This window comes from Schistocerca americana, chromosome 11 (assembly GCF_021461395.2).
Source record: "Schistocerca americana isolate TAMUIC-IGC-003095 chromosome 11, iqSchAmer2.1, whole genome shotgun sequence".
Lineage (NCBI taxonomy): Eukaryota > Metazoa > Arthropoda > Insecta > Orthoptera > Acrididae > Schistocerca > Schistocerca americana.
In genome coordinates, this window is record NC_060129.1 from 190,108,562 (window position 1) to 190,180,650 (window position 72,089).

Genomic DNA, 72,089 nt, shown 5'->3' on the forward strand with positions numbered 1-72,089 from the left:
TTCCTGACGCATTTCCGTAACACTCGCGTGACGATCAAACCTACCAGTAACAAATCTAGCAACCCGTCTCTGAATTGCTTCTATGTCCTCCCTCAATCCGACCTGATAGGGATCCCAAATGCTCGAGCAGTACTCAAGAATAGGTCGTATTAGTGTTTTATAAGCGGTCTCCTTTACAGATGAACCACATCTTCCCAAAGTTCTACCAATCAACCGAAGACGACTATCTGCCTTCCCCACAACTGCCATTACATGCTTGTCCCACTTCATATCGCTCTGCAGTGTTACGCCCAAATATTTAATTGACGTGACTGTGTCAAGCGGTACACTACTAATGGAGTATTCAAACATTACAGGATTCTTTTTCCTATTTATCTGCATTAATTTACATTTATCTATATTTAGAGTCAGCTGCCATTCTTTACACCAATCACAAATCCTGTCCAAGTCATCTTGTATCCTCCTACAGTCACTCAACGACGACACCTTCCCGTACACCACAGCATCATCAGCAAACAGCCCTATCCAAAAGATCATTTATGTAGATAGAAAACAACAGCAGACCTACCACACTTCCCTGGGGCACTCCAGATGATACCCTCACCTCCGATGAACACTCACCATCGAGGACAACGTACTGGGTTCTATTACTTAAGAAGTCTTCGAGCCACTCACATACTTGGGAACCAATCCCATATGCTCGTACCTTAGCTAGGAGTCTGCAGTGGGGCACCGAGTCAAACGCTTTCCGGAAGTCAAGGAATATCGCATCCGTCTGATACCCTTCATCCACGGTTCGCAAGATATCGTGTGAAAAAAGAGCGAGTTGCGTTTCGCAAGAGCGATTCATGGACAGCAACTTCTCTGTCTCAAGGAAATTCATTCTATTTGAACTGAGAATATGTCCGAGAATCCTGCAACAAACCGATGTTAAGGATATTGGTCTGTAATTTTGAAGATCCGTCCTTCTACCCTTCTTATATACAGGCGTCACGTGCGCTTTTTTCCAGTCGCTCGGGACTTTACGTTGGGCAAGAGATTCGCAATAAATGCTAGCTAAGTAAGGAGCCAGTGCAGTAGAGTACTCTCTGTGAAACCGAATTGGAATCCCATCAGGACCTGGCGATTTATTTATTTTCAACCCATTCAGCTGCTTCACAACCCCAGGGATGTCTATCACTATGTCCTCCATACGGGAATCTGTACGAGACTCAGACGGCGGTATGTTTGTACGATCCTCCTGCGTGAAAGATTTCTCAAATGCTAAATTTAAAATTTCAGCTTTCGTTTTGCTGTCTTCCGTTGCCAGGCCAGACTGATCAGTGAGTGACCGGATGGAAGCGTTCGACCCGCTTACCGATTTTACGTTAGACCAGAATTTGCTTGGGTTTTCAGCAAGATCTTTTGCTAAGGTATGACGGTGGTAGTGGTTGAATGCTTCGCGCATCTCTCTTTTTACAGCAACACGAATCTCTACTAACTTCTTCCTGTCCTCATTCTCCCGATCTTTCTTGTACCGCGAGTGCAACTGCCTTTGCTTCCTGAGCATTCTGCGAATCGCGCTGTTAAACCACGGTGGGTCTTTTCCGTCTGTAGCCCACTTTTTCGACACATACTTGTCGAATGCGTGATTTACAATGTGTTTAAAATTTGCCCATAATTCTTCCACGTCCATCGTACTGGAAGCAAATGAAGTCGGTTCATTTACTAAGTGGGGTGCTAACAACTGCTTATCTGCTCTTTCTAGTAAGAATACTCTCCTAGCCTTCCTGACCGACTTTTTAACTTTCGTAACCATAGTCGTAATGAGAAAATCGTTATCATTAATGCCTGTCTCAACACTGACACCGTCGATGAGGTCTGGTCTGTTCGTGGCTACCAGATCTAAAATATTTCCATTACGCGTTGGCTGTCGATTTAGATGCTCAAGACAGTTTTCGGATAATGTGTTCAAAAGTAATTTACACGACGGTTTGTCTGTACCACCTGTAATAAATCCATAGACATCCCAGTCTATACTAGGTAGGTTGAAGCCGCCTCCGACTGATATAGCATGATCCGGGTACTTCCGCGATACAGAATGTAGACTCCCTATGAATGATTCTAGAACTATGACGGTGGAACCTGGTGGCCGATAATAATACCCAACAATTGCCTGTCCTCATTCTCCCGATCTTTCTTGTACCGCTAGTGTTGTCTTTCTCGTAGCCCTGTTAAACGTGTCCAGATAACTTCAGAATCACACTCTACTTCGACCTCAGTAGACACAATATTTTTGTCAACTGCAGTGAAGACACCACCTCCTACGGTGTCTAATCTGTCTTTCCGATACACGTTTCAACCCTCACTAAATATTTCAGAACTTCCTATCTCAGGGTACGGCCAGGTCTCAGTCCCGAGAATAATTTGCGCGCCACACGCTTCCTGGAGGGCAGTAAATTCAGGAACTTTATTCCGAACATTACAAGCACACATCAAGTTATAAAAAATACGAAACCGGTCGAGTTATCAAGTTCACAACATCAGATCTAAATAATGTTTTTTACGTACACACAATACAATTTTCCTTCTTCGATACGGTGCCCCTTTGAAATACCGAATACTTTCGTACCTTCGGTTACGGAAACACGCAGCATTCAAGCACAAACAATAATTTCCCCACGTTCGAATTCACTTCGCCTCGACGTAACGCACTCACAACTACACAAACACTGTTCTAACCAGCGGTTCAGACTTGCAACGCATTGAGGACATTATTTGCACAGATGTCGTTCGTGGTCGGTTAATACAGCGCAATCTTCTGGCTTGGCTGGCTAGTGTAGGGTAAATATACGGTATACAGGGTGTTACAAAAAGGTACGGCCATACTTTCAGGAAACCTTCCTCACACACAAAGAAAAACAGAAAGGTTATGTGGACATGTGTCCGGAAACGCTTACTTTCCATGTTAGAGCTCATTTTATTACTTCTCTTCAAATCACATTAATCATGGAATGGAAACACACAGCAACAGAACGTACCAGCGTGACTTCAAACGCTTTGTTACAGGAAATGTTCAAAATGTCCTCCGTTAGCGAGGATACGTGCATCCACCCTCCGTCGCACGGAATCCCTGATGCGCTGATGCAGCCCTGGAGAATGGCGTGTTGTATCACAGCCGTCCACAATACGAGCGCGAAGAGTCTCTACATTTGGTACCGGGGTTGCGTAGACGAGAGCTTTCAAATGCTCCCATAAATGAAAGTCAAGAGGGTTGAGGTCAGGAGAGCGTGGAGGCCACGGAATTGGTCCGCCTCTACCAATCCATCGGTCACCGAATCTGTTGTTGGGAAGCGTACGAACACTTGGACTGAAATGTGCAGGAGCTCCATCGTGCATGAACCACATGTTGTGTCGTACTCGTAAAGGCACATATTCTAGCAGCACAGGTAGAGTATCCCGTATGAAATCGTGATAACGTGCTCCATTGAGCGTAGGTGGAAGAACATGGGGCCCAATAAAGACATCACCAACAATGCCTGCCCAAACGTTCACAGAAAATCTGTATTGATGACGTGATTGCACAATTGCGTGCGGATTCTCGTCATCCCACACATGAATCGAGGAAGTACCGTACATACTGACGAAACTAAAATGAGCTCTAACATGGAAGTTAAGCGTTTCCGGACAGATGTCCACATAACAGCTTTTCTTTATTTGTGTGTGAGAAATGTTTCCTGAAAGTTTGGCCTTACCTTTTTGTAACACCCTGTATATTCTGTGTGTGTGTGTGTGTGTGTGTGTGTGTGTGTGTATAAATGTGAATGGATAATCTGTGTGTAGTCTATCTGTAACGTACTGTGTGTAATTGTCTTTCAAACAGATAACGGTTAATTATTTTTGTTCCAGATCTTACAATCTTTTAAACTGTTAAAATGTTAACAGAAATTTATTACATCGGACACTTTTGCTAGATAATCGATTATAATTTACTGAAGTTACGTTATCGTGCAGATACGTTATCGCGCACCTGAGCACAAATGACATACAGTCATGATCTCTTTTGTTGTCAGGGGGTGAAACCTCATGATTCGTGTGTATGTATATTTATTTATCAGTAGGACACTGGTTTGTTAATTGTAATTGCATGAAGCAATTTAATTATGGCTTTCTCTGTAATGGCGCCTACATGAAAAATGACGTACTCCATATCTGTGGGCCAGTACGGCAAAATTTGCGTCGGAAAATGAAAATAATGACTGATTTACGAGCGGGGACCCAAAAGAAACCGGACTCAGAGGGCGCTGCCACTCGTAGACGTAGTGCAGGGTTCTCACGCCAGATGGTGTTAGTAGAGACCTTCATGAAACAGTTGTGCTGACGGCGTCAGTGTAGACACGGGGGTGAGAGCTATATAGGAGAAGAGGCAACAAGCTAGGTAGTTCCTTCCAGACCACTATAGGCGCTATGGGTCAAACGAAGCTGCAATTGACCAATGAGAACTGTACAATGGCGGTTATTGATATTATATCGTCTTGCTGTGTACTGAAGTCCACGGTTACAGTCGTCTTTGTATATGTTTCATATTTACATACTACTCATCTTCATTACAAACAGGTTTATTACTTTAAATTTCATAAAGTTCACTGTGGAACTGAAGAGATTTCCTGCAGAAAAAATGTCCGCAATTAATCCTAAGGTAAGACATTTAATTTTCAGTAAATAATCTCTTCTGTCGTGAATGAAGCTGTGTGATTTCTGTTTGCTTACTTAAATAACTTTGATATGTCAGTAGTAGTTTTATTTGATGAAGAATTTTATGTTTTTCAGAATATTCAACACAACAAATTGACGTAGAAATACTCCTGTAAATTCCCTGGCTGTTCATCTGGATATTACGTCGGTTCAACGGAGAAAGTTAGGAACAAGCATTTCAACAGGTTTCCAAAACTACTTCAAGGATTGCTTCTGAAGCGGAAAAGTGTTTGTAAACTGTGACCTGGTGTGAATTGTGCTACTTATTTTGTTTGTGAAGATCATTTTTTTTAGGAAGATTTTATGAATAAAACTAGGCATAGGCTAAACAGGGGTGAGTTTCCAAAACGTGGCAGGTGTTCCATGTGAAATTGTTAACATCAGTAGAGAATCAGGTGAAACTGTTGCTCATAGTGAAATTTTTATTTCGTGCTTAACAAACAAAAAGTAAGTTTGTTTTCAGTTCACTGTTTTTATCCACCTTTCCTATTTTTGGTACTTAATATTGACGTCTTCTTTTTTTGTGTTGAAGCGTTTACAGTTGTAAGATGTAGGAACTTTTTTAAGAAATTAATGGTCAGTAGTGCACGTTTCCTGGGCAATTACTCAGAAATTACAGTCCTGAAACATAGTTGTAACAAATTTTAGAGTTTTTCATTCACTAACACTGTGACAAAGATTTCTTAATTGAATCTCTTTAACTGTCGATTTTTCTCTTAATAATAGTTTTTTCCTTCCATTGACCCCACAGCTTATAAGATGTCAAAGTATGACATTATCCAGGAATATTTGTGCTCCAATTTATATGCAACAATTTTTATTTAGCTTGTGACACTTATTTAGACTACAGGCTTGTTTCGACTTGTTGTCAACTTCAAGTGTTGCGTCTAGTTTTTGTGACGCACAAAACGTCCTGGAGCTCTTATATGTCGATAGAAATCAATGTAAGTGTGTCAGTTTTCAAGTCTATTCTTGATGTTTGCGCCTGACAGTTGCTGCTCAAGAAAAGATCATACAAGCAGCGACTGTCAGACGCAAACGTCAAGAATAGACTTGAAAACTGACACACTTACATTGATTTCTATCAACATATAAGAGCTCCAGGATGTTTTGTGCGTCATAAAAACTAGACGCAACACTTGAAGTTGACAACAAGTCGAAACAAGCTTATAACTTAAATAGTTGAAGCTAAATAAAATTGTTGCAGCTAAATTGTTGCCCAACGACTCACCGTGCTTTTGTCCACTGCCAGATCACCGTAGACATTCTGCAAGCGCCTATGAATATCTGAGATGCCCTGGTTTTCCGCCAAAAGAAACTCGATCACTGCCCGTTGTTTGCAACGCACATCCGTTACAGACGCCATTTTAACAGCTCCACACAGCGCTGCCACCTGTCGGAAGTCAATGAAACTATACGAGACGAAGTGGGAATGTTTGAAAATATTCCACAAGAAATTTCCGGTTTTTCAACCAAAATTGGCCGAGAAAAAAAATGTGTTGCATTACTTATTGAACTGCCCTCGTACATTAACTGCAAAAAAAAAATTAAAAGGATCTTTCCACTGTGTAACTTATACCCATGTTTTGTCTACTTTCCTGCATTTACTCTGCAGCAGTGGATGCAAAGGCAAATTTATAGTGCAGTATCGCAAGTATGAGTGTAATTACATTACTAAGCAGCCCTTTATATGTTCAAAAACATTGAGACACATTGTAATGAAAGCATAATTTGTGTGCTATGCTGTCAATTGCTCTGCCATTCAACTAATAATTCGGTCACTTCATCGGCTTCAGTCAGTCATGCAACACTCTAATCTGACTATGCTACGGTTTAGTCCATCACCATATTAGAGATTATTAACACCTGAGTTGTGCATTTAATTCCCATAATTAAGGCTCCATTCTGCAATCTGAACTGTCTCGACAGCTGTAGGCAGCTCTGTATTTAAAGGGTCTGGTCGACAGGTGAGTGACGTAACTTCTGTCGATAGATCTTATGGGCCGAGTCACTAGGCAGTGCAGTGACAGATTTTTGGCTTCTTTGATGACATGATGAACCATTTCTCTGGTATCCTACAGACACAAGTTTATTGGTGTCAGTCCATACCATACTCCTGAGTCTGAACTACGCTGACCTCTGCCGGCAGCTTCTGCCTTCTTATCTCACTTTCGTGTACCCTGTAGAGCTTGATCATTTTCAGAATCCCAGCCACCTCCTTCAGTGATCTAACTGCCTGACCCCCACTGTGAAACGTAAGATTCACAGTAGGCTTAATTGTCGGCTCGTGTGACCGCTCTCACCGGCTAGCTGATTCCCTGCAGGGAGCTGCGCACATTCTCCCTGATGGCTGGAACCGTTTCCCTGGTACGGTTCCTCGAATGCTACCTCTGCTGTCTAATAAGCAATCCTGTGTGGCATCTGACGCCACAGCTTGCGAGATGGGACTTGTTAAACACCAGTTATTGTGATATTTCAGTATTAACTAAACTACTGCAAGAGAAATTGAATAGTTTAGAATGGAAGAACAGGGAATTTTGTGTTTGGTGCATGTTACGTCATACATTCGGCATATAAAATGCAGCTGATGTATTATTCTTTAAACTTGGGAGAAGATCAGTTTCAGATCTTTAAAAAAGAGTATACGAAAGGGACTCATTTCAGATAATGCTAGAATGAAACATTCATGTGTCATGTCACCTGAACGGCTTCGGACATGAAAATGAGATTTCAACAAATGGCCTGCAAAGAGAACACTAGTTTGCTGTATAGTTAAGCTGTGAAACTTATCTTTTTGTAGTACTTAAATAACTACATTTTTTTCCGAAGAAATAATGTAATATTTTAAAGACCATTGCTAGCTGGTGGCGCGATAATTGTTGTGGGGTTTGCAACGCCAGAAGTGAAAAAATTTGTTTATTTTTATATCAAGAGTGCACTTTATATACACTACTAGCCATTAAAATTGCTGCACCACGAAGATGTGCTACAGACGTGAAATTTAACGGACAGCAAGAAGATGCTGTGATGCTGTGATAGCTTTCCACAGCATTAAAACAAGGTTGGCTCAGGTGGCGACACCTAAAATGTGCTGACATGAGGGAAGTTTCCAACAGATTTCTCATACACAAACACCAGTTGACAGGCATTGCCTGGTGAAACGTTGTGATCCCTCGTGTAAGGAGGAGGAATGCGTACCTCACATTTCTGACTTTGATGAAGGCCGGATTGTAGCCTATCGCAATTATGGTTTACTGTATCCCAACATTGCTGCTCGCATTGGTCGAGATCCAATATTAGCAGAATATGGAATCAGTGGGTTCAGGAGGGTAATACGAACGCCGTGTTGGATCTCAACAGCCTCGTATCACTAGCAGTTGAGATGACAGGCATCTTACCTGCACAGCTGTAACGCATTGTGCAGCCACATCTCGACCCCCAAGTCAACAGATGGGGACGTTTGCAAGACAACCATCTGCACAAACAGTTCGACGTTTGCAGCAGTGTGGACTATCAGCTCGGAGATCATGGCTGCAGTTACCCTTGATGCTGCATCAGATAGGAGTGCCTGCAATGGTGTACTAGACGATGAACCTGGGTGCACGAATGGCAGAACATCACTTTTTTGGATGAATCCATGTTCTGTTTACAGCATCATGATGGTCGCATCCGTGTTTGGCGACATCACAGTGAACGCACATCGGAAGCGTGTATTTGTCATCGCCATACTGATGTATCACCTGGCGTGATGGTATGGAGTGCTATTGATTACACCTTTGTCACATCTTGTTCACATTGACGGCACTTTGAACAGTGGACGTTACATTTCAGATGTGTTAAGACACGTGGCTCTACCCTTCATTCTATCTCTGCGAAATCCTACATTTTCGTGAAACATTGCTTGAAACTTGAAAACTGTAACATGAGAAGCAATTATACGACTGCCAACCTATGTTTCGGCTAAGAACCACGGAGATAAGACAAATCGGGACTCCTATGGGGGCTTGTAAAAGATTTTTCCATCGCTCCGTTTACAGGACAGGTTCAGTGAGTAATGCAGCACTTTTTTTCTGGAAGCATGTTGGGTTCAATAAAAATTCTAGTACACCATATTATTCCTCACTCCTTTGGCTGCAAAACGCTTTTATTCAACACACTCTGCGTACTCTGTGACAACCTCATGCCACGTTACTGAGAGGGCCTGTATTATGCCTACAACGCACCACTCCACTGGTTGATGTCTGAGCCAACATCTTGGTGCATCAGTAACCTCATAATCATCCACATACTTGTTTCCACAGAGTGCATTCTTAATTGGGCCATACAGAAGGAAGTCAGTGTGCGAGATGTGGGCTCTAGGGTGGATGAGGCAGAACTGTCCAGTGAAGTTCTGTTAGTTCCTCTCAGGTGTGTAGGCTTGAGAGGCCTCATGTTGTCACGGAGGAGGGAAGTTCGTTGTGGCAATGAACACGCTAAATTCATTTCTTCACTGTGTGTGGCCAGACTGCACGCAGATCGGACAGGTTTTCGCAATATTGTTGCAGTGACGGAGATCTTGCTCGATGGCTCGCACAGTTTCGTTTGTTGCCAGGTCTCCGTAGACATTCTGAAAGCACTTAAGGGGGGTAGGACGTCAAACGGGCCGACTTGGAGCAGGAGAGGCACCACAGGACATTTTAATTTCCAGTATCTATAATTATACAAATAAATTCATAAAACTTTGTGAGCAACACCAGGAAGGATTCAGGATTCACACTCATTGCAGTGGAAGTTCGAAAACATAACAAGATAATTTTTTTTACGTGCAAAATTTCATCATTTTTTCACTTACTAATTGCTGCATTTGTTGCTATAGGTACACTTCTGTTCATAGGTTAGAGAGATTCTTTGATGAATTTTGCATAGCATAGATACTATACTCACAGGTGTATGAAACTCTAGAATTTATTTAATGTATGAAAAAACGAATGAACTGTTATATTTTAAACTTCATGTTTAGAAAAAACACACATTTTGTAGTTAATTACCTCAATTCTTACCACAGTTTTTAATTGATGTGGAAAATTCTAGAGTTTCATACACCTTTAAGTATGGTTTGTGTGCTGTGCAAAATTCATCGAAGAATCTCTTACTTATGAAGAAAAGTGTACCTATAGCAACAAATACTGCCATTAGTAAGTGAATAAATGATGAAATTTCACATGTAAAAAAAAAAAATCATTTCGGTATGTTTTCGAACTTCCACTCCTATGAGTGTGAATTCTGAATCCTTCCTGGTCATGCTGACAGTTTCATGAATTTATTTGTAAAAGTATAGACAGAGGAAATTAGTGTCCTGTAGTGCCTCTCCTGCTCAAAGTTTGACGTCCTACCCCTCTTTAAGAGTGCGTGCGGTGCTTTGGTTTTCTGCCAAAAGAAACTCAGTGACAGCTCTTTACTGGGAATGCCCATCCATTTGATGCCATTTAAGGCTACATATAGTGTTGCCAACTACTGGAACTTTATGAAAATGCGCTGCAATTCCATGGTGTCGCACAGCCAGTTATGCTCTTTTTCAGCAGAAACTGGCTGAGGGGAAAAAAGTGTTGCATTACTAATTCAACACCCCTTGAATGAGAGGAACAGGAAAGGAAATAACTAGTAGTGGCACAGGGTAACCTCTGCCGTACGTCATACAGTTTGTGGAGTATGTATGTAAATGTAAATAACTAGCTGGATACAGTTATTCCACAGGAAATGTTTTTTGATATCTATACCATCTCCACAGATTTACTAAAAGTAAAATTAAGTCAGTACAGAAGACAACATTGTGGAAGTTCAAGAATCCTGCTTAGATTTTTTTTTGTCGTGCAAGACTGCAGAGGATACGTCAAAATATATTCAACAACACTTGGGAAAAGATGAGCTGTATATTGCGTTGTGTAGGGATCAATGTTATGACAATCCCACGATTGTCAGAGTACACAGAGAAGTAAAACAAACAATTCAGAAAGTTGGTCCAAAAGCTGTGTTCAGTCCTTGTGCTAATCATTCCTTAAACTTTATAGTTCGTGGAATCTCATGTGTTCCTTTAGTGATACCTGTTTTGGAACTACAGAGAATTTGTGTCCATTCTTTTCTCTTCTAAATATAGATTGGAATTACTTCTAGAAAAAACAAGAGACAGTTAGAAATGATTGTCTGGTATTCACTGAAGAACTCATTGAAATTCAGTCAGTCATAAAAGAAAATATGAAAATAATTCTATGTGCTTTGGAAGGTATGAAAGATCCATCTATGGCAAACTTTGATCTGTAGCAAGCTTGCTCTTCCCAGATACGCGATGTTATCTTTCTGACATACATAACTGTGGGCATAAAGTACTACAGCAAGGAAATTTAGGCTGACAATATGTGCAATCACCAAAAATGACTGGATTAAGAGCTCTCTAAATTTAAAACCACAATTGAGATTTTAGTGATTGAAAGAACTGTTATAGACAATGCTACAAACTTTCAAAAAATTTGTTGAGCTTTTAAGCTCATAATGTGTGCTTATAATGTTAATGTAATGAATTGTGTGACCTTATTTCTTCTAAAGAAGATACCTGTAGTAGTACTGAAACCTTGTCAATGCTTATTACAATAAACTTTAAGCATCCAATTTGCTTTGTCACTTTTTGAAAGTTTATTTATGCCTACTGCTTTCCACCATATTTAAGTTGGTATGCCAGGTGAACTAGCTTAAGACACTGGATTATAGATTTGTAGAGAAGTTTGTAATCGTTGTTTAAGTGCATAGGCATCATTATAAAACAATTGTGCAGTGTTACTCAACCATGAAAAAAAATGGACAAAATGTTCCAAATTGTTGAAACAAAATTTATGCTTTACACTGCCAATTCTCTGGCTATAGTGCTGGGGTATTTGGTAGAAATTTGAGGCACTTAATAATGAGCCAGTGCTGCAAGAAATAAAAATATATTGTAGACATCTATGTAGAAACCTTTAAGATTGTGGACATTTCTGATAGTTGGATGGCTCAAGAAACCTTTAAATTTGTAATTAAATGGGTCTTCTGTGAATCATTGCTCTGCATCACTTACAGTGTGATAAATCATGTCTCTGTCGTATCATAGGTACTGTAATCTACCTCCTCCCTACTTCATATGTAGTCCACAATACACAATGCCTTTCATGAAAATTTGAGAGGAGTGAAGATTACTATAAACTTTCTAGTTTACTTAGCTTGTTACACTGAGTTGGCTCAAATTCTTGTCTAGGGGTCTGATTCTTGAAGCAGAAAGAGTCATAACATGCAGCATTTTTTTTACATAAATATTTTCTCACATTTTAGTATCACATTTTGATTTTTCACATTAACAAAGCCGAAATTACATTATTCACACAAAAATATGTCCGATCAAATTTGAGGCAAACTTAAGACTCCCACACCCTGTGCAAATAACAATATTCCAAAGGGTTTAAAATTTTTCTCAACAAATGAATTTCTACTAGCTTTAATTTAGATTATTATTTCATAAATGGATCCAGAAATAAATATAGTAAACAGTAGAGGATTGTGTGATTAATAATAGAAATTTTAAGTGTGCCAATAATTTGTAATTTAAAATGTTTCCTAAAAAAATAATTTTAACTGTACATTCAGAAATAGTACTTATCAATTATAACATAGACTAAAATGTTTCATAAAGTAATTCATTTTCGTAAATTTTAGCTTGAAATAGAACATACTGTATAAAATTATGAGAGTTTTCAGGAAAGCAACTGAGATAATTTTGACGTGTCAAATTCGAAAAATTATACTGGTATCTGCAACTACTGTTGAGGAAAAGTAATGCTAGAGGATGATGTCTCGTTACAGTACATACCCATTTGAACAGTTCATAATCAGAGGGAATCTCCTTGGTATACAGCCATTGTATAGAAACTTCTAAAGAAACAGATTAGGTGTAAAATGAAGTGTAAGGCTATAGATAGATGCTGATTGAAATGCCTTTGGCTGTCAAGAGCAATATATGATGCCTTAGGTCACTGCCATAGCAGAATGTTGTCAGATGTCATGGAAGCCAAAGAAATTTTGGTCCTATGTAAAGGCTGTTACACACCCAGCCCCTAGGAAATAAGGCAGGAACTGAAACTGAGAGTAGCAAAGCAAAATCTGAAATCCTTAACTCCAATTTCAAATGTTCTGTTACAAAGGAAAATCCAGGAGTATAGCTCAAATATAATCCTTGTACCACTCATAAGATGAATGAAATGAGTATTATGGATGTGGATTTAAATACATACTACTAAAAGTATTAAACATTGTAGGACTGCGGTTAGTGTGAAAAGACGGATGCAGATGCGCAGAAAATGCTATGCCTGTATCTGGCTTGATGATATTGTGTGTCTTAGAAGTGTATCCAGTTGTTTGTGCTCAGTAAAATAAAAGTAAAAAAAATGTGATAAAAACATGTCCACTACCAATTTATAGTTACAGCAGCTACATAAATTAGTGTAAATTAGCATGAATTCCTGTGTACATGATCTTATCACCTTAGTCTGTGATTAAATGTTCAATTTATTTGCTGTTATGCTGTTGATGATTCAAATATGTTTATCAACAGTTCCTTGCAGCACGAACCAATTCAAAGAAGTTACTGCCTGTGAATATTAATCATCAGCCCATCTGTTGCCACGAAGGAAGGATCACTGGACAGTTTCTTGCCAGTGGACATTGTGAGATTGGATCCCTTTTCTTTTCAATCTTTATTTCGTTCATTTGTCCATTGTATCTGTAGATCTTATAAGGACAATCTTAGGTCAATGTACAAGACAACAAACTGCATTGGAACCCTGTAGCATTTTTTATAGTTTGTGAAACATATGAGAGTACTGGTAATATGTATTGGAGTACTTGTCACATGTGTGTCCATTATCTGATACAGCTTCCCTGAATTTGCTTTACTGTTCTAGCTTTTATAACAAAAAGTGCATTTAATACACTACTGGCCATTAAAATTGCTACACCAAGAAGAAATGCAGATAATAAACAGGTATTTATTGGACAAATATATTATACTAGAACTGATATGTGATAACATTTTCACGAAATTTGGGTGCATAGATCCTGAGCAGTCAGTACCCAGAACAACCACCTCTGACCATAATAACGGCCTTGATATTCCTGGGCATTGAGTCAAGCAGAGCTCGGATGGCGTGTACAGGTACAGCTGCCCATGCAGCTTCAACACGATACGACAATTCATAAAGAGTAGTGACTGGCGTATTGTGACAAGCCAGTTGCTCGGCCACCATTGGCCAGACGTTTTCAATTGGTGAGAGATCTGGAGAATGTGCTGGCCAGGGCAGCATTTGAACATTTTCTGTATCCAGAAAGGTCTGTACAGGACCTGCAACATGCAGTCGTGCATTATCCTGCTGAAATGCAGGGTTTAATAAGGATCGAATGAAGGGTAGAGCCACAGGTGGTAACACATCTGAAATGTAACGTCCACTGTTCAAAGTGCCATGAATGTGAACAAGAGGTGATACAGATGTGTAACCAATGGCACCCTATGCCACCACACCGGGTGATACGCCATTATGGCGATGACGAATACACGCTTCCACTGTGCATTCACCGCGATGTCGCCAAACAGGGATGCGACCATCATGATGCTGTAAACAGAACCTGGATTCATCTGAAAAAATGACGTTTTGCCATTCATGCACCCAGGTTCGTCATAGAGTACACCATCGCACGCGCTCCTGTCTGTGATGGAGTGTCGAGGGTAACCGCAGCCACCGTCTCTGAGCCGATACTCCGTGCTGCTGCAAACGTCGTCGAACTGTTCGTGCAGATGGTTGTTGTCTTGAAAACGTCCCCATCTGTTGACTCAGGGATTGAGACGTGGCTGCACGATCCATTACAGCCGTGCGGATGAGATGCCTGTCATCTCAACTGCTAGTGATATGAGGCGGTTGGGATCCAGCACGGCATTCCGTATTACCCTCCTGAACCCACCGATTCCATATTCTAACAGTCATCGGATCTCGACCAACGCGAGCAATGTCGTGATACGGTGAACCGCAATCGCGATAGGCTACAATCTGACCTTTATCAAAGTGGGAAACCTAATGGTACACATTTCTCCTCCTTACACGAGGCATCACAATGTTTTCACCAGGCAATGCCGGTCAACTGCTGTTTGTATATGAGAAATCAGTTGGAAACTTTCCTCGTGTCAACACATTGGTGTCGCCACCGGCACCAACCTTGGGTGAATGCTGTGAAAAGCTGATCATTTACGTATCACATCTTCTTCCTGTTGGTTAAATTTCCCATCTGTAGCACATCATCTTCGTGGCATAGCAATTTTAATGGCCAGTAGTGTATTACAATAGTAGAGAAGGAAAGCTGCTACTCTCCATATAGCGGAGATTCTGAGGTGTGATAGGCACAGGAGATTCACACAATTGTAGCTTTCAGCCATTAAGGTCATTGTCAGCAATGGACACACACACACACACACACACACACACACACACACACACACACACACACACACACACACACACAGCTAGCAGCAACACCAGTGCATGATGGGAGTGGCGACTGAGTGGCGGTAAGGAGGAGGCTGGGGTGGGAAGGGGGAGGGGTAGTATGGTGGAGGTGGTGGACAATGAAGTGCTGCAGTTTAGACGGAGGGCAGGAGAAAAGGTTGAGGACAGTGACTAACGAAGGCTGAGGCCAGGAGGGTTACAGGAACGTAGGATGTATTGCAGGGAAAGTTCCCACCTGTGCAATTCAGAAAACCTGGTGTTGGTGGGAAGGATTCGTATGGCACAGGCTGTGAAGCAGTCATAGAAAAGAGGGATATCATGTTTGGCAGCGTGTTCAGCAACAGTGTGGTCCACTTGTTTTTTGGCCACAGTTTGTCGGTGGCCATTTGAGCAGACACAGTTTGTTGGTTGTCATGCCTACATAGAATGCAGCACTGTGCTTGCAGCTTAGCTTGTAAATCACTTGACTAGTTCCACAGTTAGCCCTGCCTTTGATGGTGACGTTTGACCGAATAGGAGTAAGTGGTGGTAGGAGGATGTATGGGACAGGTCTTGCATCTAGGTCATATTACAGGGATATGAGCCATTAGGTAAGGGATTGGGAGCAGGGGTTGTGTAAGGATGGACGAGTATATTGTGAAGGTTCGGTGGACGGCAGAATACTAGTGTAGGAGGGGTGGGGAGGATAGTGGGTAGGACATTTCTCATTTCGGGGTAGAAGAGGTAATTGAAACCCTGGCTGAAAATGTAATTCAGTTGCTACAGTCCCAGATTGTACTGAGTTAAGAGGAGAATGCTCCTCTGTGGCTGGACTGCGGGCTTTTGGGGGTGGTGGGAGACTGGAAAGATAAGGCATTGGAGATCAGTTTTTGTTCGAGGCTGGGAGGATAATTATGATCAGTGAAGGCTTCAGTGAGACACTCGGTATATTTTGAGGGACTGTTAGTCACTGCAGATGCAACGACCACAGGTGGCTAGGCTGTATGGAAGGGACTTCTTGGTATGGAATGGGTGGCAGCTGTCAAAGTGGAGGTATTGCTGGTGGTTAGTAGGTTTGATATGGACGAAGGTACGGACGTAGCCATCTCTGAGGTGGAGGTCAACATCCAGGAAGGTGACTTGTTGGCTTGAGTAGGACCAGGTGAAGCAAATGGGGGAGAAGTTGTTGATGTTCTGGAGGGATGTGGATAAGGTGTACTCACCTTCAACCCAGATAGCAAAGATGTCATCAGTGAATCTGAATCAGGTGAGGGGTTTACGATTCTGAGTTTTTAGGAAGTATTCCTCTAGATGGCCCATGCATAGGTTGGTATAGGATGGTGTCATGTGCGTGCCCATAGCCATACCCCGGATTTGTTTCCTAGGAAAAGGAGAAGTAATTGTGAGTGAGAATATAGTTGGTTATTGCGACTAGGAAGAAGGTTGTTGGTTTGGAATCAGGACATCTGGAAAGGTAGTGTTAGATAGCAGTAAGGCCATGGGTATTAGGAATGTTAGTGTACAGGGAGGTGGCATCAACAGTGGTGAGCAGGGCACCATGTGGTAAAGGGACAGGAACTGTGGAGTCGATCGAGGAAGTGGTTGGTATCTTTTATATAGGAGGATAGGCTCTGGGTGATAGCTTGGAGGTGTTGGTGTAAGAGAGCAGAGAATCTTTTGTTGTGCCTATCGCAACTCAGCATCTCCGCTATATGGTGAGTAGCAACTTTCCTTCTCTAATATTGTCACATTCCATCCTGGTTTTTCCAGTGCATTTAATATGGCATACAGGTAAACATTAGGATGTGCTACAGATCACTCCTGTTACCGCACCCTATATCTTGCATTCATATTTGCAACTAGATTATCAGCCTGTTACCTAATCTAGACCTCGTGCTACACAACAGATCAGTCCGTGCCGCCCACCAGCAGAAATACTTAGAAAATCAAATTTCTTTAAATGTGTTAAACATTTATTAACAGCATATTTTTAAATAGTTACGCATATATACATAGGGTTCAGAACCTTGATATTCACACAGTCGATGAGTCCTTTAAGACCAACACACAAATAAAAAATTTAAATACAGATTAAATTAATTTTCCATTGATTTTTATCCACAATATACCTTTCAAAATTGGGGATGTGTAGGAAGAGTCCTGGACCTGAAAATGATTGACATGTGTTGCAGAAGTCGAATTCACTACCAGCCCTAAAATTTTTGTATTAAGTTTACTGGAAATTTAAAAACAGTTACCAAATCTGATAAAAGGAATCATTAAAAATTTTTTCAAAATATTAAAATTTACAGTACCAGATTAGATTAAGATATTTTCCATATGTGGGCAAAAACTCTGTTTGTGGAAGCTAATTATCTGAAATTGCTGTCGGTCAACTTTGGGGTATCTATTTACTCGAAATTAACATTCAGAATGCCGTAATATCACTTCTATTCCTATTAGATCAATAATGAAACACTTGTGCCACAAACTACTCGTAACCGAGAACATGTCTACCATCAAACAAGACAGGAAGAGCTCTTAACGCTGACTGCCAGCTTTGGCGCGCAGTCCATATCTCTTACTAGTTTAGTCACAGTTTGTGGATTTCCGATCATGTTCGTACACATTAATATATGCATTTGTTAATGAATGGGTGTGAATTTTAACGAGGCAAAATCAAACATCCAGTGGCTCCTCCTAGTATTCATGTTGTGATAAATGACTTTAATTATTAAATATAAATAAACAAAATTGGTGACTTTGGCGCCAAGATGGCGGTACTTCCCGTCGTGTATATTTCCCAGTCTGACGCTTGTTGCTACGGTCCAGTGCCGAGTCCACCACACTACGCGCGACATAAGGTTGCTTCGTCACCTAGCCAGCCAGCGTGGGAAATGTTCTCACTCATGGCCGGCTATGGACCTCAGCATTTCCTAACTATTGTGAATACATCAATAAGGGAGAATAATTTATTAAAACTGGTAAAAATGTCTTCCTCACATAAGAGGCACCTTACAAGTGGTGCAAAGATTGACAGCTTGCTTTACATATGCAGAAAAATTAAAATTGTGCACATCACAGAAAGCAAAAGAACTTGGTACCTTATGGCTATAACAGCAGTGGGTCATTGTTGGAATTGGCCAACTCGACCCAACACACTTCCCTGAGGCACTCCCTAAGTTACTTCACCTGATGACGACTCTCCATCAAGATAACTGGCTGCATCCTCCTTTCCAAAAAATAATCTTTAAAGTAGCAAATCCTACTTCATTCCCATATGATCATTCTTTGATAGTAAGTGTAGATGTGGTAAGGAGTCGGTTTCTTTCTGGAAACTGAGGAATACTGCATCTATCTGACTGCCTCAGTCCATGGTTTTCACTATGATGTGTGAGAAAAAGTGGGAGTTGGGTTTCATGTGACCGATGTTTTCAGAGGCACAGTGGTTACCTTGAAGGCAGTCACTCTTTTTGTATGATTTAGTATCTCCCTATCTATAGCCAGATGCTACATTCTGCACCAGTTATGCAGTAGTCTGTTTCTTTTGGACTTTCTGCAGTGACTGTATTCTATGTAGGTTGCTCCCATCACCATTTGTATCAAAGCTGCTGCCTGGTGCTTCCTTATTTCATATCTCTGTTGCAGACTGTGAAGTTACAGGTGTCCCCGTGGGCATAATGTGGTGTTGGAGGCAAACAGGATTGCGTGTTTACAGTGCACTGAAAATTTAAATTGACACATTCGTCCACTACCTTCTTTGTTGTCTTGCACAAAAAGATTTGCAAGAGAGCCAGTTCGTGCTTATCTCATAGCCTCACAAGATAGTAAACATTGAGGTCTGCACTTTGATGTACAATCCCTAGATTCGTACTATTATAACAGCTCTGTTAAATTTGACAAGTTTCTTGTAGTATTAGCTTCCACTCTTCATCTTGTTAATTATGAAAATACATTTAGCATGTTGAGCAAGTTGACAAACTCTTTTACATTTTACTACTAAAAGAACGTCACGAATAACTTGTCTGCAATCTATAGTAGTATTTTTCATGGTACTTTTGACTTCCAGTAACTGATATGTTAATGGTTGGCCATTATCCATCCCTTGATGTCAATTGTGGTCAATTGGATTTGTTTTGTCCAGTCTGTTCAAGTTTACAGTACAATCACAATATCCCATGACACCATGCTTTGTCTGCTATTTTGCAATGGTGGTAATTCTTGCAGAGCTCCTTACCAGCTGTATATTTACATTTACTGTTACTAAAGTACATGGTGATTATAATTAAACTTTCAAATTGCTGTAGAAGTAACACCACCGGTCAGAATGACATCAAATTGCAACAGAATATTATCAGAGAAGGGGAAATCACATGGCAGAAGAAAAATAAATAGTTACAAAATGCAGCAATAGATAGCGCTGTAAGCATCATAGTTTAATAGTGATTGACTACAAATGACAAATGAATCATACAACAATGCCTAAGGTGTATGTTTGACATTAAACTGTACTAATTGGTGTGTATGGGTGTACAGGTGTGATAGTGTTAGTTACGTAAGCCCATCCACCACGGCAAGGTCATATCACAACATATGGAAAAATTGTTTTTTTATTGTCCAGAGCCCAAAAACCACATAAAAAGCATCAATGAAAATCAAATTGAATTATTAATTTCTGTGTGATTAGTGCATAACATGTTCAGTATGCTGTCCAGTTTTCTGCAACAAGCTGAAATTGAGAAACAACTGATAAGTGTTTCCAGGGTCACATTCAGAATGTTGTGCAATGTGTGCCTTCAATGCAGCTAAGTTTGCAATCGGGACACAGCATCTTTCAGACAGCCTCACAGCCAGAAGTTACACAGATTAAGATCAGGTGATCGGGACAGCCAGACTGTGGGGAAATGGCAGCTAATATTTCCAAAATGGCAGCTTCAGCAGCTGCTTAACTGGATTTGCAATGTGCGGAGGTGTGCTATCTTGCATAAAAATGATTCCATCCATACATCCCATCTGTTGGAGTGCTGGAATGATCTGGTTGCGTCAATTTGAAAAAATACGGTCCTATGGTAATTGATGCCATAAACCTGCAGCACACACTTTTTCTGGATGAAGTGGAACTGGTTGATTTGCGTGTGAATTTTCTGTTGCCCATATTCGAAAATTGTGTGTATTGACATATCCTATCAGATGGAAGTGTGCTCCATCTGTCCACAAAATCTTTCACAAGCAGTCATTGTCCACTTCCGTGTGAGCAAGAAATTCTAAAGCAAAGGTCTCTCTTGCTGGCAGGTGAACAGAAAGCAACTTGAGCACATGGGTAATTTTGAATGGATAGAAAAGGATGGTTTGTGGGACTTTATGCACCATGCTCACAGGTATGTCCAATGTTTGGGCAATTCTCCGTGCACTACACATTTGCACACCACCAGTGGTCTCTTCCTGCATTGCTGTGGCCACTCCTCCTACTGACATCAAATCAATCTGTTTCCTCCCTCTACCATGTTGCACACCAAAAGAACCTGTCTTTTAGAATTTCTGAATCATTTCCTCCAGACCTGCGGCACTCATTGGACCAATGCCTTTCTTCAAACCCTTCACTGTCGGGAACTTCTGCAGAGTGACGTGTGCAGTCACCATCCTTGTAATACAGCTTTAGAGTGCGATCCTGCATTGAGTCGGTCGTGGAGAATGTCGGAGACGGGAAAGGAGGAAAAGCCGTGTACCTGGTGTGTTTATGCCAACTTTAATGGATAGTGTGCATGGCAGGTGTTTTCATTTACTATTGACACATACAGTGCCATCTTTTGGTGAATTTTCACACTATTTTTTTTCTTCTGCCATAAGTTTTCCCCCTTCTCTGATAATATTCTGTTGCAATTTGATGTCATTCTGACCAGTGGTGTTATTTCTGCAGCATTGTGAAAGTTTAACTTCAATTGTAATCACCCTGTAGACTAACAAACTAGGGAGCCTGGGACAATATTTGTAACCTTATATAATTTCAGTACATTCGTGTCCTCCATGTTGAATCTCCAGGTACTCCTTAGCTCTTCGAAAAGTGTTAGCCAAAGTATGAATGCCTGAGCCTCTTCACCAATGTAACCATTGAATTAGGTAGTTGTGTTCATTAATAAAATACCAGAAGAAATTATTACATGCAGTGTTGTGAAATGGGTTGATATTCATTCTGAACAACTGGTTCTGAATCTTAAATTGTTAAATATGTTTCCCATTAGAGCACCTCTAAATCAGACAACCATATTATCAAAGCCAATTAATGCCGCTAATCAGTAATGTGCTTCTCCACGGGCAGAGACCTGACCACATACTCACCTGTTACAATCTCGTGAGTAACACCCTTGCACTGCCAAGTGCTGTTGTACAACACTAATTCAATATCTAAGAATAGGACTACCTGTGCAGAAACAAACCATCAAGGTTATTGCCAGGAAGTGAGCAATCAGCAGAAATTGGTAAGTACGAAGTGTCTTTAGGGAAATTGGTAAGGGAAAATATTCCGGTGCATTCTGTTATTCAAGCCAAGTGAAGGTGCACACTTAAATATCAAGCTGTGTTAAAAGAAGTACTGGAAACTTCCAGAAAGAGAATGTGGTGTTGTGAGCTAACGTCCCAAAGATGTTTGGGCTCACAGGCGGTTCTGCTTCTTAGAAATGTCTTAGCTCGAACTCTCCTAGGGTTTGAACCACACGTGCCACATTACACATTCTAAATTAGACACTTGTGACTCTTTGGTTAAATTGTCTGGCTTACAGCAAGTTTGCAAAATACCATGTTAATATAACTTATAATAACAGTACTAATATTATCGGGAACTAAATTAACGACCCGTAAATGATGTAGGTCATGCAGTTGCTATTTGGTTTGAATAACGCTTGTTCAGAAAGCAAACTAATGGCAAAAGTGGTCATATTTAGAGTTACTGTTACACTAGAGTGCATTTGTATCCATTTAACACAGTTAGATTATTCACAATATCATTGGGAAATACACGTTAGCTACACAAAATGTTATTGCCCGTCTCCGGCCGCATTTCCGGCACGCCAAACGTACTCGCTAGACTGACTAGGGCAGTTCCCTTTCCTGAAGCCATCCATCTGAAAGGCTAAAGCTTATTCTACATTACTTTACATTTTAATATATTTAAATAATCAAAGCTTGACCACTTTCATGTTCTAAATAGTTTATTATTTCATAATAAATATTAAATTCTTTTACATAAAACCAATAAAATTTCCTTCTTAACTTTGAATGTCACGGCCAGTAGCCTTGCACCAATGTGCTTTCTGATGAATAAGGAAAGGTAACTGTTATGCACTTAGCTGTACAACAAATATTTTATTACCTAACGATTCAATAAGGTATCGTGCTGTCATCATTAAGTATGTTTTGTGTGGAGGAAATGATCTGATGCTTAACTAAACATACTGATAATTTAAACTTGCTGTGTCTTTTAAACAAATAAAGCCACAGAGTTGATATTCACATTTGTCATTTTAATGATGATACGCTTCTGTATGAAATGTTGATTGTGAAGACCAACCAAAACGTTCAGATTTTAGCATTCAGGTCTTTGTTACAAAACTTGTTAATTTGACTTTAACAGTAAATCCTAAACTATTATAGATATGATAAATATTCAAGTTTTATTGGGATCACCATGAAATTCTATAGAGGATGGCAGATTAAAATTACTGTGTCTAGATTCCCTGCATTACCACAGACTGTTTTCTTAAATGTCTCCCTTTATGTCTGATCTTAGGTCCACCACATTTATCGCTGCTAAGTCTCCTTGGCCACAGAAGCCTTCTACTGGGTTTCCCTATGACTTAAGTTATCGCCTGTCTCACTAGCACACTACAGCGCTTAGGCCTCAATAGACAATGGACGCCTGTGAGTTTCCCCATCTCGGGGTGAATCTGCATCCTTTGTGGTACGCGGTCCTGGACAACAGAGTTCGTTTCAAAATTCCTGTAGGTGAACTCTTCCAACCATATATTTAAATGAGAGCACAATACTTGTTAACCCACAGTGTGAGACTGTTTTAAAATGGCCCCAAAGTATACCACACTGAAAGGTCAGGTAAAGTGATTGTGTGTGTTTGAAACGTATCAAGGTTCAACCATTAAAGATTGCTACTCGAGAGTTGAAACGACAAAGTGTCGTTCGGAAAGCTCGAGGAATTGGTGAACAAAGTTGAAGGCAGCAATTTAGAAAGTCTTAACTGTGGGAGGAAGACAGTGTGAACAGGAGAAAGGAGGGAAGGAAGAGGAACTGGTAAGTGTTTAAATAATTTGGTGACACTCAATTCGTGGCATCCCAGTGTTTTACTTGCTTTATCTGCAGCACGATACGACAAACCTGTCTCAGACGGGACAGATGCTCCTCAGAGTGTTAATTACTGCCGTCCTGTTGTAGGCTGTCACAAGATGGACAGGCATTCCACCGCAGCAGCAGTGGACTGGTCCACCCCCCAATCCAGAACGTCACTTCCACCACGGCTACTTTGCCGCATACCGCAGTGGCAGCAACCTGCGGAACTGCCTGCCTTTCACCGTCCTCTCTTCGGACCGGAGACGGCAGCATTGCAGCGCCCTGTCTGCTGTATCCTGCCACTACACGGAGGACCGCTTGCTGCCAGTTATTCGGTATGTTGGCGTTGGCACCTGACTCCTGCAGCACTTTGCTGCCCAGATTACATTAGATTAGTTTTTCGTTCCATAGATCCATGCTGATGACATCCTCGTGGATGTGGAACATGTCAATTTTTTTTTAAGCTGAAATAACAATTCTAATAGCATGAATATATACATCATTTGTTTCTATTAAAAAATTCAATGAAGTAGGAGGAGTTGCCTACTAGTAAGTCTTTCAGGCTCCTTTTAAACTGATCTATATTTGTAACTTTTTTTTTTGTTTTTTTTTTTTGTTTTTTTTTTTGCTGGCAAATTATTGAAGATAAGTGTTCCTGAGTAGTGGACCCATTTTTTAACTAAAGTGCTTTTAAGGCCTTGTGCAGATCATTTTTGTTCCTGGTATTGTATGTATGAACTGAGCTGTTTGTTGGAAAAAGAGATATATTATTTAGGACAAATTTCATTAAGGAGTAAATATACTGAAAGGCAGTAGTTAGTATACCCAGTTCTTTGAAAAGGTTTCTACAGGACGTCCGTGAATTTACTCCACAAATAATATGTATTACACACTTTTGGACTCTGAAAACTTTTGTTTGACTTGAAGAATTACCCCAAAATATACCATATGACATGGAATGAAAGTAGGCAAAGTGTGCAAGCTTTTTCATTTTTGTCGCCTATGTCTGCTAACACTCGAATTGCAAATACAGATTAGTTAAGGCGTTTCTGCAGTTCTGTGGTGTGCTCCTCCCAACTGAGTTCATTATCAAGTTGTAATCCCAGAAATTTAAGACTGTCAACCTCTATCTGCTCTTCTTCATACTTTATGCATATGCTGGGTGGAAACCTCTTACAGGTTCTGAATTGCATATAGTGAGTCTTTTTTAAAGTTTAATGTGAGTGAGTTGGCTTTAAACCATTTATTAATATCTATGAAAATATCATTAGCAGATCTTTCTAGAACTACACTCGACATACTATTGATTGCAATACTTGTCATCTGCAAACAAAACTAACTCTGCTTCTGGCGGTGTAACTGACGAGAGATCATTAATGTACACAAGAAAAAGCAATGGCCCTAAGATGGATCCTTGTGGGACACCACATGTAATTTCTTCCCATTCTGATGATGACTTAATTCACTAGTCCCTTGCACTGACGCCCTTTGTTTCCTGTTAGCGAGGTATGACTTGAACCGTTTTCCACCACTGCCTGTGACACCATAGAATTCTAATTTATTTTAAAGGATGTTGTGGTTCACACAATCGAATGCCTTTGACGAATCGCAGAAAATACCTGCTGCTTGTAACTTGTTATTTAATGAATTGAGTATATTTTCACTGTAGGTGTAAATAGCTGTCCCGATATCAGAACCCTTCAGAAATCCAAACTGTGTTCTGGATAATGTTATTTGCAGTGCAGTGCAGTGCAGTGCAGTGCAGCCCTGTTAACACTGGGTGTTAAAGATGGTTCTCCGGGCCAAGATCTCAATGAGTTCGGCCGTATCTCCATTCTCAGTGCGTCTTGAATCTGCTTCTCGATGTCTTGCTCCTTTGCGGTATTATTTTTCACAGAAATGTATTGCCGCATTAGAAAATCACAAAATCCTTAACTACATCAGTTGAATGCTACAAACCCAGTTGATCAGTAAGCAGTGAGTAAGGCTTGATAACTTGTTCCACTATGGGGAAGGAAATTTTGAGGCTACACAGAATTACTTTAGAATTGAAAGTAATGTCAGAGGGTGGTGGTCCACATTACATCTGATGTGAGAAGCACATGTCCTACAAAATCCCCTCTGTAGGGTTACTCTCCCTTATGCAGAAAACTAATTTTTGGCACATGTTTAAGACCCATACTTTATTTTGAATGTGCTGATTTCAAGTTGAACTATGGCCTTTGGCATATATCCTTAAACGGGAGTTTTTCATATGATTCAATGTGATGGAAGGTATTTGAGTAAAACAAATTTTTGTTTAAATACTTGATTTTTATTCACTAAAACCATCTATTAATTCTACATATAAATGTCAACTGTCAAAACTATTAACAATTCTGTTGGTATTGAAATTCTATTTAATATAGCAGCACTACTGGCTCACGTATGAGTTTACACACTGATAAAGTGCAGCGGCATCTGAAACTTTGAGAGGGAACGCAAAAATAACTCTAGTCAAGTGGTTCCGTGTGCATGCTTTCTGCCACGGGGCTCAGTAAGCTGGTGTCAGTCAGTTCAGTGGTATGTTTCTTGTGTTCTGTTGTTTGTTTTCCTATTTCCACCCTTTGGCATTTAATGATGTAATTGACAAGGAGCAAAGAGTTTAGGTGAATTTTTTTTTTGTTACAGAAAACCCCAGCAGAGATGATTGGGATGCTTTGGTAAGCCCTTTTAATGATGGTGCTTTGGGGACATCACATGGCTAAGAGTGGTTTTCTCATTTCAAATCTGGCAACACATCAACTGGAAATATAATACACCTTGGCTGTACTCGGATGTCAAGAAATTCTGAAAACATTGCCACATGAGCAATTGATGGTCATGAGTGGACCATTGACCAAACTTCTGAGGAAAGAAAAGGGTCACGGATCACAGTCCAGCAAATTTTAACTGAGGATTTGCACACGAGATGGGTGTCTGCAAAACTTGTTCCTCGCTCTCACTGCTGAATGAAGAGAAAACAGCTTCAATGTTTGCCACAGCTTGAAAAGTGAAGTGCAAAACTACAAAAATTTTTCTAAAATAAATGTGATTGGGAATGAGTGGTAGTGCTACAGGTGTGATCTGGAGTCAAGGAGTCAAAGCATTTGTGGAGCCAGTGGAAAACTCGAATATCACCACGATCCGAGAAAGCATGTAAAGTCAATCTGATGTGAAAACAATGTTGATCTGTGTTTTTGATATCAGTGAAATTGTCCACAGAGAGTTCATTCCCCCTGCACAAACAGTGAACCAACATTTTTATCTGTAAGTGTTAGGTCAATTACAAGAGAGTATGCGACCTAATCGGCCAGAACTCTGGAGAAATGGGAACTGGTTGCTCGACCACAACAATGCTCCAGCCCACATAGCTCTGGTGGTCCAACAGTCTGTGGCGAACAACAGTGATTGTGCCTCATCCACCCTACTCACCCATCAGGCTCTCTCTGATGGTTTTCTGTTTCCTCGGATGAAGCAAACTGTGAAAGGAAAGCAAGTCATTCGTTTGAATGAGATCAAAAAACAGGGTAGCAGCTTCGAACAGTATCCTGCCACACGAGCTCCGGAACTGTTTTCAGCAGTAGCAAAAGCATTAGGCCAAGTGCATCGTTGCACATGGATGATACTTTGAAGGGGACTAAAGTACTGTAAATGTAGGGTTCAATAAAAATGCAGAGTAAAAATTCCAGTTATTGAGCCCCCTCGTAAACTCTCAATTCCTGATAGAGAGCAGGCGAGTAACTCCCAGAAACTCGCATAAAACAAGAGATTGTCGATCCTGAGATGGGCAGTAGCATGTAACTCCACAAGTGACCCAATTTGCCAGTGTTGCTTAGAATGCTCATTGTATTTGTAACTGTGGTGTGCCGTGCTGTACTCTGCTGAGGTGCAGACCATCTCGAAGCTGACGTGGACAGCACTCAGTCAAAACTTCAAGGTACTGCAGTCTACACAGACTCAAACTGAAGGGCCCGATGTGGATTCCACACTGACAAGACTCTGCGACAGTGCGTGCTCCACCACAGCCTCACACAGCCCCCCCGACATGGCCTCCGACGTCACCGAATGGCTAGTCCTCGAAATTTTGGCTGCCACTTGTGCGAGAAGTGCAGGCCATGTGGGAAGTGCTTTCCTTCTCCTGTAAAGCCAAGACAACGGAATCATTTTCTGCCAAGTTCCAGGACGTAGATATTCGGGGAAATGAACTCACTGATACGGCAGCTGAGGCGGCTTTCTCCCCTCCACTTCCTGCTCACTGTAAAGTCCCCCATGTAGGCTGTCCCCTCATTTGTGACCAGGAAGCCCACGTGTTGATGGACCACGCAGTTGCTGAAAGTGAGGAATAATGAAGAACGTTCTGTAAAACATTGTGTGACTGTGGTTTACCTCCTTCCACCTCAGATTTCTGAAGGAGTAGCCCTTAAAGGGTGCAGTGTTACATGGCTTTATGCTTAATTACAGACTTACTATTTTATGAGTTAATTTGTTTTCACCACGTAACGCACGCTGTTTACGTCCTTCTTCGTTGCTGAGCGATGTATCACTTTTCGTTCTGACACTGCAATTCTTTCTTTCCTGTATCTTTACTACTTTTTATCTATATAAATGATGAACTATTGGTTTTGCCGTTTAACAACTTTTTAATAACCGTGGAAGTATTACAGGCATCAGGTCCCACCTAATGTGTCACCCACCTATACGTTCTGCGTGAACCTTTCAAGACTCGATTTATCTGTTTACAAAGAGAAAGGAGGATATCTATTCCTTTATCGTCCAACGACGACCTAGGCAGCTCGACACCCTCGCGGCCCATGCCTTTCCGTGGCTCGCGGTAGTTTGCAGCATTCGTTATATTCCTTGCCCACTTGCTGCTACGTCGAACTTTCGTGGTGATTGTCGGGTAACGTCTTCCACTTTATCTGCAACATAAACTTTCTTCCCACCGTATTTCTGAAAACCCAAAAACAAACTTAAAGAACATAATAATAAAAACTGTTCTTCCAATTATTCGTATAAGTCTTCGTCGATTTAATGAGGGGTGGGACAGGCCTAAGCCTTGTGACACCACAACGGCTTGGAATAGAACATTGCCCATTGACGTGTTGCTTCCTCGTAAGATGCAAGGGAGCCTCTGGTGTGGCACAGATGTGGGACACGGGTATCAATATGAAATATTTTAATGGAGTGTGTTTTATATGACAGTTATTGTTCAGTTGTGTGCTGGAGAAAATTGTGCGTGAATGGAACAAGATATGCCCGCCACCTGTTAAGATTGGAAGAAAGATTCAACTTAACTGCCTTGCATCTGCAGATGATTTGGTGCTGTTAGAAAACAATATTGATGAAGCAAAGGTTCAGATAGAACAACTGGAACGATTAGGGGCAAAGGTTGGATTGCAAATTTCGTTTGAGAAAACAGAAATGATGCCCAGCTTCCCAGTTGGCACATCCCATATCATACTACATAATGATCAAAAAATTAAGGTAGTAAAAAAGTTTAAATATATTGATGAGATTATTACCTGGAATGTTAATGAAAGAGCATCAATAGACAGTAGAACATTAAAACTTCAGTGAGTACAGAGAACCGCTTGGCCAACCTACAAAAAACGATGTCTCTCTATAAATGATAAATTTCGACATTACGTCTCCGTCATAAAACTGGAACCAACATATGCAAGTGAAACACTATTCAGACTAAATACTCGAGCAACAACTGACAAATTGCAGAAAGTTGATAGAAGAATACTCTGAACAATTATCAATAAGAAACACCAAGGTAATGGGCAATGGAGACTTTCGTCCAATTCAGTAGTTTATATGGAAAGTGAATCCATTATTGATACAATGCGGGAAAGGAGGATTGCAATTTTTGGCCACATCTCGCCTACCAAATACTAGAATCCTGAAGCAACTTTTTGACTACTTCTGGAACAGTAAAACCAAAAACATTTGGTTTAAAGAAGTACAAAGTGATCTAGATGAACTGAACATCACCACACACCAAATTCAACACAGAGAAGGGAAACTGCTTCTGAAGAACAAATACTCATGGCTGACATTCAAACCATCAGAACGGAAGAAGTATGTCATATCTGCAGAAGAATGAGCAGCCAGGTCACAGTGAACGAAGTTTTGGGAAATGACAAAATTGCTGACTGCTAAGACCTAAACTTAATCATTGTAAGCTCTGTTGTGTTATGTTTTATTTTAGTGCTCCAATGTGGGTGTAAACTACTGTAACTGGGTAACCTCTTTTGATGCTAGTCAGTTGTCAGGATGAGCATTACTGCAAAGGGCATTTGATTCTAAAGCATTGTCAGGGTCAAAAACACTAAATTACTTTTTCTCTCTTAACGTGTGGGCAGGGTGGGCTCTTCCTTGGCTCGTGTATGAGGTGGAATGAAACAGCGTTTTTACATAAGATGACTTTCATTGAAAGATTCGTACAATGGATTCCTTACTGGATTTTTTCTGGCTGGGAGAGCGGCAGCTGTGTCGTTTGCGAAGCCTTCTGCTTGCGTTAGCGGCGGTGTCGTCTGATTACGCCTGGTGGTGTGTGTCTCGTGTCGCTGTTTCGCCCAGTTGACTGGAGACGCGCATCATGAGGTGGCCCGTTTAATTATTGACAACAAAGTCGTGAATCGGATGGTGATACCTTGGATGTGGCGTCCCAGTGTTTCTCTTCTCTAAGCGGCCGTGTGTGTCGTGCGTCGGCCGGCGGAGCGGCGCAACGGGGGAAGGCCAGTGTCCCGGACTCGAACAACAGACTCCAACTTGCCAGTCTTCGGCTGTCAGATCTGCATCACCAGCTCACAGGTGACTGCTGATGTGAGGCAGTCTCCTTCCCATCCTCAAGAATCACCTGGGTACGTAAAAATCAGACTTCAAATACCTACTAACTTCTGTCTTCTGGCAGTAATGCTGCTGCTCGCTATTCCATTACAGCGGCGGACTCGGTGCTTCTGTGTACGATGTAGTCTCTTCCTGCATGACAGTCTTCAGCACAGACTGAACTGTACTAAAGGTGAAAAACTACTCTCGGGCCGACGGCGTTGCGTGTATTTATTTACTTCAGTTCACTGGAGGTGAAAGACTCCACGGTCATTGCCTCTTCTGTCATGTTGAAAAGCTTCTCGAAGAATCTTCTTAACGTCAGTCATCGGCTCTTGGAATGTAGGCGAGGGCCTTTGATCACGTGGGACAATTGAGAAACACGTGAGCCGGTCGGGCGATGCCCTGACGGCTGAATCGACAGCGCCCGCTTATGTGGGGGGGGGGGGCGACTGCTTCTCCCGACGTGCTGACTTGCCAGCGCCGGCCGTTGCCACTGCTGCTCCGCCTGCTGTTTGCCAGTGTGTAATTCTTCTAAACTAAACTAAGTTTTTCATTTATTTCCTAATTTCTACTTCACTTCACATTGATTTCACCAATTTATTTACCTATCTTAAGTACAATTCAACACTATATAAATAAATAAATAAGATCTGGATCTCCCACTGGACATGACCTCTATTATAACTGATAAGGAGGCGGTGGTGGTCGTGTTTTAAGATTTGTTTTTTGTCTGGTGTCGGGAATTTTTCCACAAATATTGGATGTGAGATTTTAATGTCACAGGCGGGCTTGGTCACTCAATATTTATAATTGTCATCCAGCCACAGCCATCTGTCCCCTTTTTACTGTGTCTTTACTGGTATTTTAGCCACTGTTCCCTCTAGTTGTCATCCAGTGCCTTGTCGGGGCTTTGTTACTGGCCTTTCTGAAACTCATCTTGTCATGATTACCTTTCAGTTCTTGTGGAGCTAAGCAACTTGTTCTTCCATTTTATTGGGTTTTCATCACAGTCATCAGTACATAATTAATCTAAGGGCCCTGATAACCTTGTTGTTCAGTGCCCTAAGTCATCTCCTCCTTCCCACCAAATTGTGTCGGTCACCAGTTGCCAAATTAGAAAACACTGCCTCCCAATAGTAAGTTTCCCCTCGCCCATCTCCAAACCAGAGACTCTCATAAAAAAATACATCACTTTCTGATGTTAGTCACAAAATAAAATATGCCCCTACTATTAAAAATGCTCAGTTCAACTGTGTGTGCGACGTCACACTCTAGTACGCCAATCACGTTTTCCCACCTATATCGCTGGCCTCACATCAGTGAGCCTTACAAATTTGAATAATTTAGTAACACTTATTTCACGGTATGCCAGGATTTAATCTGCTTCATCTGCAGCATCGTATGACAGACCTGAGTTACACGGGACGAAATCGCCCTCAGTGTGTTAGTGACCACTGTCACGCAAGCTGGACATAAGCATTAGGCTACCCACACTCACAAAGGTTAACAGCTTGCAGCCCCTCCCCCCCCCCCCCCTCCCCTGCCCCACCTGTATTCTGTGATAGAGTGGGTCCCCAATTCTGTTAACCAAACAGAAAAACAGTGCACATGTAAGCTGTACCTAATGCCCATGACAGTCAGATTAAAAATTCGTCTCTCTACAAAGGACGACGATGGTTTGTGTATTTTGTCTCATTGTATTCGATGAGCTCTCTCTCTACATGTACAAGGGGGACCCAAAAGAAACATGACTCTGAGGGTGCTGCCACTCACAAACATAGTGCAGGGTTCTCACGCTAGATGGTGTTAGTAGAGACCTTCGTGAAACAGCTGTGCAGACGGCTTCAGTGTAGAGCTGAATGTGCAAGTGTGCTATTGTGTTTCTCTGTTGGCGGGTTACCTCTGCGAAGTCATTATGGCAACTTCAAGAGAACTGTGTGTGTGTGTGTGTGTGTGTGTGTGTGTGTGTGTGTGTGTGTGTGTACTTCTGTTTCCTGCTTAAAAAAACTGCAACAGACACACTGTGCTGTGATGACAGCACCACACACTCTGCCATCCTCCAGTGTAAAACCCTGGACTCTGGTCTTCACAAGCCTCCTTAAGGAGAGGGGGCTTACACGTCTCTGCAGGTGCCTGTGGCTTTGCCGCATTTCTCTTCCCGTCTGGGACCTCGTCCGTGTACTCGCAACTGACGAAGTGCTCCACAGTGGCTGCCTCGACAACTGGTACGTGCAAACAACCACTGGCAGCTTCTGCGATGTGGTACAGCAGCCTAGCTGCGAACACAGGGCTTCTGGCTGCCAGTATTACTCTGTGCGCCTCCGTCTTGCCATCTCTGGTAGCCGTTTGAAGCACAGAGCATTAGACTACTGAATTTCTGGTGGAAATTGATTAAATTGAATACACACTGAAGAAATGAAAATGACAATTTATTGCTTTTTATACATTTGAATGAATGTTGAAGGGTGTCTTCATTTGAAGCCACTGTGGTAAGTCTTAGCGACACTCACAATATGTGAAAAACATGAAAGATACCCTGGATATGAATGAATCAAATCTTCTCGGGTGACAAGCATAAGCAAACATCACCTTTTAAAACTCCATCGGGATCAATGAAGGTGTTTTTCATACCACAGTTGGCATAACATTTTAGAATCCCGTGCTGTAGCATGTGTTTTGCTTCTGACTTTCTCTTTCCTGTGGGCACCTGTGGTTTGAATATCTCACGGTGTGGTGTATTATGTGATGAACATGGTAAGCCTTTCACATATCTAGTATGTGCTAAACCAGCTACAACATTCCTTCTAAATTTTTAGACTTGCAAACTCCTACCAGTGTACGTCACAACTGATACATCAACAAAATACCAAGAGAATATTACCAAGGACCTTCCTGCTTTTCTTTCAGTTGTATAACATCCTTTGTTCACATGATATGACCTTGCAGCAATTTGCTTTTTGCTACTATCAGCCTCCTTTCTGTTCACAACTGAAACATCATCTGGAGGATTTTATAAGAAATTGTCCTTCCATTTTTCTAGAGGGTATTCCATCATCCCTCACTGACCATTCAGAGTCCACTCTACTGAGTTCTTTGTCATGCTTCATTTGTTCCAGACCTTTGAGGTCACAACTGCATGTCCCATGTTGTTTCAGTTTTTCCACAAAGGACACCCTTGTGAAGCAGTTATCAAAAACATTGTTTCCATTCCAGACATTCCCACAAATAAAATAAAACTATTTCTCCTAAATGAACCTCAGCTGTACCTATGTTCCTAGTGTACACTGGACTCGCATGCAGGAGGATGACTGTTCAATCCTGTGTCCGGCCATCCTGATTCTGGTTTTCTGTGATTTCTCGAAATGGCTCCAGGCAAATAGCCAGATGGTCCCTTTTGAAAGGGCACAGCTGACTTCGTTCCCTAATCTGATGAGATCGATGACCTCGCTATCTGGTCTCCTCCCTCGGAACAACCCAACCCTAGTGTAAACTTCAAAATCACAAACAAACACTAATTTATTAGCCCAAAGCCATACCATGTATCCTCATCTGATGAGTTTCTTGGGCATTTATTATTTATTATTAATCCTATCTTTTAATGTCACCAAGCATTCATCAACTGGCTGACTTTAGGTGGGGCATAACTCTCTTCGAAAGCTTTAATCAATGTCTATCATAGGTCTGATATTGCAAAGCTTATTGTAATTTGGAGACTCTGTTTTTGGTGTCACGTTGTTATTATTCAAATGTGTGTGTGTGGTGGTAACCCTCCAAACCTATTTATGGACATGAGTGAACTTGCACAATTGTCCCTCAACTGTTTACAGCAAGAGCAACTTCCATGGTAACTATGAGGTTATTTTATACCCACAAGAATTCATTTTGTTAGAAAAAACGAACCATTTAAACCAGTAACCAAAGACAAAATGTTTGTTTTTTTGAGAGGCATTAAAGTTAGTGTGAAATGCTATGTAACCAATCAAATTGTCACAGAAAAAATTGAAATCGTCTGGTGCCATGTTGTTACCTTCATCTTTCAATTTGCCTTTTATACCAACATACTCATTTTAGTCATGAGACTTTGTACTTCCACAACAAATTTTACTCCATGTATTAGTGGCAAGAGAAGATAAAGGCAAACCATCATCACTGCATCAACACTTTCACCCTCAAATGATTAGGCCTTGCATGATTTTATGTGGTGTCTTCCAGTGTCACTTTCTTCTGCAGTGATGTCTAGAACAAGATCAGGATTAGTATCAAGGTCACTTTGATCACTTCTAATTTAGGTTCAGACATAACTTCATCCAAAAGGTCTAATATTCCTTTTACATGTGATGATTTCCTATTTATTGTGTTCTGGGGAAGAAAAGATACAGGTTAGATTTGGACACGTCTGGTGAATCACAGTAGCCCCATACGAAGCCACTATTTTTATTATTGTGAAATCTGTTCACTACTTTGCAGCAACACTATAACAAAAATGAATGACATCCTGCTTTAGCAGTCATTTTGCAGTGGTGGTACTTTTTGCAGAGTTCCTTGTAACCTGTCTATTTACATTTACTGTTACAAAAGTAAATTAACAAACTAGGCAGCCTGGGACATCATCGGTAACTTACATAATTTCAGGACATCCATTTCCTGTATTTTGCGTCTGCAGGCACTCCTTATCTCATCAAAAAGTATGGATACCTATAATCTCTTCACTACTGTAACCACTGAATTAAGTACTCACAGTATTCACTGATAATCTTATCAGATGACATGGTTTCAGCTGTGTTGTCAAATGGGTTGACATTAATTCTCAGCAAGTGGTCCTGACAGCCATGCAAGTACATTTTTTGATCAATATGAAACCTGACTAAATGAGATTCTAAACTGAAATCTATTTAAAGTAGTCACCCTTCACATCAAACACAGTATGTGAGGTGAGTTTTTTCTCTTTTTAAGCAATCTAAAACCAATAATCTTTCCAATTATTTTGTTCCATGTTGCACAATGTGGAACTTCATTTACCATTGCTAAAATTCTTAGTGTTGGAAACGAAGTTTTTGCTTTCACCAAGAACATCTGTGGCTGCCTTATCTGCAACGCTGATACTCGTGAATGCCTTCTCACAGACTTACTAAATGAGATATCTCCTTACACAGAGCCAGTTAACATAGGTAAGTTATCTGCGCTTCTTCACTTGCGGTAACCCAATGACGTACTCAGGAGTTGCAGTCTCATAAGTAACCCCCCCCTTGCCCTCCCATATGCTGGCAGCAATTCGGCAGCTAAGAACAGGGGTGCCTGTGCTGACAGGAATGAAAATGCACACACAAATTTCAGACTGTGTTTAAGAAATGCTGAACACTACTGCAGAAGAGAATCTGAGAAAGACTTTGGAAAATGACTTCAAAGTATACCACACTGGAAGGTCATCGAAAATGTTCACGTGTATTTGGAACATGGTGAGGTTCAACTACTACATCGTGAGGTTCAAATACTACAAATGCTACTCTGGAGCAGTGTCAATAAGAGCTCTGCAATCCTGTGCCTGTCAAACATGTGACCTACTGCCAGCAAACTAAGTGTAAAAAAATTCTGTTTAGAAAGCTCAAGGATGTTGAAGGTAGCAGTTCAGGAAGTTTCACATGTGGAAGTGTGACCAGTACAGGGAGAAGTAAGAAGGGGAAGGAGGTAAATATTTCAATAATTCAATTACATGTATTTCACAGTATACTATGTTTTTACTTGCTTTGTCTGCAAATGGTAGTACAGCCCCGTGATACTCGGGACAAATCCTGCTCAGTATATCTAGGACTGCCCTCCTGTTGCATGCCAGGACTAGCTCCAGAGGCATCTTACCGTAGCCGGCAGCAGACCGGTCTGTCCCCAACCACAACAGCAGGTTTACGACAGCTGCTTCACCACATGTGGCGGCAATCTGCAAAGCAGTCTGCCCACAGCCGTCCCACGCGTCTTTGTCCGCACCGTGAAACAGCAGGACCATCACGACACCCTGTCTGCCGTATGCTGCTGCTACGTGGAGGGTAGTCTGCTGCCAGTCACCCCACACAGTGACATTGGCACCTGACTCCAGCAGCCAGTTTACAGCTGAGGTGTCGCCACACTTTGCCTTTCTGTGAATTGCAGTGTAGCCATTTTCACACCGGCTGTTGATGTCCATTCCATGTTGCAGGATCTCGAACAGTTCAGCCAAGTTTCCATACTTGGCAGCTTCATGTGTCCCCCCTTTGTGACACTGGCAAGCATAGAGATGATTTCTCACAGAAATTTGTCACAGTAGATGATGGCAAAATCATTAACCAAACCAACTGAATGCTAGAAAGCCACACAATCGGTGAGAAATCTGGACTAAGATTTGAAAGTTTGCTCCAGCATGGGGAAGGAGATTGTGAGGTCACACAGAATTACTTGACATTTTTTGAACTCTAAGAAACTTCATTGGGTGGTATACCGCATTAGAACTGGCACAGGAAGCGTAAACCCAACAGATCACCGATTTCGTTGAACTTTTTGCACCAATTTAGTACATATAAATGTGAGAAACTCCTGTGGTACAAAAGTGCTGCTCAACCTTTTTTGAGAAATTGGCACTCTAAATTTCACCAGTCTGTCTGGTACCATAAAACAAAGCCAGCCGTCTGACATGCACTTTATGCTACCAGTTACGGCAGCGTGTCCTCGAACTGCTTGTCGGTCTAGTCCTTCATGCTACCCATCCACTGCACATTTATTGTTATTACAAATGTTTAAATGTTTAAACCTAAATAACAAAATTGGAAATAATAATAATTATAATATAATATAAATAGAACTATAGAAACATAGAAATACACACGTGGGAGGTACTAAAAAGATATGAGGAGTTGTGACAAATTTACCATTTCTCTCTCAATGCACTTCAGCATATCACACGCAAGTTGTACCTGACTACATGTTGTTGTTGTTGTTGTTGTTGTTGTTGTGGTGGTGGTGGTGGTGGTGGTGGTGGTGGTGGTGGTGGTCTTCAGACCCAAGACTGGTTTGATGCAGCTCTCCATGCTACTCTCTCCTGTGCAAGCTTCATCATCTCCCAGTACCTACTGCAGCCTACATCCTTCTGAATCTGTTCAGTGTATTCATCTCTTGGTCTCCCTCTACGATTTTTACCCTCCACGTTGCCCTCCGATGCAAAATTCGTCATCCCTTGATGCCTCAGAACATGTTCTACCTGCTGGTCCCTTCTTCTAGTCAAGTACTCCCACAAACTCTTCTCCCCAATCCTATTCAATACCTCCTCATTAGTTATGTGATCTACCCATCTAATATTCAGCATTCTTCTGTAGTACCACATTTCGAAAGCTTCTATTCTCTTCTTCTCCAAACTATTTCTCGTCCACGTTTCACTTCCATACAAATATTTTCAGAAACTACTTCCTGACACTTACATCAATGCTTGATGTTAACATATTTCTCTTCAGAAACGCTTTTCTTGCCATTTCCAGTCTACATTTTATATCCTCCCTACTTCGACCACTATCAGTTATTTTAGTTCCCAAATAACGAAACTCATCTGTTAGTTTACCTGTCTCTTTTCCTAATGTAATTCCCTCGGCATCACCTGACTTAATTCAACTACATTCCATTATCCATGTTTTGCTTTTGTTGATGTTCATCTTATATCCTCCTTTCAAGACACTGTCCATTGCATTCAACTGCTCTTCCAAGTCCTTTGCTGTCTCTGACAGAATTACAATGTCATCAGTGAACCTCAAAGTTTTTATTTCTTTTCCATGGATTTTAATACCTACACTGAATTTTTCTTTTGTTTCCTTTGCTGGTTGCTCAATATACTGATTGAATAACACCTGGGGTACGCTACAACCCTGTCTCACTCCCTTCCCAACCACTGCTTCCCTTTCATGCCTCTTGACTCTTACAACTGTCATCTGGTTTCTGTACAAATTGTAAGTAGCCTTTCGCTCCCTGTATTTTACCCCTGCCACCCTCAGAATTTAAAAGAGTCGACATTGTCAAAAGCTTTCTCTAAGTCTACAAATGCTAGAAACGTAGGTATGCCTTTCCTTAATTTTTCTTCTAAGTCGTAGGGTCAGCATTGCCTCACATGTTCCAACATTTCTACGGAATCCAAACTGATCTTCTTCGAGGTCATCTTCTACCAGTTTCTCCATTCGTCTGTAAGGAATTCGCGTTAGTATTTTGCAGCCATGACTTATTAAACTGATAGTTCGGTAATTTACACATCTGTCAACACCTTCTTTCTTTGAGATTGGAATTACTATATTCTTCTTAAAGTCTGAGGGTATTTTGTCGGTCTCATACATCTTGCTCACCAGATGGTAGAGTTTTGTCAGGACTGGCTCTCCCAAGGCCGTCAGTAGTTCAATGGAATGTTGTCTACTCCCGGGGCCTTGTTTCAACTCAGGTCTTTGTTCTCTGTCAAACTCTTTGCCTGACTACATAATTTATACATAAATATTCATTCCATCATGATCTCTTAGGTCAACTATACACCTCTCAAAGTATACCACAATGATTATTGGTATAATATTTTTCCCTTTTTAAACAAATATTTGTCACACGCAACATTTGTGAAAGCTCAGAAGAAAGCAACGACTGCCACCTTCTCTAACTGTGCTAATACTGCTGCCCGATGACTAGCATCCTCCTGTGATATTTGAATGGTTGTGGAACTTTCAAACTGTTTCTTCACAATGGTTTGGGAACACATTGTGTGAGAGCAGCTTTTGAGGGATTTAAATAAGAAGCACAGCAAAAAGCAAGCAAAAGATGTCTAGGAAGACCTATTTTGGGCGTTCATCCAGAATATGCACTCTTCCCTGAGCAACACATAGCAAGTAACTGATTCGATTTATTTCATCTCATAACATACAATATTCAGATCATGTGATTAGTTGCACTGTTGAAGTTATCACCTCATCATTCATAAACTCCTCCACTGAATAACATCTTTCCACTAAGAGTTCGTGTAAATTTTTCTGTAGATGACCAATTTCCATGCTCAGTATATCACAGATCTTTAATTTATTGTATATTTTCATGCTCTTGTGTTGAGGAGTCATAGAATTTAGCTTTAATAGGTGTGGGTGGGAGCATAAAATGTTGTTATTGCCTAGTTGTGTAAATGTTTGAAGTGAAAGTCTTTGAAAAGTTCAGGTTTAATGTGCAGGAAAATTAGAAGTTCAAGAATGTATAGTGATGGTACAGATAATATATTTTGCTTTTTAAATAATAGGCGACAAGAGGTTCTCGGATGTGCAGCACACTCTTTCCTAATGATTTTTCTTTGAAGTTTTAATATCCTTACCATGTAAATTGAATTACCCCAAAAAATTATGCCACATCTGATGACATTCGAAGCAACTATAGTACAAAATTTTTCGTCTGTCCGTGTCTCTTACATCATGTAACTTTCCAATTGCAAAAGAAAGGCTATTTGGTTTGTTAACTAAATATTCTGAGTGTGGCTGCCAGCTCAAGTTTTTGTCTGAAGAATTTCACTGTGCTTGCTGGTTCTGTCTTCTCATTTTTATGTAGGACATAGATCTCACTTAGCTTACTTTTTGTTTAGAACTGTGAGTTGTGTTTTTGTAATATTTAGTTTCAGACCATTTAATTGCAGAGCTTTTTTTTTTTAATCAGCACTAAAGTATCATCTGCAGATAGGACTGACTTTGCATTGATGTCCAAGGGTAAATGACTTTACATAAAACAGGGAGAGAATTGGTCCCAAAACAGAGCCCTGGGGGACACCTAGTGGTAGTTTCTCATTTTGATGAGTAATTTGCAGAGTTAGATGTTGTGAAAACTCTTTGCTTCCTGTTTGTCAAATAAGAGGTCTCCTGCTGATCCTATATCTCTTTAATTTATAGAGAAGTATGGAGTAATTCAGTGAGTCTGTTTGTATGTAGCATGGTGGATGGGATTGAGTTATTCTGAGGCATGTAAGAATTTTTCATATTGAAGTAGCTAGCCCTCTTAACTGCCAGCACAGCATACTGCATTTGTACACAAGGTTTTCTATGACCAATTTTACATCATTTTAAATCACTAAATTCAGTTAAAACATTAAAATGGGAAACAGTGCACATGCAATATATACTTAGTGCCCACAGCAATCAGATTAAGAATATCACTCTCTCTACAAGAAAGAAATAAAAAACTCAGCACAATTGTGCTGTGTTACCAGTCTAGTCTAAGTTTATATCCCAAATGGGCATTAAATTATGACAAAAGCTGACCGTAGTCCGCAACATTGCATTCAAAAATACAACAAAAGGATATCAATGATTCATTATATCTTCAAAGCACAAAAATGCTCGTGGAGTGTTTCCTTACAGAATATGCATATCGAAAGTCGTGATTGTGAATTGTGTTAGGTTTACACTAGCAAAATATGGATGGAAGGAGGCTTACTAGTTGTCTCAAATCATTCCTTTGGAAAGTGTTTTGAGAGAAAGCTCAGTACTTTGTAGGTGCTACTTATAAAGACAGAGGAAAGTAAAATCTTATTAACCTCATTTTTGCTTCGACCAACTGCGAGATTTCTGCCATTAGCTGTGGATGGCAGCTGGCCACTCCCTCTCTCCAGCCCTCCACTTTCCAGGCCTCCGGAGGATCCTGGGAGATCACCTCGAGGCCAGCACCGCACGCTCTGCCACATTTTCTACGGTCAAATTCTGGACCGACTGGTCCTCAAGAGCATCCTTCAGTAGAGGGAGGTCATATTTGTTGGCAGCTACCAGTAACTGTGCCATCTTGCGGATGGTAGCACTGTTGCAGCACCTTCTCAGCTGTATCCTGCTGCCACGGGGAGGGCTATCCGTTGTCAGTCGTTCCTTACACTGGCATCGGCACCCGACTCCAGCAGGTAGTTGACGGCCACGATGCACGCTGTCACCAGCCTTCACCCCGCCATCCCCTCCCCCCCCCCCCCCCCCCCCCCCCGCACAATGCGTTGTAGCCATTATCACACTGGCTGTCGACGTGTATTCCCTGTGCCAGGATCTTCACCAGTTCAGCCATGTTTCCGTTCTCTGCAGATTCCTGCATTCGGTTCTCCACGGAGTGTTCTTTTGTGGCGCTGTGGTCTACATCTACATCTACATTTATATTCTGCAAGCCACCCAACAGTGTGTGGTGGAGGGCACTTTACGTGCCACTGTCATTACCTCCCTTTTATGTTCCAGACGCATATGGTTCGCGGGATGAACGACTATCTGAAAGCCTCCGTGCGCGCTCGAATCTCTCTAATTTTACATTCGTGATCTCCTCGGGAGGTATAAGTAGGGGGAAGCAATATATTCGATACCTCATCCAGAAACGCACCCTCTCGAAACCTGGCGAGCAAGCTACACCGCAATGCAGAACGCCTCTCTCGCAGAGTCTGCCACTCGAGTTTGCTAAACATCTCTGTAACGCTATCACGCTTACCAAATAACCCTGTGACGAAACGCGCTGCTCTTCTTTGAATCTTCTCTATCTCCTCCGTCAACCCGATCTGGTACGGATCCCACACTGATGAGAAATACTCAAGTGTAGGTCGAACGAGTGTTTTGTAAGCCACCTCCTTTGTTGATGGACTACATTTTCTAAGGACTCTCCCAATGAATCTCAACCTGGCACCCGCCTTACCAATAATCAATTTTATATGATCATTCCACTTCAAATCGTTCCGCACGCATACTCCCAGATATTTTACAGAAATAACTGCTACCAGTGTTTGTTCCGCTATCATATAATCATACAATAAAGGATCCTTCTTTCTATGTATTCGCAATACATTACATTTGTCTAAATTAAGGGTCAGTTGCCACTCCCTGCACCAAGTGCCTATCCGCTGCAGATCTTCCTGCATTTCGCTACAATTTTCTAATGCCGCAACTTTGCTGTATACTACAGCATCATCCGCGAAAAGCCGCATGGAACTTCAGACACTATCTACTAGGTCATTTATATATATTGTGAAAAGCAATGGTCCCATAACACTCACCTGCGGCACGCCAGAGGTTACTTTGTCTGTAGACGTCTGTCCATTGAGAGAAACATGCTGTGTTCTGTTTGCTAAAAATTCTTCAATCCAGCCACACAGCTGGTCTGATATTCCGTAGGCTCTTACTTTATTGGGCGACAGTGCGGAACTGTATCGAACACCTTCCGGAAGTCAAGAAAATGGCATCTACCTGGGAGCCTGTATATAATATTTTCTGGGTCTCACGAACAAATAAAGCGAGTTGGGTCTCACACGATCGCTGTTTCCGGAATCTGTTGATTCCTACAGAGTAGATTCTGGGTTTCCAAAAACGACATGATATGCGAGCAAAAAAACATGTTCTAAAATTCTACAACAGATCGACGTCATAGATATAGGTCTATAGTTTTGTGCATCTGCTCGACGACCCTTCTTGAAGACTGGGACTACCTGTGCTCTTTTCCAATCATTTGGAACCTTCGGTTCCTCTAGAGACTTGCGGTACACGGCTGTTAGAAGGGGGGAAAGTTCTTTCGCGTATTCTGTGTAGAATCGAATTGGTATCATGTCAGGTCCACTCTGTTGAGCGATTCCGGTTGCTTTTCTATTCCTTGGACACTTACTTAGATGGCAGCCATTTTTTCGTTTGTGTGAAGATTTAGAGAAGGAAATGCAATGCGGTCTTCCTCTGTGAAACAGCTTTGGAAAGAGGTGTTTAGTATTTCAGCTTTACGCGCGTCATCCTCTGTTTCAATGCCATCATCATCCCGGAGTGTCTGGATATGCTGTTTCGAGCCACTTACTGATTTAACATCAGACCAGAACTTCCTAGAATTTTCTGTCAAGTCGGTACATAGAATTTTACTTTCGAATTCACTGAACACTTCACGCATAGCCCTCCTTACGCTAACGTTGACATCATTTAGCTTCTGTTTGTCTGAGAGGCTTTGGCTGCGTTTAAACTTGGAGTGAAGTTCTCTTTGCTTTCGCAGTAGTTCCCTAACTTTGTTGTTGAACCACGGTGGGTTTTTCCCGTCCCTCACAGTTTTACTCGGCACATATCTGTCTAAAACGCATTTTACGATTGCCTTGAACTTTTTCCATAAACACTCAACATTGTCAGTGTCGGAACAGAAATTTTCGTTTTCATCTGCTAGGTATCCTGAAATCTGCCTTCTATTACTCTTGCTAAACAGATAAACCTTCCTCCCTTTTTTTAATATTCCTATTAACTTCCATATTCAGGGATGCTGCAACGGCCTTATGATCACCGATTCCCTGTTCTGCACTTACAAAGTCGAAAAGTTCGGGTCTGTTTGTCACCAGTAGGTCCAAGATGTTATCTCCACGAGTCGGTTCTCTGTTTAATTGCTCGAGGTAATTTTCGGAAAGTGCACTCAGTATGTCACTCGATGCTCTGTCCCTGCCACCCGTCCTAAACATCTGAGTGTTCCAGTTTATATCTGGTAAATTGAAATCTCCACCTAAGACTATAACATGCTGAGAAAATTTATGTGAAGTGGATTCCAAATTTTCTCTCAGTTGTTCTGCCACTAATGCTGCTGAGTCTGGAGGTCGGTAAAAGGAGCCAACTATTAACTTAGCTTGGTTGTTGAGTGTAACCTCCACCCATAATAATTAACAGGAACTATCCACTTCTACTTCACTACAGGGTAAACTACTACTAACAGCGACGAACACTCCACCACCGGTTGCATGCAATCTATCCTTTCTAAACACCGTCTGCACGTTTGTAAAAATTTCGGCAGAATTTATCTCTGGCTTCAGTCAGCTTTCTGTACCTATAACGATTTCAGCTTCGGTGCTTTCTATCAACACTTGAAGTTCCGGTACTTTACCAATGCAGCTTCGACAGTTTACAATTACAATACAGATTGCTGCTTGGTCCCCGCATGTCCTGACTTTGCCCTGCACCCGTTGAGGCTGTTGCCCTTTCTGTTCTAGCCCGAGGCCATCTAACCTAAAAAAACCGCCCAACCCACGCCACACAACCCCTGCTACCCGTGTAGCCGCTTGTTGCGTGTAGTGGACTCCTGACCTGTCCAGCAGAACCCGAAACCCCACCACCCTATGGCGCAAGTCAAGGAATCTGCAGCCCATACGGTCGCAGAACCGTCTCAGCCTCTGATTCAGACCCTCCACTCGGCTCTGTACCAAAGGTCCGCAGTCAGTCCTGTCGACGATGCTGCAGATGGTGAGCTCTGCTTTCATCCCGCTAGCGAGACTGGCAGTCTTCACCAAATCAGGTAGCTGCCGGAAGCCAGAGAGGATTTCCTCTGATCAATAGCGACACACATCATTGGTGCCGACATGAGCAACCACCTGCAGATGGGTGCACCCTGTACCCTTCATGGCATCCGGAAGGACCCTTTCCACATCTGGAATGACTCCCCCCGGTATGCACACGGAGTGCACGTTGGTTTTCTTCCCCTCTCTTGCTGCCATATCCCTAAGGGGGCCCCATTACGTGCCTGACGTTGGAGCTCCCAACTACCAGTAAGCCCACCCTCTGCGACCGCCTGGATCTTGCAGACTGAGGGGGCAACCTCTGGAACAGGACAAGCAGCCATGTACGGCCGAAGGTCACTATCAGCCAGAGATAGGGCCTGAAACCGGTTCGTCAAACTGGAAAGGAGGCCTGTTCAGCCCTCTGGAATGTCTTTCACCCCTTGCCACACCTCGAGACGACCTCCCACTCTACTGCAGGTGAGGGATCAGCCTCAATGTGGGCAGTATCCTGGGCAGCCACAGTCGTAGTCCGATCGGGGGATGCGTGGGATGAGCTGGCCATCCCCGACAAACCCCCATCCGGACTCCCACAGTGATACCCATTGGCAACAGCCTCAAGCTGTGAGACCGAAGCCAACACTGCCTGAAGCTGGGAGTGAAGGGATGCCAACTCAGCCTGCATCCAAACACAGCAGTTGCAGTCCCTATCCATGCTAGAAACTGTTGTGCAAAAAACGTCTGAACTAATCTACAGAGAGCACAAACAATTAGACACAAAATTTAAACGGTTATTAAAATACAAGATTGCCTAATAGATGCAGTAATATTGCTACTTGCGCACTGCTGACACACTGCTCGGCGGCGGAAAGAGACTACGCAATTTTACTCTATTCAGGTACTAAAACGTGATGCTATACTCTCAAATACTATAATACACCCGAAATTTATGAATTAAACAATGCAAGTACCAAAAACACGCAAAGAAATTAAGAATTAAACTATGTAACAAATAAGTGAGCTAAGAGTATACGACTTGCTGCTGCAGCTGCTTATCCAACGGCAGCAGATGAATGTAGAGGTTTATTATTTTCCATGGAATTATACTGCCGCAGTGGAAAATCACAAAATCCTTAACTACACCAGTTGAGTTCTATAAACCCAATTGATTAGCAAGCAGTGTGTGAAGGTTGACAGTATGTTCCAGTGTGGGGAAGGATATTTTGGGGTTACACAGAATTACTTCATATTTTTAGAACTGAAAGTAATGTCAGAAGGTGGTGTTTCACAGTACATCTCATGTGGGAAGCAAACATCCTACAAAATCCTCTGTTCAGGGTTACTTTTCCTTATGCAGAAAACTAATTTTGGCAGGTCCCGTGTTTAAGACCCATGCTTAATTTTTCCTATGTGAATTAAATGTTGAACTACAACCTTTGGCATATATCCTTAAGTGTGCATTTTGTCTATAATTTAATGTGATGGAAGGTATCTGAGTAAAACAAATTTTCGTTTAAATACTTGATTTTTATTCACTAACACCATCTATTAACTCTAAATATAAATGTCGATAGTCAAAACTGTTAACAGTTCTGTTAGTGTTAAAATTCTATTTAATGACCAAGTGTATAGCAGCATTACTGGCTAACCTGAGTTTACACACTGATTAAGTATAGCGGCATATGAAACTTTGAGAGGGAACCCAAAAATAACATCAATCAAGTGGTTCCATGTCAATGCTTTGTAATTACATATTGTACCACTAGGTAGTGATACTTCGTAGCCTCCCATGGTGCTCAGTAAGTTGGTATCGGTCAGTTCACTGGTATGTTTCTTCTGTTCTGTTGCTTGCATTCCTATTTCTACCTTCTAGCATTTAATGATGTGGTAAACAAGTAGAAAATAATTAGTGTGAAATTTTGTTGTCTGTTAGAGAAAACCGCAGCAGAGACTATTGGGATGCTTTGGTAAGCCCTTTTAATGATGGTACTTCGGGGAAATCACTTCTCTAGAAGTAGTTTTCTCATTTCAACTGAGGTAACATATCTACTGGAAACGTACTGCGTGCCATGGTTGTAATAGGATGTCAAGAGATGATGAAAACATTGCTATGAGCAATTGATGGTCATCATTGGACGATTGACCAAATTTCTGAGGAAAGAAAGGTGTCGTGGAGCACAGTCCAGCAAATTTTAATCGAAGATTTGTACATAAGACGGGTGTCTGCAGAATTGGTGACTCACTTCCTCACTGATGCCTGAAGAGAAAACCGCTTCAATGTTTACCACAGCTTGATGAGAGAAGTGCAAAACTATCCAAATTTTCCTAAAATAATTGTGATCGGGAATGAGAATCAGTGCTACAGGTACAATACGGAATCGAGGAGTCAAAGCAAGTGTGGAGCCAGCAGAAAAATCTTAATATCACGATGACACGAGTAAGCATGTCCAAAGTGAAAACAATGTTGTTCTGTGTTTTTGATGTCAGTGAAATTGCCCACAAGGAGTTTGTTCCTCCAGCACAAACAGTGACCCACCATTCTCTGGAAGTCTTATGTAGATTACAAGAGAGTGTGACGGAATCAGCCAGAACTGGTGAAAGGTGAACTGGTTGCTCCACCATGGCAATGCTCCAGCCCACATAGCTCTGGTGGTCCAACAGTCTGTGGCGGGAAACAACACAGTGCTTGTGCCTCGTGCATCGTACTCACCCCATCAGGCTCTCTCTGATGTTTTTGTTTCCACAGGTGAAGCAAACTCTGAAAGAATAGTAATTCATTTGTGTGAATGACATCAAAAAACAGGGTAGCAGCTTTGAACAGTATCCTGCCACATGAGTTCTGGAACTGTTTTCAGCAGTAACAAAAGCATTGGGCCGAGTGCATCATTGCACATGGATGGTACTCTGAAGGGAACTTAAAGTACTTTAAATGTAGGGTTCAATAAAAATGCGTTATTGAGCTGCTTGTAAACCAACAATTCCTGATAGAAAGCAGTGACTGAGATTTCGGTGAGTTACCCCTCAAACTCGCATAAAACAAAAGATTGTCGATCCTCAGACAGGCAAGTGACCCAATTTGCCAGTGTCGCTGTACGCTGCCGAGATGCAGACCGTCTTGAAGCTGACGTGGACAGCTCTCCGTCAAAACTCGAAGATGCTGCAGTCTACACAGACAGCGAACTGAAGACACTGGTGTGGAATCCACACTGATGGGACATTGTGACAGTACGTGCTCCACCACAACATCACACAGAGTCCCCGACGGTGACTCCGATGTCACCGAATGGCTACTCCTCGAAATATTGGCTGCCACTTACGTGACAAGTGCAGGACGCTCTTCTTCTCCAGTAAAGCCAAGACAGTGGAATCATTTTCTGCCAAGTTCCAGGCCATAGGTAATCAGGGAAATGAACTCAATGATTTGGCAGCTTAGGGGGCTTGCTCCCCTCATTTGTGACCAGGAAGCCCATGTGGTGTCGGTGGACCGCACGGTTGCTGAAAGTGAGGAATAATGAAGTACGTTCTGTAAAACATTGTGCGACTGTGGTCTACCTCTTTCCAACTCCAATTTCTGAAGGAGTAGCCCTTAAACGGCTTGGAATGGGACAGGCTTGCGAGCATACGTGCTGCGATGTCAGCACCACACACTCTGCCATCCTCCAATGTAAAACCCTGGACTGACTGGTCTTCACAAGCCTCCTTAAGGAGAGGGGGCTTACACGTCTCTGCAGGTGCCTGTGGCTTTGCCGCATCTCTCTTCCCGTCTGAGATCTCATCCTTGTACTCGCAACAAACAGTGCTACACAGTGGCACCTCGACAACTGGTATATGCAGACAACCACTGGCAGCTTCTGTGATGTGGTGCGGCAGCCTAGCTGTGAAGACAGGGCTTCTGGCTGCCAGTATTACTCTGTGTGCCTCCGTATTGCCATCTCTGGTAACCCTTTCAAGCACCCCCCCTGCGGGTCCGGGGTAAGAATAGGCCCGAGGTATTCCTGCCTGTCGTAAGAGGCGACTAAAAGGAGTTTCAACCGTTTTGGCCTTCTATGTGATGGTCCCCCTTGGGGTTTGACCTCCATTTTTCAAAATTCTACAGAAGTACGAGCCTTTTGGGGAAGGACACCTTACATGGTGTACCACTGGTCCTAAGTGCACTACGACCTTGGCAGTCAGCATTGCACCGGCGTTGTCACCATACCCATTATTCCTCAAATTGGGCCTAAACGCCTGATGGGTTGTCCAAGTTACGCCCATAGTGCATCTCCATCTGCACCAGCGATCATGATGGACTTTCCATGGCACCAGAAATCCAGCACGGTAGCCAGCCCGTTGTGGTGGGGTCGTCATGTACCCTCTAGGTTGTAGCCCCCTGACAACACAGGGATCGTACTGCCGATACCTGAGCTGCACCCTCCCCGCGTTGGCCAAGGAGTAGATGCCCGTCTCCTTGGGGCATCAGGACTCCCGGCAATGGTCATCCTGCCAGGTGGCCCTTGCTGCGGCTGGGTGGCGCCCGTGGGGAGAGCCCCTGGTCGGAGTGGGTGGTATCGGGGCGGACGTTTCGCACATGAAACGTCAACACGTATCAGGTCGCTCTGCGGCCGAGTCTTCCAAAAGAAAAGGTACCGTTTCTAGTTCTGGTTCTCCTGCCCTTTCCCCCTTGGCCACTCCATGGGAGGAGGGACAGGCCCGCCGGCTTGGGGCGAAGTACTTCCCCCGCTATTTGGTCTGTTCTCGAACAGATGGGGGGACGTTCGCCACCTCCAAGCCCATGTTCTTTGTTCAGCACATTGAGGACGTCTTCGGGGAAATCGAGGCTCTCAGCAAGATGCGATCAGGGTCCGTTCTTATCAAGACCACCTCTGCCACACAATCGGCGGCACTCCAGGCGTGCGACCGCCTAGGGGACATCCCAGTCTCCATTGTCCCACATCTGGCACTAAATAGGACGCAGGGGGTTATTTTTCATCGTGACCTCCTGCTACAATCTGATGAGGAGCTCAGGGCCAACCTGGAGCGCCGTGGCGTGCATTTCGTCCGGCGAGTCCAGCGCGGCCCCAAAGACGGTCGCATCGACACCGGGGCCTTTATCCTCGCCTTCGAGGGGGATGTTCTCCCGGAGAAGGTAAAGGTGATGTGCTACCGGTGCGACGTGCGACCTTACATCCCGCCTCCTGTGCGCTGTTTTAGGTGTTTGCGCTTTGGTCACATGTTGTCCCGGTGTGAGGCTGAGCCCCTTTGTGGCGACTGTGGACGTCCTCTTCGTGAGGAACATACTTGCACCCCACCACCTCGGTGCCCTAATTGTCCTGGCGTCCACTCGCCTAGGTCCCCAGACTGCCCAGCCTATCAGAAGGAGAAAAAGATACAAGAAATCAAAACTTTGGATCGGCTCTCTTATTCTGAGGCCAGGAAGAAGTATGACCGCCTTCATCCCGTGTCACTGGCCACTTCGTTTGCCTCAGTTGTGTCCACTCCTTCCGCTGTATCCTCACCTCTATCCTGTCCCCCCTCCGCCTCCTCTGCCCATCAGGGGGCTCTGCCTCCGCCTCCCAAATCCCTCCCTTCCAACTCCTCCTCCCCTGCGGCCCCCACCCCCCCTGCCCTAGGGGCCACCCTTCCTCCTCCTCCTCCCCCCACGCCACCTGAGAAGCGATCCTCTTCTCAGGCGTCCATCGGGGAAACGTTCCGGACCCCAGCTTCCGAGGTCCGGCGTTCCAAAACGGACCCCGCGCGTGAGGACCTTCTTCGGGTCCAGCCCACCATCCCTGTGCCTCCTCGGCCTTCCAAGAAGGCCTCCAAGAAGAAGTCTCTATCCCCCTCTCCACCCCGGCGCGTTTCGACTGACGCTCCATCCGTGAGTCGCCGCTCCCGGCCGTCCTCAGTTTCGCTGGGACGCTCTGCTGCCAGGCGCTCAGCTGGCCTTTCGTCGGCAAATGATGCTGCCCCTCCTACACAACCAGGGACAGCGGCCGCAGCTGGCGACGAGTCGATGGAACCGGATCCGCCTCCCGTCAGTTGTAGCGTTGTTCCCTCGCAACCTGGCCCTCCGCGGCCGTCGAGGTGACCAGCTCTTCCCCCGTCTCGTTCCCCCGACTTTTTGATTAGCGATGGCGTTGTTTCATTGGAACATAAGAGGTATTCGATCTCATCGGGAGGAATTACAACTGCTCCTCCGCCTGCACTGTCTGCTCGTCCTTGGACTCCAGGAAACCAAGTTGCGCCCGACTGACCGTATTGCCTTTACCCACCATACCTCGGAGCGGTATGACCTCACCCCTGTGGACGGTATCCCAGCTCATGGTGGGGTCATGTTGCTCGTTCGGGACGATGTCTATTACCATCCCATCCCATTGACCACCCCACTCCAAGCAATAGCTATCCGCATTACTCTTTCTGCTTTTACTTTTTCAGTTTGTACCGTCTACACTCCACCGTCATCTGCTGTTAGTCGGGCTGACATGATGCACCTGATCGATCAGCTTCCCCCGCCGTTCTTATTGTTTGGCGACTTCAATGCCCATCATCCCCTTTGGGGCTCTCCTGCATCCTGTCAAAGAGGCTCACTCTTGGCAGATGTCTTCAACCATCTCAATCTTGTCTGCCTCAATACCGGCGCCCCGACTTTCCTCTCGGACTCTACTCATACCTACTCCCACTTGGACCTCTCGATCTGTTCTACCACTCTTGCTCGTCGGTTCGAGTGGTATGTCCTTTGACACCTATTCGAGCGACCACTTCCCCTGTGTCGTTCGTCTCCTGCACCACACCCCATCCCCACGTCCTTCGCGCTGGAACATACTGAAAGCTGACTGGGGACTTTACTCCTCCCTGGCGACCTTTCCGGACCACGATTTTTCCAGCTGTGACAGTCAGGTCGAATACCTCACGGCTGTTATTATCCATGCTGCCGAACGTTCCATACCTCGTACTACTACTTCTTCTTCACGTCACGTTTCCGTCCCCTGGTGGAACGAGGCTTGTAGGGACGCTATCCGTGCTCGACGACGTGCTTTACGCACCTTTCGCCGCCATCCTACGTTGGCGAATTGTATTGAATACAAACGACTCCGAGCGCAATGCCGTAGAGTCATCAAAGACAGCAAAAAAGCGTGCTGGGCCTCTTTCACGAGCTCCTTTACCAGTTTTACTCCCTCTTCCGTTGTTTGGGGTAGCCTGCGCCGGCTGTCGGGCATTAAGGCCCACTCCTCAGTACCTGGCCTGACCTCAGGTAATGAGGTCCTTGTTGATCCTGTGGCTGTCTCCAACGCCTTTGGCCGCTTTTTCGCGGAGGTTTCAACCTCCGCCCATTACCATCCTGCCTTCCTTCCCAGGAAAGGGGCAGACGAGGCTCGGCGATCTTCCTTCCACTCGCTGAATCTGGAAACTTACAATGCCCCCTTTACTATGCGGGAACTCGAACGTGCGCTTGCACTGTCCCGGTCCTCTGCTCCGGGGCCAGATGCCATTCACGTTCAGATGCTGGCACACCTTTCTCCGGCGGGCAAAAGCTTCCTTCTTCGTACCTACAATCGCGTCTGGACCGAAGGTCAGGTCCCCATGCGTTGGCGTGACGCCGTTGTTGTTCCTATACCCAAACCCGGGAAGGATCGACACCTTCCTTCTAGTTACCGCCCCATTTCTCTTACAAGCTGTGTCTGTAAGGTGATGGAGCGCATGGTCAATGTTCGGTTAGTTTGGATTCTTGAATCTCGACGACTACTTACTAATGTCCAATGCGGCTTTCGTCGCCGCCGCTCCGCTGTTGACCACCTTGTGACCTTGTTGACATTCATCATGAACAACTTTTTGCGAAGGCGCCAAACGGTAGCCGTGTTCTTCGACTTGGAGAAGGCTTATGATACCTGTTGGAGAGGAGGTATCCTCCGCACTATGCACCAGTGGGGCCTACGCGGTCGTCTGCCCCTTTTTATTGATTCCTTTTTAACGGATCGAAAGTTTAGGGTACATGTGGGTTCCGTATTGTCCGACGTCTTCCTCCAGGAGAACGGAGTGCCTCAGGGCTCCGTCTTGAGCGTAGCCCTTTTTGCCATCGCGATCAATCCAATTATGGATTGCATTCCACCTAATGTCTCAGGCTCTCTCTTTGTCGATGACTTCGCGATCTACTGCAGTGCCCAGAGAACATGCCTCCTGGAGCGCTGCCTTCAGCGTTGTCTAGACAGCCTCTACTCATGGAGCGTGGCAAATGGCTTCCGGTTCTCTGAAGAGAAGACGGTTTGTATCAACTTTTGGCGATATAAAGCGTTCCTTCCGCCATCCTTACATCTCGGTCCCGTTGTTCTCCCATTCGTGGACACAACTAAGTTTCTAGGGCTCACGTTGGACCGGAAACTGTGTTGGTCTCCACATGTCTCTTATTTGGCGGCCTGTTGTACACGATCCCTTAATCTCCTCAGAGTTCTTAGCGGTTCATCTTGGGGAGCGGATCGCACTGTCCTGCTTCGCTTGTATCGGTCCATAGTCCGATCGAAGCTGGATTATGGGAGCTTCGTCTGCTCGTCCGCTCGGCCATCCCTCTTACGCCGGCTCAACTCCATCCACCATCGGGGGATACGTCTTGCGACCGGAGCCTTCTACACTAGTCCTGTCGAGAGTCTTTACGCTGACGCTGCCGAGTTACCATTGACCTACCGGCGCGACATACTGCTGTGTCGGTATGCCTGCCGGCTGTTGTCTATGCCCGAACACCCCTCTTACAAGTCCTTCTTCGCCGATTCTCTCGACCGTCAGTACGGGTTGTATGTGTCCGCCCTGCTGCCCCCCGGAGTCCGCTTCCGTCGCCTGCTTCGACAATTGGATTTTGCCCTCCCTACCACCTTCAGAGAGGGTGAGAGCCCGACACCACCTTGGCTCCAGGCTCCGGTTCGTATTTATCTCGACCTCAGCTCACTCCCGAAGGAGGGTACTCCGGCTGCAGTGTATTGCTCATGGTTTGTCGAACTTCGTGCTCGACTTGCTGGTCACACCTTTATTTACACCGATGGCTCCAAAACTGACGATGGTGTCGGCTGTGCCTTTGTCGTCGGGACCGCCACCTTTAAATACCGGCTCCTTGACCAATGTTCCAGCTTTACGGCCGAGCTTTTTGCTCTCCATCAGGCCATTCAGTATGCCTGCCGCCACCGCCATTCATCGTATGTACTTTGCACTGACTCCCTCAGTGCTCTTCAGAGCCTTGGGGCTCCCTATCCGGTCCATCCCTTGATTCAATGAATACAGCAGTCCCTCCATTCTTTCACTGATAATGGCGGTTCTGTCAGCTTTCTGTGGGTCCCCGGACATGTAGGAGTGCCTGGGAATGAGGCTGCGGATGCTGCAGCCAAGGCTGCAGCCTCCAGCCTCGGCCAGCCTCCCATTGTGTCCCGTCATCTGACGTTTGTGGGGATGTATGTAAGAGGCTTGTGTCCTTGTGGTGGGATGCTTGGTCATCCCTCCAAGGAAGCAAGCTCCAGGCAGTAAAACCGCTCCCAACTGCTTGGACAACTTCCTCCCGACCATCTCGGCGCGAGGAGGTCCTTCTGACCAGGTTGCGGATTGGGCATTGCCGGTTTAGCCACCGCTACCTGCTCTCTGGTGACCCAGCCCCGCAGTGCCCTTGTGGTCAGGCATTAACGGTGCGCCATGTTTTATTGTCGTGTCCCCGTTTTAGTCAATTTCGTGTTGTCCTGTCCCTGCCATCTACCTTACCGGATGTTTTAGCTGACGACGCTCGAGCAGCTGCTCGTCTTCTGCGTTTTATAACTTTAACTGGCTTGACCAAAGACATTTAACCTTTTTACTTATTTCATCTGCATCTTTGTCAGGTCCTTTTGATGTCCCCCCATCCCCTTGAGTTTTAGCAGGTTCCTTGTGCTCTAACACCAGTGACTGGGCGCTAATGACCTCAGCAGTTGAGCGCCCTTAAACCCTACCAAAAAAAAAAAAAAAAAACTTTCAAGCACAGACCATTAAGCCACTGAATTTATGGTGGAAATTGCTTAAATACACACTGAAGAAATGAAAATGACAATTTATTGCTTTTTATACATTTGAATGAATGTTGAAGGGTGCCTTCATTTAAAGCCACTGTGGCAAGTCTTGGCAACACTCACAAGATTTGAAAAACTTGCAACATACCCTGGATATGAATGAATGAAACCTTCTCGGGTGACAAGCATAAGCAAACATCACCTTTTAAAACTCCATCGGGATCAATGAAGGTGTTTTTCATACCACAGTTGGCATTACATTTTAGAATCCCGTGCTGTAGCATGTTTTGCTTCTGACTTTCTCTTTTCTGTGGGCACCTGTGGTTTGAATATCTCACGGTGTGGTGTATTATGTGATGAACATGGTAAGCCTTTCACATATCTAGTATGTGCTAAACCAGCTACAACATACCTTCTAAATTTTTTAGACTTGCAAACTCCTGACAGTGTACATCACAACTGATACATCAACAAAATACCAAGAGAATATTACCAATGACCTTCCTGCTTTTTTTTCAGTTGTGTAACATCCTGTGTTCTCATGATATGACCTTGCAGCAATTTGCTTTTTGCTACCATCAGCCTCCTTTCTGTTCACAACTGAAACATCATCTGGAGGATTTTATAAGAAATGGTCCTTTCATTTTTTATAGTGAGTATTCCATCATTCCTCACTGACCAATCAAATTCCACTCTACTGAGTTCTTTATCGCGCTTCGTTTGTTCCAGACCTTTGGGATCACAACTGTGTATCCCATATTGTTTCGGTTTTACCAAAAAAGACAAACTTGTGAAGCATTTACCAAAAATGTGTAATGTTTCCATTCCAGACACTCCCACAAGTAAAATAAAACATTTCTCCTAAATTAACCTCAGCTGTACCTATGGTCCTAGTGTACACTGGACTCACATTCGGGAGGATGACAGTTCAATCCAGTGCATGGCCGACTTCCTCCCCCGTCCTTCCCTAATCCGATGAGACCGATGCCCTTGCTTTCTGGTCTCCTCCCTCGGAACAACCCAACCCTGGTGTACACTGCAAAACAACGAACAAGTCCTAATTTATTAGCCCAAAGCCATACCATGTATCCTCTTCTGATGATGGGTTTCTTGGGCATTTATTATTTATAACTAATCGTATCTTTGAATGTCACCACGCTTTCATAAATTGGTTGACTTTAGGTGGGGCATAACTCTCTTCGAAAGCTTTCCTGAATATGTCAAGCATACGTCTTATCTTGCAAAACTTATTGTAATTTGGAGACTCTCTTGTTGGCATCATGTTATTCAAATGCATGTGTGGTGGTAACTCTCCAAACCTATTTATGGACATGAGTGAGCTTGCACAATTGTCTCTAAACTGTTTACAGCAAGACCTACTTCCATGGTAACTATGAGGTTGTTTTGTATCCACAAGAATTCTTTTTTGTCTTTGGTTACTGGTTTAAATTGTTCGTATTTTTGAGAGGCATTCAAGTTAGTGTGAAATGCTATGTAACCAATGAAATTGTCACAGAAAAAACTGAAAAGAAATAGTCTGGTGGCATGTTGTTACCTTCATCTTTCAATTTGCCCTTTATATCAACATACTCATTTCAGTCATGACACTTTGTACTATCACAACAAATTTTAGTCCATGTATTTGTGGCAAGAGAAGTCAAAGGAAAGCCATCATCACTGCTAGAATTATATTCATTATAATCACTTACACCCTGGAATTATTAGGCCCCACATGATTTTAAGCGGTGGCTTCGTGTCACTTTCTTCTGCAGTGATGTCCAGAACAGGATCAGGATTAGTATCAAGGTCACTATGATCACTTCTGATGTGGGGTCAGATATAACTTCATCCAAGAGGTCTAATATTCCTTTTACATGTGATGATTTCCTATTGATTTAGTTCTGGGGAAGAAAAGATACAGGTTAGATTTGGACAAATCTGGTGAAGCCTCAGTAGCCCCATATGGAGCCACTACATTATTGTGACATTTGGTCACTACTTTTCAGCAACACTATCACAAAAATGAATTCCATCATGCTTTATCAGTCATTTTGCAGTGGTGGTACTTTTTGCAGAGTTCCTTGTAACCTGTCTATTTACATTTACTGTTACAAAAGTAAATTAATAAACTAGGCAGCCTGGGACATTATCGGTAACTTACATAATTTCGGGACCTTAATTTCCTGTATTTTGCATCTGCAGGCACTCCTTAGCTCATCAAAAAGTATGGATGCCTATAATCTCTTCACTACTGTAACCACTGAATTAAGTAGCCAGAGTATTCACTGATAAGTGTATCAGATGAAATTGTTTCAGCTGTGTTGTCAAATAGGTTGACATTAATTCTCAGCAACTTGTTCTGAACTGTAGACAGATTGTTAAATGTGTTTTCCATTCTACCACCTGTAAATAAGACAGCCATGAAAGTACATTTTTTGATCAATTTGAAACCTGACCAAATGAGATTCTAAACTGAAATCTATTTAGTCACCCTTCGCAACAAACACGGTGTGCTACGTAAGTTTTTTTTCTCTTTGTGGGCAATCTAAAACCAATAATCTTTCCAGTTATTTTGTTCCATATTGCACAATGTGGAACTTCATTTACCATTGCTAAAATTCTTAGTGTTGGAAACAAAGCTTTTGCTTACACCAAGAACATCTGTGGCTGCCTTATCTGCAACACTGATACTTGTGAATGCCTTCTCACAGACTTACTAAATGAGGTTTCTCCTTACACAGAGCCAGTTAACATAGGTAAGTTATCTGCTCTTCTTCACTTGCGGTAACCCAATGACGTACTCAGGAGTTGCAGTCTCATAAGTAACCCCCCCCTTGCCCTGCCATATGCTGGCAGCAATACGACAGCTAAGAACAGGGATGCCAGTGCTGACACGAGTGAAAATGCACACATAAATTTCAGACGGTGTTTAAGAAATGCTGAACATTGCTGCAGAAGAGAATCTGAGATAAGACTTTGGAAAATGACTTCAAAGTATACCACACTGGAAGGTCATCGGAAATGATCACGTGTATTTGGAACATGGTGAGGTTCAACTACTACATCGTGAGGTTCAAATACTACAAATGCTACTCTGGAGCAGTGTCAATAAGAGCTCTGCAATCCAGTGCCAGTCAAACATTTGATCTACTGCCAGCAAACCAAGTGTAAAAAAACTACTGTTTGGAAAGCTCAAGGATGTTGAAGGTAGCAGTTTAGGAAGTTTCACATGCTGAAGTAAGACCAGTATGAGGAGAAGAAAGAAGGGGAAGGGGGAAGAAGAGCAGGTAAATATTTGAATAATTCAATGACATATATTTAGCAGTTTACCAGGGCTTTACTTGCAAAATCTGCAAATGGTAGTACAGCCTCATGTTACTCGGGACAAATCCTGCTCAGTATATCTAGGACTGCCTTCCTATTGTATGCCAGGGCTAGCTCGAGAGGCATCTTACCATAGCTGGCAGCAGACCGGTCCGCCTCCAACCGCAACAGCAGGTTCACAACAGCTGCTTCACCATATGTGGCGGCAATCTGCAAAGCCGTCTGCCCACAGCCGTCCCACGCGTCTTTGTTCGCACCGTGAAACAGCAGGACCATCGCGACACCCTGTTTGTCGTATGCTGCTGCTATACACAAGTATAGAGAAAAAGAGAAAGTAAAAGGTCTTAACTTCTTAACAGCATTTATATATTTAAAGATTTCGTTTTTCTACAGTATTATTGCTGTTAAATTTTTTTATAATTGTAAACAAAACAGAATCTAGAATATGTATGTGCTGTGTGGCTGGATTATACCGTATATACAAAATAATGGACCAATAGTACAGAATTATTGCAATTAAATGTTCTGTAATTTTGGTACATAAATTACGTATGCCTCATAAAATCCGTTCAGTTTACAGTATCTAAAATTTTGTAACTATGATGTTAATTTCCAGAATAGTTGTGACTAAAATTTATTAGTTATCTTAACAAAACTATAGTTAGAATCAGTAAGCGTAATGTAGTTTATTGGAAAGCTGACAAAGCAAATTTGTACTTGGACTTACTCCATAGATGTACATCACAAGCTGCTAAATAAATATAAAAAAATCACTGTGTGTGTGTTTACAATGCAAAAGGTGAACGTTGAATCCTTATAGAGTCTGTCCCACCTACACTTCTCTTTCTGTCTGCCCATTTGTGAAAATTTGCCGGTCTAACGTGTCGCATAAATGCGGACACATAAGCCGTTTTGCTGGAAAGTCAGAAGTTGGCAGCATTGTGAGTAGAGATGCATTCTGCTTTGCGCTCTGGAGTTTCTGCGTACGAAGCCAACGTGTTGGTCTGCCACCTGTCGGCAACGCCAACCAACAAGTGCGATCGAGAGCCTATCGCATATTACTTCACCAATTTCGCATTTGGAAGTTTCACAAGAACATCTCAGAAATAACAAATACCTCCTACGCGATATCAACTATTTGAACATATTTTATTGATGGGATTGCTAGAAGCGCCAATACCTCATTATTTAGGGCGAAAATATTTCATACTCATTGATGTTTGTGGTAACGCATTCTACATATTTTCCAACCGCCTCAGGCATCATTGACTTGAGTTATAACTAAGCTGGTGATCTTATTAATTTTTGCAAGACATGGAAAAATCAGTCTGTGTCTATGAATTGGATTGAAGTACAGATTTTTAGTAAAGTAAGAAATTTCGGAAGAATATGGAGACGTTTATGATTTACGGAATATTAACAGTATACTAATTTTTGCGGGACACCGTAACGTATATTCGTGTCTAAATGTCTATGGGTTGAATGAACTACAGATGCAAGCGATGGGCACAGTGGTAATGGGGTAAGAAGACCACCACTTAACTAAGTTCCCAGACTCATTCGTGCATATGCCTGTCTCACCACAGCAACTCATAGTGTGCACGTGGACACAGCTTCTGAACAGTTCTTGCACTGCTGCAAGTCTGAACACACAATCGTAGCGCTTCCCTTTCGGACAAAGCGGAGGTTTGGTACGATCCTATAGTGTTGGAAACACTACCGATTACGCCACGTCATTCTTACTCTCCTAATTATGTCCTTGCCTGCCCATCCAGTCGACAATCACTATCTTCAATTTCCGTTAATGTAAAAACTCACCTTAGCTTTTATCTGTTTGTTGCTTTTGCGTTACTGCTACGGTGGACCAATGGAGAAAAGTGCACGGCGTTTAATGATGGACAATCCACACCTGGCCGGCTGCACGTAGTGTAGAGGAGCGGCGCGAGAGGGCAGCAGCTGCGGGCGGCAGCACGAAGTGTCACTGCCTGCGAAAGTATGGCCGTCATTGCATACGCACGGCGTACAGCAGACTACACTTCGTGGCATTTGTAGCCACGTTGTTCGTTTAAAATAGCAAGTACTGTGTATTTTTGTCTTGAATAAGTCAAACAATGCCGTGCTTTTAGCTGAACTTTCGAAGCCAAGAAGAGAGGGAAGCAGCAAGAAGAAGAATATGGCTGATGAACTTCTGCAGAGCAAACTGGCAGAACACAAAAGCAACTGCATTATGTGGAGTAAGAGCAATTTTCACGCATTAACGTAGATTGGAAAATGTAAGATTCCCCGCCTAGTATGTCACGTAGCAAAGACGTGCAGTATTTTACTACTACAGCTCGTGTCGTAACTTGCTGCAGAATGTTGAGGTTAAATTCGTAAGGTACAGTATTGGTGCTTTTACTGGTGAACACGTGTTGGTAAAACACAAAATTATGTCACCAGTAACTGAGCCAGCAAAACAAAATCTCGTTTCAACTTGTAGCGTGCAGTTCCTGAAGCATGCTTTTCTTATTTGTTTATTTCTGTTCAGTGTAACATCACGGGAAGTGACGAATTAAAACGAAACGAGACAAACGTGAAAGGAAGACAAATATAATGAGAACAGTATAGCTGATTTCTCGTTATTTTACAGTTGTTGTGTAAGAGGCTGTTGCAGTAAACTATCTCAAGTGCAAATAGACCTTCAACATGTGTAATATATTGCGGTACCGGAACACATGCCAAGTAATCAGACGTCATATAAGAGATGTTAAGTTTTTAAATTAAAAATAAAATTGCTTTCGAGCAATTCAAGAAGTGGAATGCCACAGATGAGAAGGTGTCGTGTGTATTACTCCACTCCAGCATGTGCACTTTCTGTGTTGTGATTAACAGTAATATTTCTAAAGTTGTGTTGTTTTGCAAATGAACATCTTTTTCATTTCCAAATGTAATTGTAATGGACAGTTACGAAATTTATTCACCTTTAATACACAGCAGACGTAATGGGATCAGCCAATTCTAGTTTCACTGATTAATCGAATAGTTTTATTCTAGAGCCATTCTAAACCAAAGGAACTAATGAGTTTGTGATACTTAAACCAGCTTTTGTTATTGTAAACCAATACTTGTATGCAAGGCCGTTGCTGAGAGGAAGATGTTTTTGAAATATGCCCCTAGGAGACAGGAAAGGGGAAAAATAACTTTTATAGCTTCAGTAACTTGCACATCTTATTAATACTATCGTTTGCTGCTGAATCACAACAGCCTGGAATACTATAGGAATACTTATAATTTTATGGTTTAATTAATAGGATGTTAAACATTCTGACTCACCAGCTTGGTGATCATAAATTTACCACTACAAGATACTTAAGTATTCCAATAAAAGAAATGAATGGAATTACCTGGTGTATGCTGTGAAAGGAAAACTAGGTTCAGTAACTATTAAAATAAAAATTAATTTTTATTGTAGCTACTGTATTTTTTAAATGGGACAAAAAGTAAAAATAATTTCATCCATCCCCATACAGATAGCTGTGAAAATGAGTGATTGTACAACTGTAGTAGGTATATAAATACTTTGAAGACTTAAAATGAGAAATGTGGTGTACATTCAGTAGATAATCGATGCATGAATAGTTCACCTCTTTGCTATTAACTTAGGCATGCAATTATTCCATAATACATTACTGTGCAGAAATGCGCTAAAGATGTCTGCATTTTTAGTCGGAACATGCGTGTTCCGGGAAATATTTTAGACTGCCATTAAAATGTAGTAGTTTTGTTGAATATGACCTTAAACTATTATGGACTTTAAATAAGTTTCCCTCTTCAATTAACAATTTGTTGCACATCAGTTGTTTCAGCCTGAGCTGTGTCAATAAATGTGCTTTGATTCGGGTTCCTACTATCTTCCTGCTCACAAGTTGCAAAATTAACTACGAAAATCAGATTCAAACACCCAAATAATGGTTATAGTACTTCTTACCTCTCGGAATCCTTCAAAAAGTGTATTAAAATCATCACAAACTAATGACTGGTTCAGCTTGTTTCACAGATAGCTCAGTAATTCATGTAGATTTCTCTTAAATCACTGAGTCTCATAGACCTCTGAGGAGTGTTATAATTAGAAGTGTATTATTCTCTAGTAACAACCGACAAGCACCCGCTTTTACATTGCGATTTACAAAGAAACTCCTTGTTTCCATATTTTTGCTTTTGTGTTAAAACTCCTCCTTTTTCCAGGTAAACTGTACACATACATGATGCTAGCCTGTAATCCCTTATATCTTATTTCTCCATCACCATGAGTACATGGTGTTGAGTGGCACAAAACACACATCCAAATTTCACACACCTTTCTAACATAAAAGAAGCTCGTGTAACTCTTTATTCAGCACCCTAATGTTTTGATGGACCAAACATTTAACTTTCCTGGAAACTATTCCATATTTTATGATGCTATGCAGTTCTAATTTCTCTCAAAGCTGTCTGTCTGTAATCTGACTCTAACCAAAAGATGTGTTGCCTTATGCTTCCTGCAAGATGCTCAACTAGTTTCTCGGCTTAACGGAAACATCCGATTCCACCTGTGTGCTTTGACCAATACCATCACCAATATGGCAGAATCGACCATTCACAGCAACTCCCATATCACTACTAAAACGTCATTACGTAAACATGACAACAAACAAGAAAATAGATCGAAAAACTGTCAAACACACATTTCTCCGATAATATAATGAAACTAACGGGACAGGGGGGGGGGGTTATGGATGGTTGTTTTTAGGGTAGGGACAAACTAAAAATAAACACAAGCCACTAAACCAAACGATAAAATAAGACAACGACAACCTTCCCAAAATCTAACTAGAAACAATATCCACTGGAATCGAACATTTCCCTTGACCTATATAGCTCAACAAACTATCATTACCAATTCATACAACCCAAAACTACAACCCCTTCAACAATCATCGCTGCCTCAAAAACCACAAGAAAACACCAAATTTGGAACTAAACAGTTCCCTTGACCTTACAGGTCATCAAAAACACACAAAACCTACTCACCAATATCAGCAGCACCCCCACCCCCACACATGATCCACAAATTATCTAACCAGATAAAAACATAAACAGACAACTCACCACACACACACACACGCACACGCACAAAACTATACACACAACCTCATAAACATAATAGACCACAACCAAATAAAATTTCCACCCCCTCCTCCACCCCCGAAAATCAAAATAAAAGAAACAAATACTAACATAAAACAAAAAAAAAGGCGTACACACCCTAGAACAAAACAAAACAAATACCAAAATCTACAACCACCCCCACCCAACTACCTCCCCAAAGCTCACCAACCTCCCCCCCCCCCCCCCCCGCCCAAGAACCTGAGCTGACAACCCCCTTCCCCCCCCCTTCCCCCCCCCCCCCCAAAAAAAATAAGAACCTAACTAACCCTCTGCCTGTAGATGTTACTAACAGCCCTTAAGAAAACCCTAAAAATACAATACTCCTCAGGGACACTCTTCCACCAACATTACTCACGTAAATGAGCCTGAAGGTTGGAAGAGCGCCTCTTCCCCCTCCCAATAACAGATTTAACAGCAACCCCAAAACCTCTCTATAGTATTTGTACAGGCTCCACTCTCATAATTCTTAAACTCAACATTGTGATTGCCTCCTGACCCAATCCACTATAAGAAGGAAACCCATCAGAAACTACAGTACTCCCCTGTTCTACATACTCCTGAGTCAACCCCACCAACTCCCTCTTTGTACGATGTTGAACAACCCTAAACACACATTCAGAAGACCCAGACCCCGATACCACAGCCCCCCCCATCTATAAACAGGCTTACCCCTCCCATACTTCCTCCTACCAAACTGTGACTCATCACTCTCTATCACTACTCCAGGCCCACCCAACTTACCCCTGTATTTAATGTATTCTGATCAAACCTCACGACAAAAAGAATACCAATCGAGGACTGTTCGCTCACTCACACCCACCTCTTGCACGCAAAAGCTGAAAGAGGACTGATAACAAAAATGATAAATCGTCAAGACACTTTCACGAATGCCCGACCTAGACTTCTCGAACCAGGTACCCCAGTGAATGGAGCGCCAAACATTATTACTCCGGCACCTCGCTGGTCCGAGACGCTGGAACTTTCGTTAACTTCATACGTTCACCACATGCAGCGCACTTCACCAGCTCGGCCAGAAGACCAAACGGCTGCAGGAATTTGTTTAGCGACATTGAACTGTCACGCAACATGCCCCACAACCGAAAACTGTTGATTTTATCGGTGACATAACAATAGTAATCCAAAAAATTCAGACACGACACTACATTAACTTAGAAATAACCAAAAACCAAACCGTCAGCTCACTGCAGAATATTCCACTAGAAATTCACTAATCACCAGAACAACTCAAATGAACCCAGTTCGACACACAACCCACAAACACCAGCAGAGAGCACTACCAACCGCAACCATATGGCACATACAAACACATCACAAGCACACACTAACCCAACAAGAAACACTCAATATTTTATATATATATATGCAAAAACAAAGATGATGTGACTTACCAAACGAAAGCGCTGGCAGGTGATAGACACACAAACAAACAAACATACACACGAAATTCAAGCTTTAGCAACCAATGCTTGCTTCATCAGGAAAGAGGGAAGGAGAGGGAAAGACGAAAGGATGTGGGTTTTAAGGGAGAGGGTAAGGAGTCATTCCAATCCCGGGAGCGGAAAGACTTACCTTAGGGGGAAAAAAAGGACGGGCACACACACACACACACACACACACACACACACAGATATCCATCCACACATATACAGACACAAGCAGACATATTCAAAGGCATATATATATATATATATATATATATATATATATATATATATATATATATATAGTGAGTGTGTGGGGAATTACCCACTTACTATATCCAAAAATTCATCTATTGAGCAGAAGGAGTAGTCATTAAGAAATTCTTTTAACTTCCTTTTATATGCTATATGGCTATCTGTCAGACTTTTGATGCTATTAGGTAAGTGACCAAAGACTTTTGTGGCAGCATAATTTCCCCCCCCCCCCCCCCCCCCCCCATGAACCATGGACCTTGCCGTTGGTGGGGAGGCTTGCGTGCCTCAGCGATACAGATGGCCGTACCGTAGGTGCAACCACAACGGAGGGGTATCTGTTGAGAGGCCAGACAAACATGTGGTTCCTGAAGAGGGGCAGCAGCCTTTTCAGTAGTTGCAGGGGCAACAGTCTGGATGATTGACTGATCTGGCATTGTAACATTAACCAAAACGGCCTTGCTGTGCTGGTACTGCGAACGGCTGAAAGCAAGGGGAAACTACAGCCGTAATTTTTCCCGAGGACATGCAGCTTTACTGTATGATTAAATGATGATGGCGTCCTCTTGGGTAAAATATTCCGGAGGTAAAATAGTCCCCCATTCGAATCTCCGGGCAGGGACTACTCAAGAGGACGTCGTTATCAGGAGAAAGAAAACTGGCATTCTACGGATCGGAGCGTGGAATGTCAGATCCCTTAATCGGGCAGGTAGGTTAGAAAATTTAAAAAGGGAAATGGATAGGTTAAAGTAAGATATAGTGGGAATTAGTGAAGTTCGCTGGCAGGAGGAACAAGACTTTTGGTCAGATGAACCCAGGGTTATAAATACAAAATCGAATAGAGGTAATGCAGGAGTAGGTTTGATAATGAATAAAAAAATAGGAGTGCGGGTAAGCTACTACAAACAGCATAGTGAACACATTATTGTGGCTAAGATAGACACCATGCCCATGCCTACTACAGTAGTACAAGTTTATATGCCAACTAGCTCTGCATATGATGAAGAAATTGAAGAAATGTATGATCAAATAAAAGAAATTATTCAGATAGTGAAGGGAGGCGAAAATTTAATAGTGACTGGAATTCGAGAGTAGGAAAAGGGAGAGAAGGAAACATAGTAGGTGAATATGGATTGGGGTTAAGAAATGAAAGAGGAAGCCATCTGGTAGAATTTTGCACAGAGCATAACTTAACCATAGTTAACATTTGGTTCAAGAATGATAAAATAAGGTTGTATACATGGAAGAATCCTGGAGATACTAGTAGGTATCAGATAGATTATATAATGGTAAGACAGAGATTTAGGAACCAGGTTTTAAATTGTAAGACATTTCCTGGGGCAGATGTGGATTCTGACCACAATCTATTGGTTATGAACTGCAGATTGAAACTGAAGAAACTGCAAAAAGGTGGGAATTTAAGGAGATGGGACCTGGATAAACTGAAAGAACCAGAGGTTGTAGAGAGTTACAGAGAGAGCACAAGGGAACAATTGACAGGAATGGGGGAAAGAAATACAGTAGAAGAAGAATGGGTAGCTCTGAGGGATGAAGTTGTGAAGGCAGCAGATGATCAAGTAGGTAAAAAGACGAGGGCTAATAGATATCCTTGGGTAACAGAAGAAATATTGAATTTAATTGATGAAAGGAGAAAATATAAAAATGCAGTAAATGAAGCAGGCAAAAAGGAATACAAATGTCTCAAAAATGAGATCGACAGGAAGTGCAAAATGGCTAAGCAGGGATGGCTAGAGGACAAATGTAAGGATGTAGAGGCTTGTCTCACTAGGGGTAAGATAGATACTGCCTACAGGAAAATTAAAGAGACCTTTGGAGAGAAGAGAACCACTTGTATGAATATCAAGAGCTCAGATGGCAACCCAGTTCTAAGCAAAGAAGGGAAAGCAGGAAGGTGGAAGGAGTATATAGAAGGTTTATACAGGGGCGATTGTCTTGAGGCCAATATTATGGAAATGGAAGAGGATGTAGATGAAGACAAAATGGGAGATAAGATACTGTGTGAAGAGTTTGACAGAGCACTGAAAGACCTGAGTCGAAACAAGGCCCCGGGGGTAGACAACATTCCATTAGAACTACTGATGGCCTTGGGAGAGCCAGTCATGACAAAACTCTACCATCTGGTGAGCATGATGTATGAGACAGGCGAAATACCCTCAGACTTCAGGAAGAATATAATAATTCCAATTCCAAAGAAAGCAGGTGTTGACAGATGTGAAAATTACCAAACTATCAGTTTAATAAGTCACAGCTGCAAAATACTAACATGAATTCTTTACAGACAAATGGAAAAACTAGTAGAAGCCAACCTTGGGGAAGATCAGTTTGGATTCCGTAGAAACACTGGAACACGTGAGGCAATACTGACCTTACGACTTATCTTAGAAGAAAGATTAAGGAAAGGCAAACCTACGTTTCTAGCATTTGTAGACTTAGAGAAAGCTTTTGACAATGTTGACTGGAATACTCTCTTTCAAATTCTAAAGGTGGCAGGGGTAAAAAACAGGGAGTGAAAGGCTATTTACAATTTGTACAGAAACCAGATGTCAGTTATAAGAGTCGAGGGACATGAAAGGGAAGCAGTGGTTGGGAAGGGAGTAAGACAGGGTTGTAGCCTCCCCCCGATGTTGTTCAATCTGTATATTGAGCAAGCAGTAAAGGAAACAAAAGAAAAATTCCGAGTAGGTATTAAAATTCATGGAGAAGAAATAAAAACTTTGAGGTTTGCCGATGAGATTGTAATTCTGTCAGAGACAGCAAAGGACTTGGAAGAGCAGTTGAATGGAATGGACAGTGTCTTGAAAGGAGGATATAAGATGATCATCAACAAAAGCAAAACAAGGATAATGGAATGTAGTCTAATTAAGTTGGGTGATGCTGAGGGAATTAGATTAGGAAATGAGACACTTAAAGTAGTAAAGGAGTTTTGCTATTTGGGGAGCAAAATAACTGATGATGGTCGAAGTAGAGAGAATATAAAATGTAGATTGGCAATTCCAAGGAAAGCGTTTCTGAAGAAGAGAAATTTGTTAACATCGAGTATAGATTTAAGTGTCAGGAAGTCATTTCTGAAAGTATTTGTATGGAGTGTAGCCATGTATGGAAGTGAAACATGGACGATAAATAGTTTGGACAAGAAGAGAATAGAAGGTTTCGAAATGTGGTGCTACAGAAGAATGCTGAAGATTAGATGGGTAGATCACATATCTAATGAGGAAGTATTGAATAGGGTTGGGGAGAAGAGACGTTTGTGGCACAACTTGACCAGAAGAAGGGATCGGTTGGTAGGACATGTTCTGAGGCATCAAGGGATCACCAATTTAGTATTGGAGGGCAGCGTGGAGGGTAAAAATCGTAGAGGGAGACCAAGAGATGAATACACTAAGCAGATTCAGAAGGATGTAGGTTGCAGTAGGTACTGGGAGATGAAGAAGCTTGCACAGGATAGAGTAGCATGGAGAGCTGCATCAAACCAGTCTCAGGACTGAAGACCACAACAACAACAAATATCCCAAGCAGCTTGGCATTTGTTTGGGGGTCCTTTTATGTAATTTTCATAGGCAGCTTGTTTGGCAAGTTTATGGTTGGCTTTGTAGTGTTTCTTACATTTCAGGTGGTCTTTATAATAAGTATCATTTTGTTCTGCACCACATTTGCTATTGTTTTTATGTTTTTTACAGTGAAAGCATCTTTTCCCAGATACTAGCAAGGTCATCAGTGTACTATTTAAGCGTTTTATCTTTTCTATTTGGTTTAGTACTGTTTCTTTTCATTGGCGAGCAAGACTACCATAAGTCACTATATGTCTTAAGGAAATTATTAAATAGTGTTTCCACAGATGATTGATCTGTGTCATATTCATAAACAAAGTCCCAGTATACCTTTCTGAGGAAGTCTATGAATAACTTAACATATTCCTCTTTCTGACCTCGTAACACGTCATGTTTGGCTTATTTGCAACCTTACAATTGTTATCTGACTATGTATACTGATATGTTAGGAGTAGAGGATCATGATCTGAAAAACATTCATCTGCAATGCTTACACTATATAGGTCTCTTGAAAAATTAACTATAATATTGTCCAAAGAGGCATTTCCACGTGTTGGGCTGTTGGTACTATAATATAGATTTAGTGATCTGAGTAGGTTTAAGAAGTTCCTCTGTGCCTAGCAAGTCAATGTTGAAATCACCACATATTGCTACATTTGTTTTGAGTTTTAAGATTTTTCTCGTCATCTGTTCAAATTTTTAAAAAATAAGTTAACATCACCATTTGGAGATCCATAGAAGCTAACAATTACAATATTTTGGTCTATCGGTCTTACACAAGTAAATTCACTATTTAATTCTGAGGAGAACGAACTTATCTCTGTTTCAGAGAATTGTGTACACTGTTTGATAAATATTGCAGCCCCTCCATTTTTTTCTCTCATTTCTGCACATTATAGCTGCCAGAATGTACTCATTAGGTATGAACAAATCTACTTGATATTCTATAAGTCAGTGTTCTGAGCACACAGTAAATCACAGTTTTTTATTTTACAAAAATGTTCCAGCTCTTAGAAGTTTGTCCCTAATGCTCAAATGTTGACTTCCAGGATGATAAGTGGGTGTACTTTACATCTATTTTCTTACCTCTCTGAGCCATTAACATCTCGTATTTTACATTCATGTGTTTTAATTTCCTCTTCAGGAAGCTTGTCATTATTTTCATACCAAACCCTGTAAGATTTGGTCCGTTTTAGCAGTTTCCTGTAAAGGAGCACCCAGCGCAATTATAGGCTTAACAGTGGTGTTTTTTTTTTGTGAAATATTTCTTCTGTAGCCTGGTTTATGTTTGTGATAAGTTCCCTTTTGCCAAGCTGATTCAAGTGCACACCATGTCCAGTGAAACTGTTCCTTTTGTAGCCACTAATACCTAATAATTATACGTTTGTAAATTTAGCACAAAAATATCTGTTTATCATTAGTTTGACTAATTTTGGTACTGACACATTACCACTCAGGTACAACCTGCCTGATTAGTCGAGTGGCTACAGTAACATTGGTGAAGTGTAACTATTGTATTACTAAGATCATGTTCTTGATGAATCTGTTGGCATTGTTTTTGTTTATGCACCTCCGATCAGCACTACACAGCCCTTTTCCGTGAGTTTGGAGCATTCATTGTTTATACCAGCAGTAACTGTGTCAATATTTGCCCCTGGTTTTACTTCACTGTAAATACTTATACTGCACCCGCCCTGCATTGACATTAGATTTGAGATGTTTTGTGCGTGGCTGTCCCCTTCCATATGAAGGGTCCTTTGTTGCTATTTATGGTCTTCCGTTAGACAGCAAGAAAGCCAGTGGACACACTCCTTTGAGTACCCCAACTGGTGGATGAGTATGCCAGTTCTACCAACAGAGACGTCCAGTTGTGCAGCGAGGTATTTGATAGTGATCTGTTGAATTCCAAACATTCCAACAATGCAGGAGTCACAGATGGGTGTGGCTGGCTTGCACACGGGAGGTAGGACTTTTGCGTGACCTCACTGCAGTGACAACAGATGTCTTGCCTGACAACTCGTCATACCTTTGTTCCCTGACAAGTCTCTGCAGACATTCTCCAAGTGCCTATGAAAATCTGCAATCCTCTGGTTTTCAGCAAAAGTAACTCAATGACAGCTGTCTGCTCGGAGGACCCCTCCGTCACAGACGCCATTTTGAAAGCTATGTATAGTGCCACCACCTGTCGGATCTTCGTGCAACTGTAGAGGCCAAAGTGGGAATGTTCCATGATTTCCCACAGCAAAAAGAGCATTTTTCCAACTGAAACTGAGCAAGAAAAAATGTGTTGCATTACTTACTAAATGCCCCTTGTATGAGATACAGGTGTGCCTAGTGGATTAAAAGATAAAGTATTTATGAAAATGCAACGCTTTTCCAAAGTATCTGTAGTATATTAAAACATTGTTTTTGGGCCATAAAAATTAGTTACCCTAAAGATTCTACTGTACAAATATTTTTCCAAATGCAATTTTCCATGAAATAATAGAATAAATTTATGTTTCAAAAATGTGTTTAGCTTTTTTGTAAACATCTCTATTTTGTAAAAACTAGGTGTGCACCGTCATTTAATCATAATGTATTTATTTTGTAACAAGTAAGTACACGTCAAACGAGGTGATTTCGGACACCGGGGCAAATTCGGACAGTATGGCTTATTTGCTCTTTGCCACTGCATAGAAACAGAGTTACTTATTTTAACGTTCATGTGTCAGTTATTTTAAGCACAAGATTGCATTTACCGCTTTCCACAACTTTTATTTTGCGTCAATTGTTTCCCTAGGTGAATAATCGACGAATATTCTTAGTGTTAAAAACCCATGCAGTATCGTAAAGTGGAAACTTTCTGTTGTTGTGTTGAGTGGGAAGTTATTGTAACCGTAATTGTCGACGTGCTGAGTAGGTAACAGCATTGAGAGAATTTCTGTACAAGTTTGTCGAGTTTCTTTTGCAAGGTTATAAAATAACGACGGTTTTTGTAAAACTGTGTACTGTGTTGGGTGATTTGGGACAATGCCAAGAACGTATAAGAGCAGAAGTGGTGTGATTTGTATGGCACACCTAAATCAACCCTACAAAATAAAGAGCACGAAGCACATCCGAAAAAATGGAAGGACAGCCAGTGCTAAATAAAGAATATGAAATGTTGAAGCAAGACATCTTGAGGGCTGCACATTGGGGATTTCCCTTCACTGAATTGGATATTAGATATTTAGTTAAAGACTACTATAAATCTGGCTGAAAAGAGAAGAAATTTCGTAATAATTTGCCAGGAGAAGAATAGGTGCATTTATTTCTCAAACGACAGTCAGAAGATCTTTCCGTTTGCTTAAGTGAAAATATTAAATGAGCTCGTGCAGAAGTGAACAAAGAGACTGTTAAGATCTTTTTCTCCAATATCAAGGCAAAGATGGAAAATCTCCCACCTAGCAACATGATCAACTATTATGAAACAATCATTCCGTATCACTTATTTATGCAAAAGGCTACCTTAAAATGTGTAAAATGTCACCAAAATCAAATAAAAAGCATGTAGAATTTAAAAAAAAAAGGGCAGTAACTGTCCGAATTCGCCCTCTATATATTGTAACTTCGGACAGAAATTTAAAAAACGCACA

At 42.2% G+C, this 72,089-nt stretch overlaps 1 protein-coding gene across 1 annotated transcript; it reads right to left on the bottom strand.

The window, feature by feature from the left end:
• Positions 1–28,466: 28,466 nt before the first annotated feature.
• Positions 28,467–58,298, bottom strand: LOC124553538 (ankyrin repeat-containing protein DDB_G0279043-like). The gene is made up of 4 exons (XM_047127386.1): positions 58,154–58,298; positions 48,355–48,581; positions 36,358–36,705; positions 28,467–28,568 (listed from the first exon to the last, which is right to left on the bottom strand). The coding sequence occupies exons 1-4, from the start codon at positions 58,296–58,298 to the stop codon at positions 28,467–28,469; spliced, it is 822 nt and encodes a 273-aa protein (XP_046983342.1).
• Between the last annotated feature and the right edge of the window lie 13,791 nt (positions 58,299–72,089).

Bases quoted from the DNA above. Each gene is read 5' to 3' on its own strand.
- LOC124553538 (XM_047127386.1), bottom strand. From the start codon at position 58,298: ATGGTCCTGCTGTTTCACGGTGCGAACAAAGACGCGTGGGACGGCTGT. The intron at 48,582-58,153 runs GTAAGATGCCTC...CTGTCTTCACAG, and splicing joins CCGGTCTGCTGCCAGCTATG to CTAGGCTGCCGCACCACATC. The intron at 28,569-36,357 runs GTAAACCTGCTG...TTGGGTTTTCAG, and splicing joins CATGTGGTGAAGCAGCTGTC to AAATACGGTGGGAAGAAAGT.